This window comes from Mustela nivalis (genome assembly GCF_964662115.1).
Source record: "Mustela nivalis genome assembly, chromosome: 11".
Taxonomy (NCBI): domain Eukaryota; kingdom Metazoa; phylum Chordata; class Mammalia; order Carnivora; family Mustelidae; genus Mustela; species Mustela nivalis.
In genome coordinates this window covers 69,857,638-69,929,158 of record NC_139030.1, presented here as the reverse complement: position 1 = coordinate 69,929,158, position 71,521 = coordinate 69,857,638, and the positions used below count along the sequence as shown (strand labels likewise).

The following is a 71,521-nucleotide window of genomic DNA, read 5'->3' as shown; positions in this document are numbered from 1 at the left end:
TCAGGTTACTTGTGGAGACGTGACCTGGGCATACATCCTTATGGCAAGAGAGTCGAGGGTTAGGAAGGGGGAGGGGGGCTGGAAGATGGCGGCCAGTGGTCATTTCTATTATTCCTCCTGCATTCCTGAAGCCGCCAACCCAAGGTTACCCTACTTGGAAAAGGCGACTTTGCAGGTGTAATAGCGTAAGGTCTTGAGATGGAGATCATTCTGGATTGCTCAAGCGAGTCCTGAACCAAGTGACAAGTTTCCTTATGAGGCACACAGAGTGGAAAGACACCAAAGAACAGGGGACTCGGGACCAGGGGCAGAGACTGGAGCTGAGCTGGGCACAAACTACGGAGGCCAGCAACTGCTAGAAGCTGGAAGAGGAGCCGCATTGAAATCTTCCCTGGGTCATCTATAGGGAGTTCAGCCCTGACACCTCTCCATCTCTGACTTCTGTCCTCTAGGACTTTGAGAGAATAACTTTCTGGTGTTTCAAACGATGAAGTATGTGGTAATTTGTTAGGGGGGATTGTTAACTAGTACAACGGGCTTAGAAACCCTGGTACATCAAGGCACCAGGGAAGTCTGTGCTCACCCATCAGCTTTTTTCTATGGTTTTTTCCATGAATTTTCAAGAAAGATCAGGCCAAGGAAGGAGACCTGACAGTGTTCTCAGTGATGCACAGGTACAGATCTTCTGCCTGCCTCAAGGACCCTTCTCTGCCATGGGAAAAAAGCCAAGCCAAGGCACGGTTAGCCCCCAGCACCCAGGAAAAGATGCCCTGCCTCAGGGGAGAGGAAGAAGCAAAGCAATCTTTCTCGTGGAAGCAAAGTGGACACTTCTTTTTTTTTAATTTTTAAAATGTTTTAATTAACATATAATGTATTATTAGCCCCAGGGGTACAGGTCTGTGAATCACCAGGTTTACACTTCATAGCACTCACCATAGCACATACCCTCCCCAATGTCCATAGCCCCACCACCCTCTCCCTACACCCCTTCCCCCGGCAACTCTCAGTTTGTTTTGTGAGATTAAGTCTCTTATGGTTTATCTCCCTCCCGATCCCATCTTGTATCATTTATTCTTTTCCTACCCCTCAAACCCCTCTCATTGCCTCTCAACTCCTTCATATCAGGGAGATTATATGGTAATTGTCTTTCTCTGAGTGACTTATTTTGCTCAGCATAATACCCTCTAGTTCCATCAATGTCATCACAAATGGCAAGATTTCATTTCTTTTGATGGCTGCATAGTATTCAAAATGGACACTTCTTAAGACCAATAAAAGCTGAGTTACTTAATTCCCCACCTACTTGCGCTCCAAAAAATTATCAAAGGATGTTCTCCAGGCAGAAGAAGTGTGAGATCAACAGTCCCAGGCATGCATTTGGATCTACACAAATGGATGAGGGATCTCAGAACTGGCCAAAATAAGTGACCATAACATTCTGTTTTAATCTTTTTCAAAGATAATCTACTGTCTGAAACAAAACAAGGAACAATATATGGTAGAATTTATAACACATGTAGAACCAAAATGCAGGACAACAAAAGTACCAACAGTAAGGGGACAAACTGGAGGAATGCTATTGTTGATGGCAGGCAAGAGAGACTGCGGCAAAGTAAAGAAGTGTATTGTAAACCCAAGGACGCGTGTGCAAGGGGGAGGGACCGGCAGGAATAAGCCTACTGTAAGGTAAAGCTGAATACACAAAAACATTTCATCACTCCCAAAGCAGGCAAGAATATAGGAACAAAGGACCAAAGCACAGATGGAACAGATAGAAAATAAACAAGATCTAGAATTAAATTCAACCATATGAGTGATTACATGGAATGTAAACTCTCCATCTAAATATCAGAGACTAATCTTGGAAAGAAAGCAAGATCCACCTACATCAAAAAAAAAAAAAGTGAGATGTATATATATACATTCTATACACACATGTATGTGTGTATAGAAATTCCCAACGAAAGGGAACAATTCCTTTAAAGACACAAGTTGCCAAAGTTCTCCCAAGAAGAACTAGGCAACCTAAATAAGTCTACATTGACTACAGAAATTGAATTTATCGTCAATTGAATTCTTTGGATTCTACAAAGAAAAGCACAGGCCCAGGTAACTTCATGGACACATATTACAAACATTTAAGGAAGAAGACACAAATTTACACAATCTCTTCTAGAAGACACTTCCCAACCCTTCCGATGTGGCCAGTGTTGCTATGTACCCAAACCACAGGAAGGTATTATGAAGGAAAAAATGAACGGACCAATAAAGCACATTAGTTACAAAAATTCTTAACAAAATACTAACAACTTACATCCAGGTATATACAGAAAGGACAATATATCATGTGTAAGGACAGTTTACCCCAGAGATGCTGGCGGGTCCAGCATTTAAAGATCAATTAATGGAAAATAGATAAGTAATAATAGAAATCAATTAATGTAATTTGCAATACCAGAAGAGTAAAGAGAGAAAACAGTACCATCAACTCAAACAGGGAAAGAACATCTGGCAGAATTCAATACTTATGCCTCGTAGACACTCTTAGAAAGCTAAAAACAGAAGAGAGCTTCCTCAACCTGGTGAGGACCTTCCATGAAACACCTCTACCTAACGTCATACTCCACGGCAAAAAGCTGAATGCTTCCCCCTGCAGTTGGTGAAAAGGGAAGTTTTCCACCCACTGTTTTTTCTGCATTGTGCTGAAGGTCCTTCTAGGGCAATAAGCATGGAAAAGTGACAAAAGGCACATAGATATCTCAATGTGGCTTTAATTTGAATCTCCCTGATGGCTAGTGATGATGAACATTTTTTCATGTGTCTGATTGCCATTTGTATGTCTTCATTGGAGAAGTGTCTGTTCATATCTTCTGCCCATTTTTTGATATGACTATCTGTTTTGTGTGTGTTGAGTTTGAGGAGTTCTTTATAGATCCTGGATATCAACCTTTTGTCTGTACTGTCATTTGCAAATATCTTATCCCATTCCATGGGTTGCCTCTTTGTTTTCTTGACTGTTTCCTTTGCTATGCAGAAGCTTTTGATTTTGATGAAGTCCCAAAAGTTTATTTTGGCTTTTGTTTCCTTTGCCTTTGGAGACATATCTTGAAAGAAGTTGCTGTGGCTGATATTGCATTGAGATATCACCTTACACAAGTTAGAATGGCCAAAATTAATAAGACAGGAAACAACATGGGTTGGAGGGGATGTGGAGAAAGAGGAACCCTCTTACACTGTTGGTGGGAATGCAAGTTGGTGCAGCCAACTGGAGAACAGTGTGGAAATTCCTCAAGAAATTAAAAATAGAGCTTCCCTATGAGCCTGCAATTGCACTACTGGGTATTTCCCCCAAAGATACAGATGGAGTGAAAAGAAGGGCCATCTGTACCCCAATATTTATAGTAGCAATGGCCCCGGTCGCCAAACTGGAAAAAACCAAGATGCCCTTCAATGGACGAATGGATAAGGAAGATGTGGTCCATATACACTATGGAGTATTATGCCTCCATCAACATGGACGGCACTGGAAAAGATTATGCTGAGTGAAATAAGTCAAGCAGAGAGAGTCAATTATCATATGGTTTCACTTATTTGTGGAGCATAACCAATAGCATGGAGGACAAGGGGAGATGGAGAGGAGAAGGGAGTTGGGGGAAATTGGAAGGGGAGGTGAACCATGAGAGACTATGGACTCTGATAAACAATCTGAGGGGCTTGAAGCGGTGGGGGGTAGGAGGTTGGGGGGACCAGGTGGTGGGTATTAGAGAGGGCACGGATTGCATGGAGCACTGGGTGTGGTGCAAAAATAGTGAATTCTGTTATGCTAAAAAAAAAGAAAGGCACATAGATAAGAAAGTGTGAGAACTGTATTTACAAATAGCATGGCTGTCGATGTAGGAAACCCCAAAGAATTTACACGTGAAAGCTCCAAGAACAATCAGTGAGTTTAACGTGGCCATAAGATGCAAAGTCAGTGTATCAAAATTAATTCCACATCTATATACTATCAATGAACAATGGAGAAACAAGAAAACTTAAAAGTTCTAAATAGTACGGTACAATAGTACTGAACCAAAACACAGAACAAAAATAAGTGCATGGGTATAAATCTACCAACACATGGGCGGGATCCATATGGTGAAAAGTACAAAACACTGACGAAAAAATAAAGTAAGACTTAAATAACAGCAGATACACCAAGTTCATGTATTCAAAGATTCCATATTGTTAATATCTCCCTAAACTGAGTTGCAGATTCAACGTAATCCCACTCAAAATAGCGGTGGGCATTTTGGGGGGTAGGAATTCAGATTCTACAGTTTATATGTAAATGGAAAGGACCTGAAATAACCAGGACAATTCTGAAATTGAGAACAGCATTGGAGGACTCCTACTGTCTTATCCCAAGACTTACTGTAAAATGACAGAAACCAAGACAGTGTGTTATTAATGTAAAGAAAGACATATATATTCATGGAACAGAACAGAGTCTAGAAATAGTCTCACACACATACGCTCAATTGATTTTTGACAACTTTGCAAAGAAACCTCAACAGGGAAAGAATAGTTTTTTTAGTAGTTGGTGCTAGAACAACTAGACATCAATATGAAATAAATAAATTTAACTGTTACCTCACAATGTGCATAAAAAGAACCTAGACATGAATCACAGCAGGGAATACCAGAATAATGCCAATAATAAAAATTCTAGGAGAATATACAGAAGACCTTTTTGACATTATGTCAGGCAAAGATTTCTCAGCTGTGATACAAAAAGTACAAACCATAAAAAGGGTAACAAATTTGACTTTATCAAAATTGAAAGCTTTGGCTCTTTGAAAGACTGCTACAAAAATGAAATGGCTGTCTGAAAGTTGGGAGATAAAATATTTGCAAAATAAAATTAAATAAAGGACAAATATCCAGCATTGATGGCAAAAAAATACTTATGATTTAATAATGAGACAAATGACCCCGTGGAAAATGAGCAAAATATTGGAAAGGATGTGTGATCCAAGGAGACATACAGATGGCAAACAAGTACATTAGAAGACATTCCTCAAGTCTGGGAATGCTTAAAATGCTGAAGGCTAGGGAGGAGCTCAGAGAGCTATGGGGATTTAAAGCCAAGGGACAAGGAGCTAGTGTGAGGGCACCCCAGTGACCAGGGAGGGAACAATGGGAGAAATCACAGAAGCAACGGTAGTATTAGATTATAACCCACAGTGTCAAATAAATACCCTTCAGTCAGTACGAACATGCACAAACAGTTGAATACATAAATGAGGGAGAAGGAGCGGCTCTTCCTCACAGTGGAATTCTAATTAATATACGTACAGGACATAAAGGAAAGAGAAAATCACTATTCTGCAAACCATATGCTAACAATTGTTGCAGGCAAGAATCATGAGAGGTTGCTCGTTACTGAATCAAAACATGGATGAAAAATGGGATTGTGCCTCATCTCCAAGCATCTCCCCACAAGATAGTTACCGGTTTGCAAGGAATAGATTCCTTACAGAGGAAAAGTGACTCGACCGTGTAGAGAGGGGGCGGGTGCCACTGGACTGAGGAATCAGATCAGTGCCACCCATCACTTCTGCGGTATTCTGGCCCCAAATGCACAAACTCAATCTATTCCTAAAGAAACTTCAGAAGGACTCAAATTGAGGGCCGTTCTTTAAAACAACTGACCAGAACTTGTCAAAAGTCTTGAAGTCAGGAAAGAGGAACTGTCACAGATTGGAGAAAATCAAGGCAATCTGACAGCCAAGTGCCATGTGGTAGGTAGCGGGACAAGATCCTGGATGAGAAGAAGAAAATTAGCGGGAAAACAGGGGAAACTTGATTGGTCTCTAGATTGGTGAGGTTCTAGTTTGTATAGTATGACTGCTCTCCACAGTCATACTATAGTTCCGTAAGGTTAGAGGAAACTTGGATATGGAAGGCCTCGGGGACTCTGAACTTTCGCAGCTTTTACGTGAATCCACAATTACTTCAAATTTGGCATGCAGAATGACAGCTGGTAAGAAAAAAATGCCAATTTCACCAGATCATGTAAAGATAAATTAAATCTACAGTGAGATAGTGTGAGAATGTCTCAAATTAATGAGACTGACCACAGCCAGCCCTGGCTGGTGAAGCTGCGGTGGAGGGATGGGCTTTGTTTTTCATGTTCTTATTGCGTTGAAACATGAGCAGGTAATTAATATCTACTTCTGAGCAAATGTTTCCAGAGGGGATTAGTGTTTGAATTGGTGGAGTCAGACATCAGATGGCATTTCCCCCTGTGGGTGGGCCTCCTCCACTCTGCTGAGCACCTGAACAGAACAGAAAGGTGGAGGACGGAGGAGTTCACACCTGGTTGCCGCCTGTCTTCACACTCAGACTCAAACCACACCACCAGCTTTCCTGGGGGCCCCACGTACAGAGGGCAGCCTTCATCACCGCCTTAGCCAACATCTCCTAATAAATACCTTCATGCTTGTGGGTCAGCAGTGTTCTGTTGCTCTGGAGATCCCTGACATGCAACATGCATTATGCCCTTGTAGGATTCCTGCATTCCCTGTGTTGCAAGCCATTTCTGCCACCCAATCCCAGAATATTTTTATCACCCCAGTGGAAACCCTATGCCCATGAAACAGTCATTTCCTCTTCCTCCCTGTTCTAAAGTTTCCTAAAATCTAAAGGGATTCCTTTAATCAGTAGGACACACAGACAGAAATGACCGTCATGAAGGAAGAAGTCTTCACATTCACAAGAGCTAGAAACAGGAGGCAGGGCACTTCCCCTGCAGGGTGGGGGGAGCCCCAGGCTCAGCTAGGAGGGGAAGCTGTGGGCAAGAGCCTTTATAGTGGTTTTTGCAGGAAAGGCAAGGCAAGGCAAGGTGGGGTCAGCCGGTGGAGCGGGTTTCACCCTTCAGTATGCTCTGGATTATCGAGGTGGTTCCCTGCTGGTCGAAGGCAGAGAGCAAGGGAGTCTGATAAGAGGAACTGGGTCTGGGAAAGCACTCAGGTGTTTGTTTTGCTACAAAGGTAGCAAAGGGTCAGGCATGGTGTTTGCTATCTTTAGGAATTAGCTCACTCTGGGAGGCGCAATCCTCTGTGTCCCCAAGGTCCCAAGATGTCAAAGCATCATAAAGTTCACAAAATAAAAAACATCATTAATATACCCACTCCTCCCAAGCCTGGACAACCACTAATCTTCTTTCCGTCTCTATGGATTTGCCTCTTCTGGGCATTTCATATAAATGGAACCGTGCAGTATGTAACCTTTTAGCATGATGTTTTCAAGGCCCATCCTTGCTGTAATGTGGGTCACACTTCCCTCTATGAATGAATAATATCTCTTGCGTGGTTATCCCACACTTCATTTATCCCACCGCCCACCCACGGACATTTTTCCATATTTGGGCAATTGTGAACAATGCTGCTATGAACATTTGTGTACAAGTTCTTGTCTGAACACCTGTTTTCGGTTCTTCTGGGGGATAGGCTTAAAGGTAGAATTGCTGGGTCTTACAGTCATTCTACGTTTAACCTCTTGAGGAGTCACCAAACTGTCCTTCAGGGTACCTGCGTCACCCTACATTCCCACCAGCAAAGCATGAGCGTTCCGGTGTCTCCACATCTTTGTCAACACTTATTATGTTCCATTTTCTGACTGTGGCCACTCCCAGCTGAACTTCTATATGTCACTGGTGGGACACAACAAACGATCCAGTCCTTTGGGGTCATTTGGATCATTTGGTCATTTCTCCCAAAGTTAAGCATACATGTACACGGAACCCTGCAATCTCTCCTAGAAATTTAGCTGAGACAGAAGAAAAGTGTTTCAACAACAATTGGGAAGAAACATTGTTCAAAATCACCAAAACCCAGAAACAGCTTGAAGCTCCTTTAGCCAGTGGCTGGATAAAGAAATTGTGGGGTTCTCAGCGATAAAAAGGAACAAGTGTTGGTACATGGAACAATGTGGATGAATCCTAAAACCATTAGCCTAAGTGTAAAAAGCCAGAGGCCAAAGGCTATGATATGTTCTATGTGATTTTGTTTTTATGACTTTCTGCAAAAAGCAAAACAGAAACGTAAATTAGATCAGTGGTTGTTAGCTGGTGGGTAGGGGGATGCGAATGACTACAAAGGGCACTGAGGAACTTTCTAGAATGAGAGAAATGTTCTTGATTGTGGAGGTGGATCTACATTTTCCCAAAGGTATCCAATTTTAAACTTTATTAAAATGGGTACATTTTATTGTAGGTATGTTATACCTTGAAGAAAAAACACAGTTGATTCAGTGAGACCCAATTCTCTATCCCATACTTGAAACAGATTCACTTTCCTGCTTCAGTTTATGGAATATCTTGGCTGGTTGGCCAAGGGTCTCTGTGTCTCAGGACATTCAGTAAGGGAGTTAGAGGAAGTCCTGATCATAAGGGAAGACGGGTGTGGGTTTTTGTTTGTGTTTTACTACAGGTTCCCACCTCCTCAATTTCTCTGGCTCCTTCCCCTTCTCCCCTTTCCTCCTTCTTGAGCTGACCATTTTCCTGAAATTTGAACATTAAAACAAATCTTTGAAGACCCCCACTTCTTCTTGCATTGTTACTGATGAAATACAGAATATTACTTGTGGGGTTTTCCTTGAAGAAAATACAGTCGTCCAGATTCCTTATCCAAATAATTATAAACATGGAAAAATCAGTGCAATCATTTTACTTCTCTTTAAATGGCAATTAAATGGCAATCCTCCACAGACCCCAAGTATGAGTGATTATGGCATAACTTGCTCACTCATGAGCTAGCAGGGCAAGGTAGAGGACCAACAGCAGTCATAGCTGGAAAGATAGAACACATTTTACATATGAAATATTCCTGTCTGGCTCAGGCATATAAAGAGACACTTTCATCCTTTAATACTGGTGTTCATTAATGCTCCCTCAAGGGGAAAAAAAATTAGTCAAACAAATAAAATAAAGCTAGCTAGTTTCACTTTGTTTTCAGAGTTTGGATAATATCTTCTGGGAGGTTAGGCCTGAGAGCATTTTTGAAGAGGTGGAAGGAAAAGTCATCAGGGCCAGAGAGGAAAGACAGGATTATAGGGAGAGGCCAGGGGTAGGCATGCCTCACACTCCTGACATGATTCTAGTGCCTTCCATTTTTCTCCATGAGGAGGAAACTGTGCACTTCCTGGCTTGTTATTCGCCTTTGTTGGTAGAAGATAAAGAAATAAAGGAGGAAAATAGAGTCAAGTGAAATAAGTAAAAGCCTTTTAAGAAATGTGTAGCCTAAGAGAAATTATGTCTCATCTCATATCCCCACGTAAACGTGCGCACACACACACACACACACACACGCATTTTCTTCTTTAAACAGGACATCCAGTTGCTCTCTGCCCTGATCACTTGGGAGAGCTCTGCACCCCTGCTCCCCACTGCTCTAGTGACAGCCACAAAAGAGAAACTTGCCACACACCCAGAAGTGGTTTCCCCACAGGACTGCTTCGAGGTGTTTTAATATTTAAGATATCATCTGAGCTTTAACACAAAATTTTGATTCCAGGTTTATTCCTTCAAATATTGAAGGTCAAACCTATGTGTTTATCTTAGGTAAGCATTCAGGAACCTAAGTCGAAATTTCAACTAAGGAGTTGAAAGTCTTCTGAAGAACATTTTAAAACATTTATATAGTCTTAATTTAAGATCTGCTAGAGCTCAAAAGTGTCATGTGGCAGACAGACCATAATTTCTAATTATAAAGTATTGGGAACGATAAATTCACATGACCTTTGCAAGAAAGTTTATGACCAGGTCACAACGGGGCAGGGACTTTATGAGGGGTTGGGGCCTGTGTGGTCACCAAAGGCTCCCCTGCACATTACTTAGACAGATTAAAGAGAATCGCACTCCCCATGCCTTGGCAGCATCCCCTACCCTTTCTAAAACGCCACTGAACGTCCAAGTGCGACATGAAGCTTAAGTTCCCAGACAGGGATTTTAGTTGCAGAAAAGAGAACCTAGACATTGTTACATTAAGGAAACCTTAGGGGTCATTCACCCAACTCATTTTTTTCACAAGAGGGGAAAGCGAGTCCCACGGAGGGAAAGGGGTGTCATCCCCTAATCATTGACAGAACACAGAATCCTAACTCATCACCATCCTGCCCTGTTTCTGTCCTTCTGCACAGCCTGGTTGGGGTTGGCTTATAACTTTTTTTTCCTTATATGATAAAGCAGTATTTAAATGGCATGGGTTCCCATTCTCAGCTAGTCTATCTCAAAGTAGAAACATAATTATATACGGCAGGAGGAGAAATGGGTGTATGTCACCTCCCTAGTTAATTCCAAGCCTAACTTTGGGGGATTCACTGTCACCCTGAGAAAAATAAAATCCTGCATCTTCTCCCTCTTAAATCCCCCCTGCCCCGTCTCCACCTCATCTCAGTACTAACATTCCTTGGTTCCCTGGTTCCCTAGTTCCATAGTTCTCTAGTTCTGTGGCTCCCTGGTTCTATGGCTCTTTCATTCTCCCTAGTTCCCCAATTCCCTAGTTCTGTGATTTCCTAGTTTCATGGTTCCCTGGTTCTGTGGGTCCTTATTACCCTGGTCCCACAGTTCTGTGGCTCCTTGGTTCTATGTTTCCATGATTCTTTATTTCCCTGATTCCTTGGTTCCTTAGTTCCCTGGTTCCCTAGTACAGTGGTTCCTTGGTTCTGTGATTCCCTGATTCTGTAGATCCCTAGTTCTGTGGTTCCTTGTTTCCCTAGTTCCCTAGTTCTATGGTTTCTTGGTTCTGTGGTTCCTTTGTTTCTTGGTTCCCTGGTTCTGTGGTTGCTTAGTTCTGTGGTTCCCTGGTTCTGTGGTTGCTTGGTTCTGTGGTTCCTTGGTTCTCCCTTGTTCCCCAGTACCCTAGTTCCCTGATTTCCTAGTTCCATGGTTCCCTGGTTCTAAGGCTCCTTGGTTCTAAGGCTCTGTGTCTCCTTGGTTCCCTAGTTCCCTAGTTCTGTGGTCCCCTAGTTCCATGGTTCTGTGTTTCCTTGGTTCCTCAGTTCCTTGGTAGGTTTTTGCAACAGGCTCCTAGTTGGCCGTCCTTTTCAAACTGCTCTCAAAGTCAGAGTCAGTCGTCACCTCTTTCCTCAGAACTCTCTTTTGGTTCCCATTGCCTCCTTGAGGACATCTGAACTCAGTAACTTGTCCTATAAGACCCTTGAGAGTCTGGCCTCAACCTTCCTCTGTGGTACCTCCACACACCACAGCAGGCACTCCTGGCTCATCTGGCATATCTTCCAGTGGGAACCCCCCCCCCTCCAGGGCTCGAGCTTGCCCTTCCGGTCACACCCATCGTGAGAGCAACCATATAACCCAGCTGGTTGAATAGGGCTCTTGGGCCCAGGACACAAAGAAAAGTCTAGCCAGTCAGGGTCCTATGCCTGATGTCTCTGCTGGAGCTGGAGGAGAGGACTCCGTTTAATCAGCATTGCTGTCCCTGGTGGATACGACCCTGCAGTGCCTGTCACCTTCAGACACAAAGGGCGTCCTTGTACAGAGAGAGTAAGCTTCACACGCAGAGGGAAGTAGAGCTGAAGGATGGAGAAGGAGAAAAGAGACACAACAAACTCTTGAAACTCTTGGATCCAACTAAGCCTGAAGCTAGCCTAAGCCTGAGCTTCCTAAGTAGTGAACAAACAGATTCCTTTTTTTCTTTTCTTTTCTTTTTTTTTGGGGGGGGGGGTCAAGCAGGTTTGGGTGTATTTTTGTCACCTGCAGCTCAGAGAGTGCTAGCCACTGAGCGCTGGAGCTCCCAGCCACAGGGATGTCCCTGCTGCAGGGACACCATTGCATGTCACCCTTGTGGGTCTTGACACATTTTCCTCTCTTTGTCTGAATGCTCTTCTCTCTCTGATGGTAAATTTACTCCTCTTCGCCGATGTGTTTCCCAACGCCTCACACCTACCAGCCTCTGTCCCCAGGCTTCTCCACAGTTTGGCTTATACTCTTCCATATCCCTCGAGTGGCCCCACTATGGAGTATCTGTTTATGTGTCTCCTACTCTACTCCACTCCCTAGCCCTGTATTAGACACACAGGGATAATTAATTAAAAAGCTCTGTATTACCCATCTCCCATCTTCAGTTACTTTCTCCCCACAGTGCACAATGTGCGCCCTTACTAGGGTAGACCCAGACTAGGAGACCAGGCCAGGAGATGGTAGGGTAGACCCAGACCTGGTAGACCAGGCCAGGAGGGACAACCACCAGGAGTCCCGTTGCCTTTCCTGCCATCAGCCAACAGCATCTGCTGCTCTCCATTTGAACATGTGACGTTTGACGAGCAGAGGCTGGAGGTGGGGGGTGGGAGAGGAGAGGAGAGGGCAGAAGATATGAGCAACAAATTTGAAGATTAGAAACAAACAGGGTGGGGCAGCAAGAACTTAAACTATTTGAGCGAACTTCTATTCAAAATATATTAAACAATGGAAATGAGGTTTCCATTTGGGCGATCAGGACTTGCATATATGTGTTGAAATTCTTGCAGGGGCCTTGGGGGACGGGGGCAAAAGCATGCCTTTCTGACTCATGAATTGAAGTTAAGCTCAATTAAATCCAGCCACCGCTAGGGCAGCGTCGGATGATAACCTTGCAATCCGGGCAGTTGTGAGGTTCCTGGTGGAGGAGGACAGGGAGACACGGTTGTGGGGACCCAGCACCCCTGGGCACACGAGTGCCTGTCAGTGAACTAGAAGCTTCCTAGGTCACTAGGTGGGGTTTCACTTCCCCACTTCACTGGGTGTCCTACCCTGAGGGATCAGCAGGGAACAGTTACCCACCAGAGTTACAGAGACGGAGGGGGGCACAGGGCATCCCGGCCACTGAGTCCCCCTGGAGCCCTGCGAGGTACGCAGGAAGAGGGCTGAGCTGCCTCCCACTCTCTGTACTTGCATTCAGCTTCTAAACACTGATCTCCAGCAATTTCCAACTGAAAATGATGGCTGGCACATATGCGTTTATTTCTGCTCTCTCTTCAATCCACTGAAACTGGGCTAAAAGAATGGGAAAGGCAAAAACCCAGATCTCAGAGGAAACAGGAGAGCAGTTCACAGTGGCATACTTGGGCAGGTGGAAGGAGGCTGGAGGCGTGGCATCTGACTCAGTGGACAGTGGAGGACTGGAGGCGGGAGAACAGGTCAGGGACATGGCCATGACAGCAAGCTGGCGGAGTCCCATGCAGAAGTACCCCACCTCTCAGCCAATGTCAAGAGCAGATGTATGCCTGGATCCCCTCCCGCATTGCTAAGAGACCTGGTGCAGATGGGGGTATCAGGCAGTGCTGAGACGAGAGGAAATGGGAAAGCCTGTACTGAAAACAGGGAATGTGTGGAAATCCACATTCTGAATGGTGAGAGCTCCTTTTAGGCCTCTTCCCTCAAACCCAGGCTGATGTTCCAGAGCAGGAGGTCAAAAACTCCTCTCTGGAGATAGGGCCAGTCACAAAGAAAACACTGGCAAACAGTGGGGGTCCCCCCAAATATGACCAGGGCCCCAACTGATCATCCTAAAGTAAGTCTACGAGCAACAAGAGGTCCTCTTACCAGCGTACACACACACATGCACACACATACACACAACTACTCAGATCTTACCTACATGCACATACACGCACACATATCCACAATACTGGTACACACACACACACACACACACACATACACATCTCTGCACACACAGAGCTGCCAATCAACTTTTTAATGTCAAACTCTTGAATCTGGGCTTGGCCGTGTGATTTGCATTAGCTCAGGGGAGATCAGCAAATTCCCTCCAGGCAAAGGCTTGAGAGCACTGTGGTCAGAGTCCTGAGTCCACAGCGAGAAGGAGCCTGCTAGATGGAGAAGTCACATGGAGGAGGGCTGAGGCGTGCTCCCTGAGAGCCTCCCTACCAGATCTGTTACTGAGGCCGTCTTAAGCTAGAGCTGCAAGGGAGGAGTGACAGAAACCCACCCAGCCCAACACCCCACGATCTGTCAGCCTGCTTGATTGGGAGAAGACGAAACGGGAGGTGTTTTACATTGCTAAGACTGTGAGCCGTTAGGGGACAACAGGAATGAAACCAATGTGCAGCCTTTGAGAAGGTCAACCCTGTGGTTGTCCCAGGGCAATTTCAGGTAGGCTCCTGCATGAGTCCCTGCACCATAGGAGGAGGGACTACCAGCAGCCCGAGTGATACGGGGATGGTGGGGAGAGTGAGCCAAAGCCCCAGGACAGGGGGTCAGATCAGTGACAGGGCATTCTGATTGCCAGCCTGGACAGCCTTCCAGAACATGGTTAAGACAAGCTTTTACAAAAAATGAAATGAGCCCTTTGGGGGTTCTGAGAACAGGAGAGCCAGACTTGATTGCACCCGCATGGCACCATTTAACTTGTCCGAGTACTATGTGCTGGATTTCCTGGGACTGGCTGCCAAGCCCAGCGGCCGGTGATGTGGTCGGAATCCCTCATGTTAGTTAGCATGGATGAGGTCTGCAGAACGGTGACGTAATCCCACCAGTCCGCCCTCATTTCTATCTGGAGTCCATCTGGGGAACAGGACATTTCCTCAACTCTTCTGTTACTTTGAAGTATAATTTGGTAAGAAAGACTGGTTCTGTGCTTGACTCTTTCCCTTTACTTACCAATTTTCAGAATCAAGACTCAATTTCCCATCAGCAGCCTAAGACAACCAAGAAGTTTTTATTCAATTAACATTAGAAACTCATGGACTTTTACCATCTGATGTGTTTCCATCCATTGTAGTTTCATTCTGGTTGATGCTTACCTGGCACCCTCTCTGGCCCATGGAAGCATCTTTTAGAACATTCTAGAGTCTGGCTATGACTCATCAGGCTGCCGGCTGTTTTCTTGCTTTCTGACCCAGGAAGACGCTCCAGGCTTCTCGTGTACATGTTTTCCCCGGACCTGAAGTCGGCCATTCCTTCCAGGAGAGAACACAATCCGAACCCTGGTGGTTCTCCTTGCCACTGCATCCATCAACATTTCTAGATCTTTCCAGGGGCCATGGCCAGGAAATAACACTGCTTGAGAGAAAACACATCACGAGTTTAGACTGATATTTCCAACAAACTTAGAATGACCGGTCCTGCCTAATTTCTTTTCTTTCATATTTGTATCTCTTTTCTTTGGGGCTGGAAATCTTGATTCTTGAAGACAGAGACATAATAACTGACTGGCCTTAGCTCACAGTTTCAGAATGACAACAGCAACATTGTTACTAGAAACATGAATGTTGAGAACCTCTAAATTTTTTTTTCCAGTTCCCTTTGCCTTCCCAGTATGCAGAGTCCAATTACAGTGTTTATGGCTCTCTCCAGTGATTCCTGTGTGCTAGGCAGGCCATGGAAATGATACAAAATTAGGCACATTGTCCCATTCTGCTTTTGACTTTTAGGTTTTTTTTAAAATTTAATTTTTAAATAGCTACGGAAAACATTTGTATGATTCCAAAGTAAAATCTATAAAACAAAGTTTATGCAGAAGAGCCTGGCTTGTGTCCCAGACCCCTACACCCTGTTCTCTCTCTCCCACCATATTTATGCCACGGTTGTTCTTCCCACTGTTGTTTTAACTGAAATTTGGTACATATTCCAAGTTAAAAAGCATCATAATATGAGTTTGTTGCAAGAGCAACTTCGATGTCATCTTAAAGGCATCGAAGTGTGTCAAAGGCCAGTGCTCATCCACACTGCAAGGGAATGGCGTTAGTGATGTCAAGAAGATGCACTCCCCGAGGAGAGCCCTAGGGTGCACCCTCTGGACCCCAGTCCAGAAGTGGGGTCTTAGGTGGGGTTCCTTTGTAGAGAACAGCCCACACTCGTCACTGCACTCAGGAAGCAACTTATTAGACGACAGGATAAAATTTCCTAGAGCTGAGTAAACAGGCTCCAGGCAGAGCTCACTTCCAGAAAGTACGGCAGCCCTCGAGCTCCTGCCTTGCTTGCTGTACCAGGAACACAGCAGTTCCAGAAGCATCCTGGAATGGATAAGCTGCTGCTGTGCCTGCTTGCAAAACTGGTACTCTTGCCCTAACTCTACAGACATCCAGGGACCACGGACTGTGCTGCCCAGCCAAACCAAAGACATCCCCCAGCCCCAGACTAAATGACAGGGCAGAGTGGATGGCCCCCTTTCCCTACACAGCCCCTGAGAGTGGTCTTATCGACCAGGGCTGCCACAGTCTGAGAAAGGTCATCCTGGCTTTACAGTTCCAGAAGGAACAGAAAAAAGATGGGAAGGAGTGTGGACACCCACCCACCCATGCACAGAGAGGAACTGTTTTGCAAATATTAGGTGTTCAATGGTAGAACCGTTACCATGAAGGCTTGTCATATGCCCTCCTGAACAATTTTTCAGGGGGAAAATTTGAAGGGCATTTTTTCGAGGAGACTCTTGCATGTATGAGATGTGTAGCTCAAACATTGGATTCCAGCCTTTTGTCTGTATGCCTTTACCCTGCCTGTGTTAGTGCTGTAATTTAGGCAAATGATGGGTTTTTAGACCTGACTTCCAGAAAGTGTTCTGCTGTCCATCATCAGTAGGAAAGACAAAGCTGGGGTGGGTGTATGGGGGTGTGTGTGTGTGCAGCAGGCCCTCAGGCAGGAGGGGCACCTCCCCTCCAGCTTCTAGGAGGGAGATGTTCCCTGACTGCACTCATTTAAGCTGGGCCAAAACGGGGTCCGGGTCTTCAGACTCTCCACGCTAAAGGACACACTGAGTTGGTAAAAGAGCAGCAAATCGCTGCTGTCCGGCGGCGAGCCAGACGCGGCGTCCGGGCCCAGTCTGGAAGGGAGCAGGCCCTTCCAACGGAGGAAGGCCAGGAAAGGCTGCGACCCAGGCCGGCAGGACGGCAGGGAAGCAGGCTTCCCTCGGGGTCTCCATCCTTCCTTACATTTATTTTCGAAGTTTGGAGAAAGCTGTAGGGAGCAGGATAAACCCCAAGCCTTCTCAGAGCAGGGGAAGAGGCGGTTGGGCGGGGTGGGGCTGGGCGCGGTGACTCGGCAGGACCCTTTAGTCACAGGATCTTGAAGCCCGCGGGTGGGTTAGAAACTGCAAACAGCGTTGTTACGTGGCCACCTCCGTGTGAGGGCCAGTTCTTCCCAGACCTCTGCTCGGCTCGCTGCTGGGGCAATGTCCCCCTTGAGCAGCCGTGGCCGCCCACCACCGCCCGCGGGGTTCCTAACGCGGTGGTCGCGGCCCGCCTGGCGGCCGAAGAGCAGCGGAGGCCGAGCGCTCCGCGGGCCCCGAGTTCAACTTCAATAAAAGGACCCACCCGCCCTTGATCACGCGGCTTGCCTGACAGCCGGGCTCAGGCCCCGGCCTAATTGAGCCCGGGTCACCTGGGAATAGGTTCAAAGGCATCAAAGCCGTAAACCACCTCCAGGCCCCGAGCCAGAGCGGCCTGGCGAACAAAGAGCCCCCCCGAACCACTTCAAACGCGCCCGCGCTCGGCGTCCAGATGGCGCGGAGCCGGGGTCCGCGGTGTCGCCTGCCGAGGCCAGGCCCCGGCTCCCGCCGCCCTGCGCCCTCCTGCCTGCAGGCGCCCAGCGCAGGGGCGGCTGTGCAGCTCCCCAGACTGCCCTCCGGGCCACTGGTGACTGGCGAAGCAGAGGAAGAACTCAGAGGCTGGGGCCTTGTACCGGGGGCCTGGCGGTTGCCCCCGCCCCGTACCCGGCATCCCAGGCAGGGCCAAGCAGGTGGGCGCAGTGGGCACCGGCGCTCCCGCAGAGGCTCGCTGTGGTGTTCAAGTTTGAAAGCACTTAGAAGCAAGGTCTGCAAAGGGCGTCGGTGCCGGGATCCCCAGAAAGCTGGGGTGAGAAAGGCCACCCAACACGAAGCCTGGGCAGAGACGGTGCATGTGCACTGATCCCTGCACCACGTGCGTGGGCAAAGGCATCTCGGAGGGCACTCAAGCGTCCGCACGCCTGTGGTGCGGTTGCCGGGACCCCCTGCCCGCGCGCGTCTTCCACCCCAGACTGAGTGTGCGGGCCGCGGCTCGGACTCGCGGCGCTCCGGGGGGGCAGCCAAGGAGCGCAGAGGCCGGAGCACCCCCGGGGCTCCCCCCCCTCTTCCTCACCTCCTGGGAGCGCATCTAGGGTAGGACTCGGCTCCCGCGCCCCTCGCGCCCCTCGCGCCCCTCGCGCCCCGGGGAGATCCCGCAGCCTGGCGGGGCCCGACCTCCACGTTAAGGAGCAGACAAAGCAGGTCGGTAATGCCCAGAGCGCCGGGCGGCCAGAGAGCGGTCGGATGCCGGCTGGGGGCTCCGGCGGCGCGCTAGGGCCAGGCCTCCGGGGTGCCCGCCGCGGCCAGGGCCGAAAGGGGAGACAAAACTGAAAGTGCCGCGCCGGGGGGCGGGGGCGGCGGGCGAAGGCCCCAAAACTCGTCCAGCCCCCGGCCGCCGCGGCCAATCAGCGCGCCGCCCTCGCTCCTGACAACTATTTAGCAACCCAGCCCGGCTAGAGTTTCCAAAAAAGTTAGAATAACTTCCTCTCCCGGAGACGTCGGTTTTGCACAAGCCGGCCTTGAAATCAGAGCCTCTCGAGCAACTCGGAGAGCGTGTGCTCGGCGACCGCGGGCTTGGGCAGCGGCGCGCGCTCGGCGCCCGGCGCCCCTAGCCCCAAGCGCGCCGGGCGGGCGCCATGGAGGAGGGCTCCAGCTCGCCCGTGTCCCCCGTGGACAGCCTGGGCACCAGCGAGGAGGAGCTCGAGAGGCAGCCCAAGCGCTTCGGCCGGAAGCGGCGCTACAGCAAGAAGTCGAGTGAAGATGGCAGCCCGACCCCAGGCAAGCGCGGCAAGAAGGGCAGCCCGAGCGCGCAGTCCTTCGAGGAGCTGCAGAGCCAGCGCATCCTGGCCAACGTGCGCGAGCGCCAGCGCACCCAGTCGCTCAACGAGGCCTTCGCCGCGCTGCGCAAGATCATCCCCACGCTGCCCTCGGACAAGCTCAGCAAGATCCAGACGCTCAAGCTGGCCGCCAGGTACATAGACTTCCTCTACCAGGTCCTGCAGAGCGACGAGATGGACAATAAGATGACCAGCTGCAGCTACGTGGCCCACGAGCGCCTCAGCTACGCCTTCTCCGTGTGGCGCATGGAGGGCGCGTGGTCCATGTCCGCCTCCCACTAGCGCCGCGCCACCCACGTCTGGACCCGAGCGCCAGGGTAGGTGCTGCGCGCGCGACTGGCGCCCTCCGCAGCTGGGGGCGGGCGGCCCGGCCAGCGCATCCCTCTTCGTGGAGGCCCTGCGGGCCGGGGCGGCGTGGTTGGGGTGCGTTTTTCCTCGCAGCAACAGAAGGGGGTCGGTTGGGAAGCTCCCGAGTCCCAGGGGCACCCTTGGGGCCTTTTGCAAGCTTCCCTGCTGGGTGTCAGTCCGGGAGCTGGGGAGAAGGGGGGGCGCACCGGTGACAGCGGTACTTGCTACCCTTGCTGCTTCTGTCGCTGGCGCCAGCGAGTGAGTGTCGGGAGAGTGGGCATCGGAAGAACGGCCGGCAGCCCGCACGGGCAGAGAGGTGGAAAGCCACTGCCCTCGGCGCCCTCCAGAATCGAGGCCTCCCGCGAGGCTGCCCGAGCCGGGTTGTGCCCGGCTGCGGCTTCGCCCTCTTCCCGGGAAGCGCGTTCATGGTGCGGACACTCAGTTTTCGCGGAAAGCCGAGCGGTCCGCGCCCTGGTGAGTCTGGTGGGCACAAGGGAGCGGGCCGGCGGCCAGGTTTACCTTGGGGAGAGCGGGAGGACACGGCCCTGCGTTGGTGGCTCCGGAGCCACTGCAGCGGGAGAGCCTTGGCACGTCCTGCGCTGGGAGCGCGGGAGACAGGGCCCGGGCTGAGCCGCGGAGACCAGAGCGCCTAGGCCAGGAGCGCACCCCGGGTTCGGAAACCCTCTGCCCGCAGGCAGGTGGGCGGATCTCGGAGCTGGGAGCCTCTGGTTCCAGCCTTGAACCTGGAGGGTTTGGGAGTGGGGTCTGTCCGCGCCGCGTCCCGGCGCCCGGCCCCCGCAGGAGAGCGCGAGGGGTCCAGGCTGGGAAACAGGTTTGCGGGAACCGGAGGGAGTGCGGGCCAGGCCCTGCACGTGAGAAGGCGAAGGGGACACAGCTGCTGAGAGCATTTGGAAACTCTGGTTTGCTCTGGAAGAGCGCTCAGGGCGCCCTGCACCAGCTCCCTTTGACCAGACACCTTGGAACTCCGTTTAGAGGAAATCTAACTCCCGAGGCGCCTTCCCTTCCAGAAGGCTCTTTGAGGCCGATGGGCATCTTCCTTCGGAGGGCTCTCTAGGGCAATGGGAAGGGGCAAGATAAGTTGTGGGCCAAGGGGGTGGTAAAGATCCTTACTACTTAGTGTGCTTTAGTTTTCTGCTCATCTTGCAGTGTTTTTATAAGTCTCTACTTCACACAGAAGGAATTTAGATTAATCCAGAGTGTGTGCCCCCACCCGTTCTCCCAAACGTATCTATTTCTTTTCTTTCTTTCTTTCTTTCTTTCTTTCTTTCTTTCTTTCTTTCTTTCTTTTTTTAAATACGTTTTTCTAATATCTGCAAATGTTTTTGCTGTGGTCACAAAAGGCTGATCTGGCAGAGGTGAATCTTCTTTGTTAAGCTTTTATTTCTGTACCTCTGAAAATTCTTTTGATGAAATTGCCCCCCCTTAAGATAATGATCGCTTTTTAAAGAAAGATATTTTAGCAGAAATAACTTTTGGGAATCTTCTCCTGTCTTTGTCAAAAACAGATGGAAAGTATCGCAATCACGTATTTCTCTAAGAAAGAAAGTTTGGATTGGCTGAGCAGTAAAATGCTACAGGGGGATAATACATTAATTCTGGGTTTTGCTGCCTAAATTATGAGCTTCCATTAGTTAATTCCATTTACCCTTTATACCATGGATAGTTTACAGCACATCTGAAGGAAGGATAAACAAATGAGGGTTGTCATCTTTGTAAAACATACATGTATAGCTTTGTTTAAGGAAAATGTCAACAGAATTATCGTTAAGACTTCCCTCCAGAAAATTACTGAAAACAAATACCAGGAGATATGACCTTAATGCAAAATTTAGTAGGATCATTTAAAATTCATTTTAAAATCATTGTATTCCTCAAACTTAGAGAATCAGACCTAGATCACAAATAAAGATTATATAAAAATAAAAAGTGACACTTTATTTATTGTAAGTGATGAGAGTTTTTTGGGAAAAATCCTTAAAACATAACACAGCACATTTAGCTGGAGGAAAAAAATGGTCTATATGGTTGCCTATTTATCTTTTTTTATATATTTGAATATAACTGATTAATTCCAGGAAGCCAGTTTCTTTAGGTAGAAAGATACCCACTCTCTGCAAGACGAGGAGAGAAATGGGGACATTTTTGATAACACCAATAATTCTGGACACACCTTGGCTTTACTTGTTTTTACTTTGCACATTGGGCAAACTATTTTTGTTTGTTTGTTTGTTTGTTTGTTGTGTTTTTTGCTTGTTTGTTTTTATCATATTACTGTCTGTGAATGTAAGTTACAATCATGATTGGTTTGATTTCCTGAAAATGTTGCTAAATGACATTTGCTATTTGTAATATTTTTAAAAAGTGTTAGTTATACATACCAGCAAAGAATTTCTAGAACTTTCAGTAAGTGTTGTATGAGTTTAATGTTCTCAGTATACGAGATGTTTTCACATATATGAAAAAAGCTATGTCCAGATGAATAGCAATAACCACAAAGAACCTGAATTGTCCCTTGGTACAAAGAGAATCGCAGGAAATGGTGTTCGGCTGGTGGTAATATTTATCCTCACTTTCTTCCTTAGTCCTGTATTTAAGCATAAAAATATACAATAGATCAGGCGTCTTTGGACAGTCAGCTAGGTTCATCTCATTGGGAGAATCTCAAAAGAAGTTTTTAGTATTGTTGTTAAATGCTGAAGCGTTAGTAATAGGGTCAGGGGCACCTGGCTTTGAGGAAGGTGATGATTATCAAACATTTTTCCTTTTTTCCACTTTGTCATTAAAGAAAACGTCTTCCCTGACTCCTGCCATAGGCAGATTTTCAGTAGGTTACTGTACTCAACAAGTGACTTTTTTTTTCCCCCTGAGAATTTTTAGTTTGGAACTTTGGAGAACAGAGTATGACCCTTTCACCTCCTAAAAAGTGTGTAAACCTGTTTCTCCCTCCTGAATATTGATTTCTAGGAGGTGTTTGTTAACTGCTCCATTTGGAATGCTAGCGGGTCTCCAAAACAAATGAATTCCCCGTGGGGAATGTACATGCAGAATCCCCAGGACAGGTTTTGATGTATCCGAAGAAGTGGAATGAAAGCCTGAGCTACCTAGAACACAAGTATTGTTTTGTTATAAAATACCCGTCAATAAGATCCAATAGAGGGAGCTGACCTCTGTGATGTGGGTATATTGTTCTGTAATGTCTGTGTTATTCTTTCAACCTTGAACGAAGAAGTCTTGCTATAGCATCTGGCCAGCGTGGGGGCTGAAGGGATGGGACTTTGAAAGTGGCTGTTTGAGGTCATTTGAAATATAGTACTTGATTGAGGTTTTCTGGGAAAAAAAAAAAAGGTACTATTTTCAGACAAGTCTTGAGCCTGAAAGAATTGAGTTTCCATCATCCTTGTTTCAATCTATCCTGGACTGACGGCACAGATGTCAGATTCCTCTTGCCTGACAAAAAAAAAAAAAAGACCACAAAGTAAACTCTTTCGGAGCAGAGCACTATAACTCATAACATCAGTTTAAATCTGGGCTTAAAAAAAAACAAATATTTTAATAAGCCAATTTTAAAGGCTGAACTTTTATGACAGTTTTTAAGCTTAGTATTTATATTAATCTATTCTCACTGGTGTCTTTAAAAACGCTGTGAATGCGTGCTGGAATGTCTGTTTATGTTTGTGTCTTTTCCTGGGAAAGGATAAATGTGCTGCAAGAAACAGACCAAATACAAAGTCTCCACCAGCAAAGAGTTCCCGAGCGAGGCAATAAAACTCAAAGAAAAGGTGAATAAGTTATGGAGGCCAAGAAGCAGCCATAAAGGAGAAGGAGACTAAGAGATATGGACAAGATAGAATACTAAGATCAGAAGCTGTTTAAAGAGATACTCCGCATGGTCACCTGAGTCTACAAGTATGTAACATTGTATAGAATGAAACACACACGCCCTTAAAACTGGTAAAATCTGCATAAGGTCTGGAGATTGTATCAGTGTTAATTTCCCAGCTGTGACCTTGCTCTATAGTTTTGCAAGATGTTGCCAGTGAGGGAAACTGAGTAAAGAGTAAGAGACTCCCTATGCATTATTTCTTACAACTTCATATGAATCCACAGTTATCTCAATATAAAAAGGAAAGATATGCCACAAGAATTTAAACATTTTTTCTGCATTCAAACAAACAAATTATATAAGGAATGATGATGACCCATCTCGGAGTAATAAACGAGTGTGGTTTGAGTCCAAATCTATTTTTTTTTCTGATGTCATTTGCATTTTGTACTTCTTTCCAAAATATGAGGAATCTCAAAGTATTTCCTCTGTTCAATTAAAGGTGGTTCCTTCTTATCCTTAGACAGAATAAAATAGAAATCTGAAAGGAGAAATACCAATTGATACATTTTTCCCCTATACTAAGAAACAAAATATTTTTCAAAGAAATTTTAGGAAATATTTACCTGAAACTGACCCAACATTTGCTTTTGAGATACAAAGCCCACACTGACGTGCATGAAACACACACAATTCTGAAACCCATGGTTTGTAAAAATTATTCACCAAGAGGGGTAGAGATTAACATTTTAGTATTAAGAGACATACAGACAGGGAAAGGGGAGAGAGAGAGCTCAAACCCTAAGCTTCGTCATGGTTATTTGAAAGTAATATTTGTTTGTCCTAGGAACATGTTTTGTGTTTGGTTCAGTAGTAACTCTTTGAATGCAATTTAGTTATATTAAATGTGCCTTAATTTAATGTTTGTCTTGGAATGGGATATGGTGACATTAATGATGTGATTTTCATGCTGATGTCAACTAGGTCACAATGGGATTTGTCTTCAGTGATTACTGGTGGTGGTCGTGCCCAAGGAGTCTTCAGTCAGGAACTAGAAAAGCCAGCATGTAACTTCATTCCAACATGAGAGAAATTTTTAGTGGTTAATTGAAAATAGAGTCATTTTGAAGCCAAACAGTGCTTCGAATGTCTGTATTGTTTTTCCTCCAGTTCGATTGTTCAGAATAACATGAGTCTGGGATTTGTACAGAAAATCAGCGGTTGAAAGCGCTCAGTGCATGGAGTTTCGTGGCGTCTGTTGCTTAGTACCCGTGTTTCCCATTCCCACACACTTTCTGCGGTGACCTGACCAGGGGAATACTGAGATGACCCAGCTTCTCAGGATGCCTCCTGTAGGACTGTAACTTTGTTTCTCAAATCCTCAGATCCATACCTTTAAAATGGGCACACACACCTCCCTTTCTGTAGATCAGAATTTCCCCATCAGTTAAATGAAAGGGATAACCCAGGGAGCTTTTACTTACCAAATTTAGCTCTTCTGGAAAATACCTTTTTCTTTTTAGCTCACTTCCAGCCTTTAAAAAAAAAAAAGTCACCTGTATCTTTTAGGGGTGAATTGCAAACTTAGTTATGCTGTCTGGCATTGGATTCTTATTTCCCACTGTTTTCATTTTGACAGAGAGCCCACACTTGGTTTTCTGAATGTGCAGATCTGGTGCATGACTGACAGGCAAGATTTGGGCAGAAACCGGGATTTTAATTAACCCTTTGATGGTGACCAGACATCCAGTTCCAACCCCAGAGCTGAGGTCTGTGCTGTGGTCACAGCCAAAGCCCCAGGACCTCAGCCAGGGCCGCTCAGCACAGGACAACCTGGGGCAGGTTTTTAGCTTTTTTGCTTTGAGAGAAGAGGAATAGGGATCTTTCTCTGACTTCCCCTTGAAGGAAAAAAAGGTTCACGCTTCTGTTGTTAATTTTTTTTTTTTTTTTTTTTTTGCTGCTTTTTTGCCGCTATACAAATAAAATGCCACACGGACTTTTCTGGTAAATTCTCTGAGTGTGTCCCTCTTCTTAAGAGATTCAGGGGATTTTTTTTTGCCTGCTTCAGGGGCAAGTGGGGCTCTGGAAGGGACGGCTTGTAAAATAAATAAACTCCCTAAAAGAAAACACAGGCCAATAGTTTATAGTCTCTGACTCTATCTACTGCTGCGGTGGATTTCTTTGTGGGTTTGACTTCGGTTTTACATTCTGGAAGTCAAAATGCAAGCAGCCAGTGCCTTCCTTCAATCAAGAGCTCTAGAAATAAAGATTGAGTTGCTGTTTCCGTTCCTTAATCTCAGTTCTTAAAGTAGATCTGGCTAGCAGGGAGCTCCGAGGGATCAGAAGTCAAAAGCCATTCGCCTTGTGTGATTGTTTGGACCTGGGGGTGCCTGCGAGCTGGAGGGGTCTGCTTCCGTGGAAGGTTTGAAGGCGAGCTAGGCTTCGGGTTTAGCAAGATCTCCACTGACTTCCAGAAAGCCATGTGAACTTAAAACCCCACTCTTCATGAAACCGCCTTGATAAATACTAGTGAGGGGCTTCTCGCTTCTTCAGGAATGCCTGGATTATTGCAAATTGGAAAGGAAAGTGGGGCAAGGGGAGGCATGATTTTCTTTCTCCAATTGAGACCTGTCTCTCCAGGAGATTAAGTTGCATGGATGAACAACGTCTTTACTGAAGACTGATTTTTCCCAAATTTAAATCATTCCAAATCGTATATGACATATATATTGGTTCCTAACTAATCAAAATGGATTTTCCTCTGTTTTGCAATGGCTGTGTGCATGGGTGGGGCCTGAGAAAGAAAGATCTGATCCTTTTTTTTTTTTTTTTTGCTGCCTGGTGAGCATTTTTCCTGCAGCCCTGCCCTCTGCCACCTCCCGCCCCCCACACCTGGCATTCCCTCCTGTATTCCGTAGCTGAGAGCTCACCTGTATGTTCCCACTATTAGCGGAAGCCCGTGTAGATTTTCATATTATACTAAGTAATAAAGGATGAGCAAAAAGCCCACCATCAGGCTCTGCTTGGAGTTGAGGGCTTCTGGGTGTTTTGGAAGTGCCTGGACCCCCTGTTCCCCACCTCAGTGCTGAGTGACCCCCTCTCCTTAGCTGCCCATCATTACTACTTTCTAAGAAAACTGTTGCATTGAGACTAGAGCAGAAGTGTCCCCAACAGATACCTGTACCCCAGGAAGTCTGGTGTGTCCTGTTTTCGTTGATGTCTCTTGGGCGACATGAGCGGCTCCAGCCACCCAGAACAGTGTGGGTGGGGAACCGTGTGGTGACACCCTGGGCGCGCTGGGGTTCCGTGGCACGTTTGCAGGCTGAGGCAGGTCTGAGGGGTGACCAGGAGCCCACACCGTGAAACATCTTAAGGGCAGGGTGAACTTGAGGCTGTTTTGCTGGATGGTAAAGTGTGGCCACTTGCCCAGCTCTCTTTCAGACGGCTTTTTGAGGGTAGGGGTTATCTCTGAATTAAACGACATGCATCGGGTGAAGGCTGGGATTTATTTACGGGCTCATCTCAAATATGGTTACTACGCTTTTTTCGTTTTTGTTTTATGATGCTTCAAAAACAAACAGTTTCTTCTGATTTCATTGTTGAGCAGTTTCACCTCCTTGTGTGTCTCTGAAGACTCCCTAAACATTAACCCGGCAGCTTAAAATTTATACTGTGGAAGAGGAGTGACAGTCACTCTTTCAGGAGTGACAGAGTAAGAGAAAATGAGGATGTGGGCAGGAAGTGTGCTGTGTGGGGTCTCTTGCAAGGAAAGGGGCAACCAAGGGGATGGGGCTCCCTTAAGAAGAAGATGGAAGGATCCACGCTTGTCACCTTCCTCTGCCACCTGCTGCAGATGGGTCCCTCAGAAATGGAAAAGAAAATGTTTTATCAGAAGCGCGCTGCCTGCCTTCCCAGAGAAAGGACCCTTCATAAGAACCCACAAGGTCCCGCCTCAATTCTTCTGCCTTAATGCCCCAGGTGGGAGGCCACCGGGGCCAAAACAGAGTCCCTGCAAGGCGGTCAGGAGTGGACACCTCCTCCACGGTGGGGTGGGGACCCTAGGATCAGCTTGGGTTGGGTCTGCTGTCCTGGGTGGCTGGGTGCCCCTATGAGACTGGGAGGGACTCTCTCATGACAGAGGAGGGAAGAGAGAGGAAAGATGGAACAGACCACTCGTGAAGGGTGTGTGTCGGCCTCAGGCTTCCTGGGCATCCAGGTGCTGCAGGTGGGTCCAGCCTGTAGGTCGTGCTGATGACTGTACCAGCATGAGCCCAGTGGGGCTCAGCCTTTGCCGGGGCAGATGCAAGCAAGTGGTCACTTAGCCTTTGTTTCCTCCTCCTGGGCTTCATGCAGTAACCTTTCCCTATGGCCAAATCTGATGTGAAAAGCTCCTGCTCCTCCAAAGACGCCTCCAGAGGAAAATCTCAGGCTCCCACCTCCCAGGTTTCCAAGGCTCATGGAACCCCCTGTCTTGGCTGCGAGAGGACCAACGACCGCATTGTCCCTCTCCCAGACCATCGCTGTGCTGCAAGTGCAGAACTGGGCTGTGCGGTAACACGTTTCTTTTCCCAATGACAAGCTCCACCCTCCCAGCGGTGCCTCCCTTGGCCACGTGTCCACGCGTGGATCCTCCGGACCGATGTCCCGGGCAGGCAGCTTGTAGTGAACGGTTTTGGAGAGATACAGCAAGTACCATTTTATATCAGTTACATAATTTCACCTTTTCTGGGCAGCACAAGGGGCGGGGAGGGTGGACAGAGCCGGAGCGGAACAGGCTTGCGTTTCCGGCTCCTGGTGCACACTCGTGTTTGCACGCAGGGAACAGTAATCCTTGCCATCCGAGGGCTTTTTGATACCTGGGCCGACTTGTAACCATGGTGACTCTCCACAGTGGGTTTTGCAGTTTATCGAAGTCATTGTTTCTGGAGTAAATCGTATGGCGTTCTTTTCCCTTAGTAAACTGGTATTTTTCTATTTGGGGGAAATTTTAATTAGACAGAAACCAAAGGCTGTTGTCTTTGTAGGAACAGGATCGGCTACCAAATGACTCTGTGGAGCCAACCCATTGTCTTGTGTCCAGAGGGGTCAACAGGACTTTCCTGAGGTTGAACTTGGCGGGGGAGAGTACTCCTGCTCTCAGCCCATGGTCGTGTGTGGCTTGGGCAAATTGTAGCCTATCTGGGACTCAGTTTCCCTCTATATAAAGGGACAGAGGATGTTTCTAATACCCTGCAGCTGTCCGTCTTCCAGGAATCAGTGCGACCCAGCCCCTCCCCGCTAACTGTACACCCTCATAGAACTAAAGCAGGCTCTCCATGAAAATGTTTGTGTGTTTGGGGCAGCACTCCTTACAACGCCCCACAAGGTGAAAATGCTCTGAATGTGTGCCCCTGAGGAAAGGTAGAAAACATGGGTGAGCCCTACAGGGGATGGCCGTTCAGCCAGAAGAAGGAGCTAAGGACAACTCCTGACACAACGGGGAGGGACCTTGCAAATGTCATACTAAGTCAAAGGAGCCAGACAGGAGAGTAAATACCATGTGAGTCCATATGCATGGATAATCCAGAATAGGCAAAGGTGGATTCGTGGCTTCCAGGGCCTGGAGGAGGGGGATTGGGACAGGATTGCCTAATGGGTGTGGGATTTCTGTCTCTAGAATAGATAGCGAGGGTGTTTGCACAATGGTGGGAACGCTGTGCACTTACTTCCACTGGATTTAATGCTTCCAAGTGGTCGAAACAATACATTTCGCAGGATGTGTATTTTACAACCCCCAAAAGATCCTGTGACTCAGGCCAGGGGTGTTGCTGGTGACCAGCAGGACGTGGGGGCAAGGGGGTGCCATGCCTTCAGGCCCCCCCCACTTTCCAGAGGGGCGGTCCTATTTCCCCACATGACTCTGTATTCATCAGCTGGTTCTCTGCCTCAAGTTATCCCTGCCTGAAGACACTTCTTTTTCTCTTTCGAAATCTATTTCCTAATGTGTCCCCCGACCCAGAGAACTGCAGACAACTCTGATAACACGCTGCTTTTGTCCCCCCACCTTCTGATTTGGGCAGCGGGTCAATTATCCTTCTGGAAGCCCCTCCGTGGGGACTGCGTTCTCCTGTTCTTGGGGGTGGTGGGCAAGGATGGGGTGGCCCCAGGTTCTGTGTGGTTTGCAGTTGGCCCAGCAGACAAGGGCAGGGGTCATGTCCCCATCTGTTACGAGGGTGGCCTGTGAGCATTTTAACCCACCCAGCCATGGGGTCCCCGAACCCAGGGCCTGTCAGAGGACCAAAGCATTTCAGGCTCAGAGAGACACCCAAGCTGATGATGCTGCTGATTCCTGAAAAGTGGGGCTTCTGGCGCGGAGCTGCTTTTCGAAGCAAATCCCTCTTTTTCTGTAAATACCACTTTCCCCAGGGCTGGGAATGGAGCGAAGTGCACTGTAAGAGCAGTCCCCAGAGACAGGAGGAAGGCTGGACTCTGGCAGGAGCTCATTCAGGGCCAATTGGGCGGGTTTTCTCTCCCAAGTGCTTTTCTTCCTCTCCTTTCTCTCCTGATCTGTTAACCCTTGGTGTGCCTGCTGAGCCCTCTGTGCCCTGGGGACCCATGCAGGAGGGGAAAGGGGCAGAAGAGAGGCTCTCCTCGGGCTTCCCCAGTGGGGGTCCCGATCTGTTTCTTTTTTAAACACTATCCCCTCCCTGGTATCTGCGTATTGAGACACTCACAGAAACCCTGAGATCGTGCTGGGCTCACCGATTGTTCATGTCTCTAGAATCCAGGCAGTAGGGCTCAGGACTGGGAGCGGATCCCAAAGAATCTTAGTCAGGACCGTCAGGTTGCCCAAGGCCAAGGGTGCTGCTGTCCCTCAATTCCTGGTCCTCTGCCCCTCGAAAGGGGAAACCAGCAGGGAGGGAGACAGAGATTGCCCAAACACTGAGAAAGAGGACTCCAGGGAGAGCGAGAGGGATAGCAGGATGGAAGCTGGATGTCCACACCCCTAGTCGTGCACCCGGCCTCACCGGAGCGTCACCTCTCAAGCCAGGCACATCCTCCCTTGGGGACCCCATCAGTTGACACCATGTGGGTTCCTGGCGGCTGAAAAGACACGCTTTGTTCTATCAGCGTGGTTCTCACATTTACAGCAGGGCACACTTGTTGTGCCCGGGCACACTTGGATCCTCTCTCTCTCTCTCTCTCTCCCTCTGAGGACCTGAAGAGAGGGCATGGGCATGCCCACCTGTGGACTGGAAGCCATGGGAACCTGCAGCCAGCAAGGAAGTCAAGACAGGGCACAAAGAGTGGATCTCTGTCCCTTGACTGTGCAGGTGGTTTTCAGAAATACCATTGGATGACATGAATGAAATTTGGCACCCTGGGTGTGCTATACAGAGGGTGCCACCTCCCGCCCAGGCCCCTGCCCCCGTGCTTACTGTCCCCAGAGCAGGCCAGGCCTTGATCTCACAATGTCCACTCACTCAGCTTCTCTCTAAGTTCATCTGCTGGTAACACTAATAGAAAATCAGGCTTCCAGGTGGGTCCAAGGGTATGTGTTCATATTGCTTCATCAACACCCTGTGGTTCTGTGTGACGTGTGGCTCGGCCATAGATGGCACGCAGTGTGGACACCTAAGGCACTGTCCCACACCACAGAACCCATCGGTCAGCACTGAGGGAACTTAAGTGGCATTAACTAATGGGGACCCCTCCCATCCTCTGCTTCCTAAAACTGATCTTTCCTAGTAGAGCAAACATGAGTTATGAAGGAAAAAAAAGTAACTCTGATTAAATTAAAATATGAAACTCACCTGTACCAAAAACCTGTGATAACCAAAATCTTTAAATGAGCCAGGAAGGAAGTATTTACAGTGTACTCTACAGTGAATCACTATTTCTACTAGACAAAAAGCCCTTAAAAGTCCAAAGGAAAACAAATAACCACCCAGTAGAAAGTGAGGGTGAAAATATGAATTTACAGGAGAAGAACTTTGGTTGTCCAATCAACAGAGGAAAAGTGTTCTACTTCCACAATAACCCAAGACATTAAAAATAAGCAGGAGGATACTATTTTTTTTCTATTAATTCAGAAAAAAGGATAATCATAACCCTCAGTATTGAGGAAACCGTGAGGAACCAGGCCACCTTGTCTCTGACATGAGAAGATCAAGTATAAAACCTTTGTGAAGAGATTTTGAGGATAGATAAGGAAAGATTTTAAGAATGGGAAATCCCATTTGAGCAAAAGTGAGCTTTTAGTCACTGTCCGGAGTGAATAATGGTGGGGTTGCCTAGCAACAGGGAGATTCCTATCAGCTTTGCTAATATTAGCGAGAGGCTTCCAATGTCTCGGGAGGTTGGTTGAGAGTGAGCTGTGGCTTGTGCATGTGCTGGAACACTATACAGTCAGCAGATTTCGTGTTGCAAACACACATCCGATAACTCAGGGAAATGGCCCCCACAACGGCACAGATCACAAGACCTGGGGCTGAAAATTCCAAGCGTGTACGCTGGCGTGGGTGCAATTAGTCCCAGGAGTGAACACCCTGAGACAAACATGTGAGTCAAAAATCTGCCTTTCCTTCTTTGTATTCGTATTGTTTTCCTTTCTTTTCCAAGTGTTCTGCAAATGCCGTGTCTTCCTTCGGCAGTTGGGAGAAAACTGCGCTTCGTAAAGATAGAGAAACCCTGACCATTATTTTAATGCTGTGCCTCAGTTTAATTTGATCCGTTTTTCCAGAATGTTATCACACGGCCCACTCTGGGTCCCTGGTGGGCGGCAGCGTGGGGCAGCAGGACTGTGTACCACCTAACTGCAATGCCAGCAATTAGCAATTAGCTCGTCCTTATCCCCTAGTGGGCTCCACCCTCTGGGTCCTTTCAGCATCTTTGCTTGTCTTTAGTTTGTGAACTCTTCTCTGTGCATGTGGGGATAAGTGTTCTTAATCAGAAAGTACTCGAGGGTCGCCTGCCTGGGTGGCTCAGTGGGTTAAGCCGCTGCCTTCGGCTCAGGTCATAATCTCAGGGTCCTGGGATTGAGTCCCACATCGGGCTCTCTGCTCACCAAGGGGCCTGCTTCCCTTCCTCTCTCTCTGCCTACTTCTCTGCCTACGTGTAATCTCTGTCTGTCAAATAAATAAATAAAATCTTTAAAAAAAAATCAGAAAGTACTCCAGATGGGTGCAAGTAAGTGGAGAAAAATCTCAGTAACTATTCTCCTAACTCAAACTGAGAGGAGGAGGAGGAGGAGGAGGAGGAGAAGGAGGAAGGGACCCCTCCTCACTTTCTGGAGGCATTGGAATTCACTGATGATTGGAATGAGAAAATAAAATCACTCATGCTAGCTCCCGGCCTTGTGTGATGATGACCAGCCCTCGAGCGCTCAGGCCTGGAGGGGAACATGGGCGTGCCAGAGGCTTCTCCCCCATCCTTGCAGGCCAGCTTCCCCAGAGCCCCGGACCCCAGTGCTTTCCAGCCTTCTCTGAAGCCTGCATCCTACCTGCACCTTCCTGGGGGCCGGAGTAGCCCCCATCCCCAGGCAAAGCCCCAGGCTCCCAGTCTCACATTTCCTTTCAAATTCTCAGCCCTAATCTAATTTGCACCAGGCCTGCCTTCTTTCACCCCTGGGCTGCATTTGATGCATACTTTTGGCAAATTCTGGGACCACACTTGCCAGATGACCAAATCCTTTTCAGAAAGATGACTGAAATACTTGTAAGTTTCCATCGCGGCCGGGCGGAGTGGCCCAGGGTTTCGGGAGGGAGAGACTGGGTCACGCGTGCTCTAGGTCGTGCCTGGTCTGCGTTGTGGCCATCCACACCGCGAAGCCCCCTGGGCTTTAATCCTGAGTCTGAAACCACAGATACCTTTTGCTGTCAAGACATTAAGAAACCACGAGACTAACGGCCGGGTGAGTCCCCGCCACGGGCCTCCCGCGTGAATCAGAGCCTGACCGGAGCAGAGCGGGTGACTCACAGGGATGGCTTTTTGTCTTCTGGCTGTGCAAATAAACAGCAGGAAGGCCTGAATGGGAGGCCAGGAGTGCAGGGCAGAAGGTGGCTCCCAGCTCCCGCAGGCGGGCCTGTGCAGAGGGGAGCGTGGGCTCAGGCACTGGGGACCAAGACCAGGGAGAGACAGCAGAGAAGCTGGTGCCCATGGGGCACAGCTGGTGCCCATGGGGCCTCCCTGGAGGGGGCACGGGGAGGCGAGGGCCAGCCTTGGATGTTCTGCAGAGATGCTGGGCCTGGGTCCACCCTGCCCGGGGGCCCACATTGCTCTCCACCCCCTCAGAAACGCCTGTTGGGGACACACCTGCGAACGGTTGTCCTTCTCTGAGCTCCCGTGCATTAAGGAAGGTGGTCCTTGGGGTATCCCTTCCTTTGGGACCCTCTGAGAGGTCCAGAGTGTAAGGCATAGGCTGGGGTCTGGCCTCGAGATCCATGGCGGGGGCGGCTGGGGGCTGTGGAGGGCCCTCGGGGTGCAGCTGGGGTGACACCAGGATTCAGCAGGGCCTTGGGGGTCTCCCCGACCAGACCTAGCCTTGGAGCAGTGTGAGGAGTCTCCTCTTCTCCTGCTCCAAACTGGGTGAGATCTTTCCTGAGGGCAAAGACGCTGAGGGCTGACCGATGGGGCTCTGGCGAGTCTTGTTCACAATGGACCACAGCACATGGCCGGTCCAGTCATTTCAATGCTGGAGACAGTCCAGTGAACTTGGCACTCTTATTCCCATTCCCCAGATGGGAAAACTGAGGGGACTTGATGGTTCAGCAGAGGGTATCCAGCCAGCAGTGGGCAGAGCCAGCAATTGAACCGAGGCAGTCTTTGCCTTCAGCCAACAGTCTATAAAGTGAGATTTCCCTTCTGCCTCAAATACAGCCCAGCTTCTGTTCCTGGAATGTGCTGTTCCACGGGACGTCTCTGGTTCTGACAAGATAGTGTCCTCGAATGCCACAGGGCAGTCCTTGGAGAGAGAGGGGGAGGCCTGGGCCTGGATCCCGGCTGAGCACATGTGGCATTTCCTACGCCCTTGGCCCTTGCTTATGGACGGCCACCCAGTGCACTGCCAGGCAAAGGCTGCCCTGGCTTCCCCCACAGCCCCGCACACCTGTGCGTTTGGTATAAGGATTCAGCGAGGCAGGCTGAGCACCGTTCCGCCTGGACACAGGGGCCCCTGGGTCCAGAAATGGGCAGATTGCACCTCTCCGCTCCTGGGCATCTCTTGGCTCTTAATGCCCGCAGAGTAAGCCTTTGAATTGACAGGGTCCAGGGAATAAGGTGAACCTCAGGTTGCACAGCATTTAGAGTTTGCTGGTTTGGAGCTTATTTGCCTACTGTGATAGGAGAAACACATTCCCTTCAACCTAGAGAAACCTCACTACCTTTATAAACGTGTGGTGGGAATAAATAAGCATGGTTAGTGCTCTTGGTCAGCAGGGAGCCCTCCCCACCGTCTGTACAACGCGGATGTGGGATCCCGTGATTTCCAATAATAGAACATTTCCATCCCTCGGTGCAGCACCCAGCATGGGACAGGTGGGCCCTTCTCCCTGACCCTCTGTAGTATCTTCCCTCCAGGTCATTCTTTTAAAAATTTCAGTTTATGTGGAGCGCTTCGGTGGCTCAGTTGGTTAATCGTCTGCCTGTGGCTCCGGTCCTGACCAAGCCCCACATCAGGCTCCCTGCTCCAGGTCTCCTGTGCTTGTGTTCCCTCTCTCGCTATTTCTCTCTGTCATAAATAAATGAAAATCTTAAAAAAAAGATTTTTAGTCTATTTAATTTATTGTATTTTTTATTATGACGATTTTTTCAGAGCAGTGTAATCTTGGTCACAGCAAAATTGAGGAAAAGTAGAGTGATTTCCTGTGTCCCCCCCACCTCCGCACGTGCACAGCCTCCCTTGTCGTCAGCGTCCCTCACCAGAGGGTGCATCTATTCCAGTTGATGAACCTACCCAGACACGGCCTCATCACCCCAAATCCAGAGGTGCGCACTATGTGGGTTTGCACAAATGCACAAGGTCATGTGTTCTTACTGTGGTGTCATACGGAGTATGAGAATCCTCTGGGCCCTACCTGTACATCCCCTTCCCCAGATCCCCCAGCCCCACCGACCCCTGGCGACCAGTAATGTTCTTACTGTCTCTGTAGTTTTGCCTTTTCCAGCAGGTCCTACAGTTGGAATCATACAATATGTAGGTTTTTCTGATTGGCTTCTAATAGTACGCAGTGGAAGTTCCTCCCTGGCTTTCTGGGCTCAGTAGCTCATTTGTTCTGGGGCTGAGGGACGTGGCCATGCCTGCAAACCGCAGTCTGTCCATCCACCTACCAGGGGACATCTGGGTTGCTTCCAGGTGCTGGCAATTACGCATAAAGCTGCTGTCAGCATCTGTGTGCAGGTTTCGTGTGGCTCTCAGTTTTCAGCTCCTTTGGGTAAATAGCCAAGCATGCAGGGGCTGGCATGTACTTTGAAGAGCAGGCTTAGTTTTGTAAGACATGTCCCGCTGACTTTCGGGGGGGCCGCCCCATATGCGTCCCCACCAGGTCTTGTGGCCCCTGTCTCCCCTCCCCCTGCGGTGGGTGTTGTCAGCCTCCCAGATTTGGCTCGTCTGGGCTCATCTGGTAGCTACGGTGTGGTGTCTCACTGCACTTCAGGCCATTCTGCACATGGTCAGCCAGGGAACTTTCCAGGTCACCAGTATGGTCTAATGAGGTCAATGTTGATGGACTTGTGGGCACCACCGACCTCACTGTGGTACTGTCCTGGGGGGGGGGGGCTGTGGGCCCTGCTCACTCTGGTGCTTGAACTGCCCTTCTGAGCACCTCCAGATGGGTTCTGCGCAGCCCTCCGTCTGCCCACAGACCTGCACGTCCACTCCTCCCGCCACCACCCCAGCTCAGCAGCCCCTCTCAGGGGCCTGCAATGCATCACATGAACCCAGGACCCGGGACACCCCAGCAGGAGCAGCAGTGGTCCGGTTGTTGTGACTGACCCCAGGCCCTCTGTCCACCTGTCAGAGGGGAGTGGCTGAGGGGCCACGTCCTGGTCATCTTGGCCGTGAGTATTCCTGGTCGGGTCCACGGCCACACACCAGGTCAGTGCAGGGCATGTGTTCACATGATGCAAAAAGGCTGGGTGGTGCGGGTGACGCTGCATCCGTGATACGAAACCACATTTTCCCCGTGACAGGGGAGAGTATTTGTGATGGGTAATTCTCCAGCTGCCTTTGGAAGAGAACATGCCTGGCAACGTGGGGGTCTGAGTTTGCCACTGAGAACGGTCAGCCTTGTCGTGTAAGGGCCTTTTCCATCCTGTGAACCAGTGGCTATTTGCAGGATGGGGCTCTGATACTGGACGGGTCACATCCCCTAAACTGCTGTTGCAGAAGGGGGTGGGGAGAGAGAGAGAGAGAGAGAGAGAGAGAGAGAACCACCACAGCCCATCCTAGTGGTGGAAATATCAGGACAGGAGGTGCCTATGGAGCTGGGGTGGGGGTCTGTGACTTGGGGAGTAAAACACCATACCAATGTTCTCTCCTCTGCCCTCAGAACACATACACACACACACACACACACACACACACACACACACACACACACTCTTCCCAGGAAGTACCCATTCTCACCAGGCTCTATGCAGTGGCTTTGGGGCTGGGCGGACGATAAGAACCCAGCCTAGCTCCTGGGGTGCATGGGCCCTGGTGGGATAGTCGTGGCCGGATGCCTGTCAGTACAACAGCAGAGAGCACTGTCGCCTGGCCTGCCGGCTGTGGGTGCCTCCCGTGTCACAGATGCCGTGCCTGAAGACCAGACGCAGAGATGAGATACCATCCTCATCAAATGAAGCTGATGGCTGGGAGGCCGGTGGGGGCGAGGGCTCTAGGGGCACCCCCAAGGCTGAGTGATGGAGGAAGGAGGACCAGCAGGGAAGCAGAAGGTGGAGGCATGCATATCTGGGGAGTAGTGCGTGGGGGAAGGACGCCCGAGGGAGGCTGTCCCATCAGCAGGGGTCAGCTGTGAACAGTGGGGGTGGTGGGCTTGAATGGAGGGAAGAAGCTATGGGAGCTCCAAGGAGCACTGCGATCCAGGGAAGGCAGAGGCTGGGTCCCTCCCACCTGAACTCCAGCCACTGGGCATCTAGCTCCTGGGTGCACCAGACCGTGGGTCCCAAAGGACTGGCAGGCTCCTGGACATCCCCTGGAACAGCTGTTTTAGACGAAGCTCTGTAGGGCCCCGAGGCCTTTTCTGCATTGGGGTTGAAGCTGGTGGGCCACAAGCCTTGAACTGACCATCTGCCCAGATCTGCACCCTCATTTTGGTGCCCGTGGCGCTTCTGGTGATTGTGCAGCTGTGCAAGACCTAGGTAACACTTGGCTGTGCACTTTGGCTCAGAGCAGGGGTGAGGAGGCTGTCGAAGGTACGCAGCACGGAGGGGCATGGCTGGCCCACTGTGCCCCCCACTGTGTCACTCTACCACAGTTATGTCACTCAGGGGGACCGCATGAGAGAAAGTCTGTTTTGGGGGTGGGCTGCTGAACAGCCTTGGCTGTGACCATCAAATCACCCCGGTCTGAGCTGGCGACTCTCTGGGACCAGGACCCCCACACTGTCAGTGTGGCCCACTCACGTGGATGCAGTGACTGGGCTCAGTGTGGCCATCAGCACCGTGTGGATGGGGCATGTCCTAAAGGCTCAGCGAGAATTGAGGAAGCCCTGCATGTTAGGCCTTGTGCCTATCCCCAGGACGGTCCAGCAACTGGGGTGGGGGTCATTCACCGCATTTTCTAGACCTGGGTGTGGGTCTTGGAGGGGTCATGAGCCATCAGGTCCCATTCACATGCTAGCTGATGGCCAGGATTGCGATTGAATTTATGCCCTCCGACCCCATGATGGTGCCTTTTTCCATCTTCAGAATTCTACAATCTTGAAGAGAGAATGGTTTCCTGTCCTGTACTCTCAGGGGGCTCTGATGTCTGCGGGTTTCAGGTTGGTCTGGAGATGTGGAGGGTAAGGAAGGAACAGATGTGAGGGTCACAGCTAGATGTTTGCACAGGGGTCCTGCCGGCTGGGAGCAGCAGCTGCAGGGACCGATATCAGTGACCGGGGGAATGTCGAGTGACAAGGAGTGATGGACGAGTTGTCAGATCACGTCAGAGGGGAGAGTGGGGTGCAAACATCTGATCGTTCCAGCTGTTTCCTGCAAAGGGCATGGCCAGGGAGGACTCCGTGGAATGAGATCAGTGCGTACAAAGCTCACTTGAAAGCGAGCGACGTGGGTTTGTTTGCCGGGGAATCACGTCAAGTGTGGTGAGAAGCACTTTTCAAGAAATGATTTCACAAGAAGGCCTGGCTCGGGCTATGGCTGTGGCTTGTTTACCATCACGGAGATGGAACTTCATCCTTTCGGAAAGAGCAATCTGGGCTTCTCAGGAAAACCTTCAGAGGGCAGGCAGCAGAAGCGAAAGTAGATAAATAGGACTCTATCAGACTTATTGAGCAGGGTGAATAAAGCCACCTAAGAGTGGGAGAACACATTTGCCCATCCCATATCTGAGAAGGCATTAATATCCAGAACACTTGAAGAATGTCTGCAGTTTAACAACAGCAGCAAAACCCAGATGATCCGATTTTTAAAAAGGGCAAAGCGTGGCGTAGACATTTCTGCAAAGATGATAACGAATGGTGAATAAGGTCATGAAGAGATGCTCTGCATTACTCCTCATAGGAGAAATGCACATAAAACTATAGTGAGCCCTCACGTCACGCCCATCGGAACAGCCAGTGCCGCAGAAGGGAAAGGTGAAGGGTGGTCGAGGACACAGAGAAAAGGACCCCTCGCACTCCATCGCTGGGGGCGTGAGATGGTACAGGTGTCATGGAAGCAAGTTCTTTCTGCAAGAAGTTAAATATGCACTTACCTTAGGACCCAGAGATCCTCCTTCAGGGTATGTCCCCAGGAGAACTGAGGGCAGGGTCTTTCTGGAAAGATCTGCACGCCTGTGTTCTTAGCGGTATCATTTACATTTTTTTTTAAAGGTAGGAAGATACATTGATTTTCAGTCCAGGTACCTTAAATACTTCATCTCCTTTAACTTTGACAACTTTCAGACCTAAGTCTTTGTTCTTTTTTGTTGCAATATCCTCGACATAGAACACTATCGGTTTTAGGCAGACAACACAGATTTGATATTTGCATTTGTTGTGAAACGGTCACCACAGTGGATCTAGCTAACGTCAGTCACTGCAATATTTACAAAGCCTTTTTCTTCTTGTGATGAAAATTTTTACGATCTTCTCTCTTCGCAACTGTCAAATTTGCCATGTTATTAGCTGTAGGCGCCATGCTGTGTGCAGTACCCGCCCCCCCACCCCGGGACCCATGTGTCTTGTCATGGGATGTTTGTACCTTTGGACTGACTTCACCCCATCCGCATCCTGACTAATGGCAGGATGTCATTCTTTTTCGGGCCAAATAGTATTTCACTGTGTTTCTTTCTTCATTTATTGCTGGGCACCTAGGTTGCTTCTGTTTCCTAGTGATCGCAAAGAAAGCCCCGCACATGTGTTTTTTATTACAATTAAAACAAAACTCTGAGGAGGTGTTGCTTCCATAGTAACTGGAAGAGGAACAACTCTTGGGCAGGGCAGTCCCACGGCAGGTCTGCTCTGGCCCCACTCCCTGAACCAGCTGGCCAACTTGGTTGGGGGGGTGTTGACTGGTCAGAGGAGTAGTCTCAGGAGATCAGCCCTGGGTATGTCAGGGCTTCCAGCATCTCCCAAGTGGAAGGGATACTCTCAAATTTCAAAGGGAAGATTGAATCCAAACTCTTACAGAAATCAGAGCTCCCGTGTGCCTTTTTGTTTGTTTGTATTTCGACTTAGTAACATTTTGGCCAGTATGGGGAGGGAAGAGTGATGGTCTCTCTTTTCTAAGAGTTGAATTACATGTCTATTAATTTGATTAGAGATGTGTCTTCAAGGTCATGCAAACAAAGCTTCCAGATGCTCTAGGAAATGTGAATTAGGAAATAACACCTGCCTGGGGGAAAGGCAGGCCTTACTAGGGGTGTGGCCACGTCAGCCCCGGAAGATGCCCATTGAGCCTTAGGCACCTGGGCTCTCAGTGGGCAGATGACTTGTGTTTCCCCCTTTTGCAGGTGGAAAATCCGAAGGTCATGGACACACCGCCAGAAGCATATACTCAGCAGAGTGGTTTACAATAGCTGGTATGATGGGATGGATGTATTCTTTCTGAGCATTTTCTGTATGTAGTACACACATTTATTGAGCACTGACTGTTTGCAGTCTTCCTGCTTGGTGCTGGAGACATGAAGGTGAGGTAGATTTGGTTTGTCCTATGGAGGAATTGCCTTCCAGCCAGGGACACAGATAGGTAAGCAACTAGTTATGATCCCACCTGTCAGTGTTGGTTATTGGTGGTTTGAGAATAAGGAAGGGGTGGATTGTCCCCTGGACACCATGGGGTGGAACTAGGCATGGCACTCTGGTGGATTTGCTCAGTCATTCAACAAGTATTTGCTCTGGGACCGGGTGAGGGGAAGGATGGGCCCATGGCCACAGAGCTCATCCTGGCAGGGAGTGGACATCAGACACAGGTGCTCTGAAGGAACATTAAGAGGAGAGCATGGTGGGGAACTCGGGTTGTGGCTGTTGCTTACAGCTTCTCTCGAGCAGAACCGAAAGCAGTGAGGGTCCTGCCCTGCAAGGGTGTGCATGGGATTAGGGTGGGCAGGGCGTTTGGAGGGAGTGGGGGAGACAGGAACTCTAAAGACACTTGGATGTCCATACATGCACATTCCTGAACACAACTCAGGGTCTTGATAAAACCACCCTGCCAGGGGAGGACGGAAGCAAAACTTGACCAAATGTCACATTGTCTGGAAAGACTTGATAAGTGAGCCTGTAAGGAATGTTCTGGAACATCTCAGCTCCAAAAACAAAATAATAAAATGTGTTTGTTCAGGTCTTGCTCAAGAGAAGCTGGAAGCCTGTGATTCATCTCTCCCTCTACTGTCCCTGTCCCCTAGCCTGTCCTCAGAATGGGACTCTGGTGTGCATTGACTTAAAACAGTGTTGGTGTCTCGCTCTACACTGACTGACCCATATTTCCTCAAGAAAAAAAAATTCACTTATAGTTCTACCTCTTCCTGAGACAATCTCCGTGTCTTGGAGACCTTAGCAAACTCTCTGAGAGACACTGGCCATGACACAGGCAGAGCCAGGGCTCAAGGATGCTGATGGGTGAGGGGAGCCATCATCCCAAGTGATGAGGTCCCTGGGAATCGGAGCCCAATGTTGGCAGCTCAGGATTGGCGGCCACCGTCTGTCACGGGGAATAACAGCTTTGAGAACACAACTGCCCAGAGGCTTAGTGGGTGACTAAGTCCAGAAAATGGAAACCAAATTTGCTTAAAACCTCGACTTGCCTGCTGGGTTTATCTTAATCACACACGCAGGCTTCAAAAGTCCAATGTCGCTGTTTAATACCTTTCTTTCGCAAAAGAACGGAAAAGTGTAAGGATTTAGGGCAGATGAGACACTGCAAAGCCCCAGGGCTGCTCTGAGAAGTCACTTAGGTTTGGGGTTAATTCCTGTCCTGCACGGACAGCAGCCCGCAGACTCGCTCCCTGTCGGGCTCTGTGCTATGCCCACCTGGCCCCGCCCACCTCCAGATGCCAGCAGGTCATTCTCTAAAGACATAGATCTTGGCCCTTTCCTCTTCTTCTGGAGCAGAGACTTCTCTCCCCAAAGATGGAGGTGAGCACTCCGGGGGTGCTGGCTGTGATTCAGGTAGAAGAGATGCCTGCCCGTGGCTCCCCCTGGCTCCCGAGCCTCCCGGACGCGAGTAGGATTACACAAGGGGGATTCTGGGTTCTGGTGTCTCTCTCTCCTCTCTCCACCAGGCTGGAGCCCCTCCCCCACCATAGGCACCTGCAGTCCACTGGGATGTCAGTGACTTGGTGTAGAATGCATGAAGGAAAAAAAAAATAAATCAAGTCAATCAAGCAAGAAGCTGGTTGGACGATTTGGAAGGACCACTCAGCGGACACAGCCCAAACGGATTTTCCTTTCCCTCCTGCCAGAAGATGCAGGAAACAAGGCAGAGAATATGGACTACACTTGCTGGCTTTACCGCCTCTCGAAGGCTTTGACCTAAGTGAGCAAACCCTGGCCAGGGAGAGGGGACATCTGGAGGCCGTCTGTCTCAGGCCACAGTGGACAGATTGTAGAGGGGGACATGGTGGACGCTTGGCCGTTCAAAGAGCCCTCATGACAGATGAGAGGGAAGGCCCGGCTACAGGTCCCTGCCAAGGATGAGAAGGCCACTTTAGTGCGACCCACGGGGACAGCCTCTTCGCCGTTCTTTCAGAAGCTTCTCCCGTGGAGGGAACTGAATTTCGTCAAAAGATGAAAGAAGAGCAGATGAAGCGTATGGGACAGCAGCTAAGCATCATAACAAAGGGTTCCTCCCCGATGCTTTATTTTTCACGGGGCAGGCATATGTTGCACGTGAGGAAACCATAGAGTTCACGTCACCTTGCAACACGCTTTGGCTTCCACTGAGCCGGACATTTAGGACTAGATGGGGGCCAAGAAAATGCTGTGAGCCTCCGCTCCCCGACAGGGGTCACAGGAATGCTATCAGTCAGGGCAGACAGATTCCCATGATGTTGGCCGAGCTGCTGGGGGATGGGTCTTGTGCATGTCTTCCCTGTCCCCAAGCACCCAAACCATAAATAAACAGATGGGAAGGCTACCTCACAGATCCTTGGCAAAGACCTCTGGAATAGTGAAGCTCAGGCCCAAGAGAAAGTTTACTTCAGAAGATCCTGATGCAATCGAGAAAAAATAAATAAAAGACAAAAACTGTTTCTCATGGGACTCCCCGATCCGGCAGGGCTGGAGGGTGGGGGCCCCTGAGGCCTGCAGGGGAGGGCTCAAGTCCTCACCAGCTGAATGGCTGGGAGCCTGAGGTCCTGACCGGCCCTGCCCCTGCCCCGTGGGTGAGTGTGTGAGGGTGACCAGGGCCTCCAGGGACAGGCAGCAGCTGCCGGGCCCTCTGGAGGGAACAAGACGGAGGGCCCTCAGTGGCTCATCACTTTCCTTTAGTCCTAAGAATTTCGACATCGGGAAGAGCAAAGCCCAAGGAGAGAAGACTGTCGAATGTTCTATGAACAACCTCTCTAAGTGGTGTCAGCCCCAAAGATGCTCTGTCTGGATGACTCCCTTCTTCTGTGGAGGATCATTCAGCCTGTAATGGGGGACCCTTGCTGTGTCAGCTCCGCCTGGGGACTGGGAAAACCATCCCTTGGGGACAGTCCCCAATGCGCAGAAACAAGCTCAGAAGAGGAAGGCCTCTCAGGACATTTGTCAAACACTGACACCCAAACTCATCCAACACAAAAAACAAAAAGGAGAAAAAATAAGGAGGCAGACCCATCTCATTAGGAACTTAGATCAAATTTTAGGTAAAGTATAAAATCATGAATTCTGTAATATTTCTTTTTTTGTTGTTATGTCCAGTTAGCCTCTGTATAGACATCATTGGTTTCAGATGTACTGTTCAATGATTCATTAGTTGCATATAACACCCAGTACCCATCACTTCACATGCCTTCCTTTGTACTTTCTCAAGCTCAACACCCCAAAAAGCAAATAATCCAATCAAGAAATGGGCAGAAGACATGAACAGACACTTCTCCAAAGAAGACATCCAAATGGCCAATGGACACATGAAAAAATGTTCAACATCACTGGCCATCAGGGAAATACAAATCAAAACCACAATGAGATACCACCTTACACCAGTTAAAATTCTGTAACGTTTCAAAAGAATAAGGCCCGTGACATGGAGGTTTGACTGATGGATGGAGCAATTTAAGGTACTTTCCCAGGGGTTTGACGCACTCTGGCAGGATGAGTCCACAGAGAAATTATTCCTAATCTTTACCTCAGTTATGCGATTTGACACATCCACTGTCGAAAGGAGAGACAGTCATCTCAAGAAATACTAAAATTGCCTTTGACGAGATTTCAGTGTATTTCTGATAGAAAACTCTTTTTTTGTATTTAAAATTTTCAGAAGCTAATGTAGAAAGAACCTTCCTTCCCTTCATGGAGTATCGATCCCAAAACTGATGTGACGTTGGAGTCATTAGTATGAGTGTCAAGGGTGTTCTCACCAACATACTACTGGGCCCTAACGTTGCCTTGAAATTTTTAAATGGTTCTGTAGGATAGGAAAAAGTAATAGAGGTAAGGTCTACTGGAAAGCAGAACAATAAAGAATACTGTCTTCCAGGAGCCCAGCCCCTCATCCCATTCCCCCTTCCCCCAAAAAATCCATTCAAAACCCATACAATGACGAGACAGTTTAGAATGGAGGCCAGTTACTACTACATGAAGATACTTTTTAAAAACACCTTCGTACATGCTAGCAATAAGCCATTAGCTCAGGTGATGAAACCCTAAGATGTCATAAAACAGACAAACAATCTATAATACCTCCTAAATACTATGAGAAACGGGGAGGGCCTTAAGAAGAACAATTTCTTAGCTGGGGAATCCTGCCGAGTATTTGTGTGAACGAGGAGCTCTGTCTCCTGTGAGGCTGTTTGAAAGAACTTACTATTGTGACCATGACATTTATTCTCCCAGTTAATTCAAATATTTAATGTAATTTTTAATTCAACAAAATTCTTCTTGGGTACAAGTGGAAGATGAAGGCAGCCGCCGTGTCCAAGAGTGTCTGACAAAGGACCTTGGGGAGGAAGGACTATGACTGGCAGGCGTGGGGTCGCAGGGCCCTGGTGTTGGGGGGGCACTGGAAAGGGTACAGGTGGAGAAGTGGAAGGAAACGGGATGAAATCGAGCCATGGAGAGCTCTGGAAGGACCTGGACATCGGTCAGGGGATAGTTCCCGTGAGTGGGGCTGAGTCCCGAAAGTCTGGGATCAGGCAGGTTTATGCAAGAAGAGCCCTAGCGGTTGTAAAGACGCCCAGCACTTGGGGTGTCCTCCTGCCGGACAGCACCCTCTGTCTCCACGAGCCAGCATGTGGGTGGTTAGTGCCGGTGCTTCCTGCCCCACCACCCGGCCTCGTGCCTCTCTCTAGCAGTGTCCACGTGGACACCTGTCCATGGGGGGATGGTCTTCTGTGGTCTTCTAATCTGGAGTTACATGACAACCGAAGACCACCAACCCCGCAGCAGCTTTAAGAGGGACGGGGAGTCCCTACCTAGAAGCAGTGGCCTCGAGGCTGTTTACGGTCCCAGGGATGTGCCAAGAGTGGTTGCAGGGGGTGCAGGCCATCCGTCCAGCTTGCTCTCTGTCACGGCCACGACCACACAGCTGAGCTGGCTGGAGAGTTTTCCGGGTGAGCTTGCCACCCCCACTTTAATGTGGAGTCTGTTCCTCCAGGAGGTAACATGGACTGAAGACATTTTCTTTCTGACTGAGCAGGCTGAGTCTTCCCCGGGCCCACGAGCTATCTGTGGCAGATGAATGTCATGGCAGAAGGGACAAGGGCCGTCCACAGGCAGTGGGGGGGCCGTGCTTCCAGGTGGGGCGTCGAAGAGCTCCCATTCCAGCTGACCACCTCTAAGAGCCGGCTTTCTTTTTAATGTTTCATTAAATGTTGGTGTTGGAGGCTGCGGTAAGAATTCGTCTATTAAACATACCAACCGAAGGCATGTAATCGTAGAGAAAGGCGGATGCCCAGGTCATGAAAAGCGAGACCATAATTTCAAAAGCATTCTGAGTGTATCATATCAAGTTGCACCGTGTGCTTGGTGCAGAGAAGGACTCCAGCAGGCTCCAGAACGGCAGGAAGGGGTGCTGTCACCAGGGCGGGTGGACATACACTCTTTTCCAGCTCTGTCCCTGCTGAGCCTGGGCGTCCCTCATGGTGGGGGTCTGTCCTTGTTTTACCTGGACGCACATATCTAGGGGGAGATGTGGGATTGGTGGCCTCCCGAGGAGATCAGTAATCCAAGCTCTGTTGGAGCAAGTGGGGGCAGAGGGCCAAGTGTCCCAAGGGGATACCCTGTCAGTGAGGTGACCGTCCTTGTCCCTCTTCCTGGTGACCATCCCTGCCCCTCTTCTTGGGACTGTCCTGGTTTATCTTTGTTTCTGAGTCTGAGTCTAACAGTGCCTCTTTCACTCTTGTGGTCCACTTCCGCTGGTGCATTGTATGGTCCTTCTGTGTGCACACGCACGCACACTCTCCAGGGCTGTTCTGCCAAGCTCTGCGGCTACGCAGGGGAAGGTGTGCAGTAGAATGGCTCATGGATTTTTCCTCTGCCCTGCTACCCCTTCCCCACTCCGCATGTCCAGCCAGGGAGGCGCGTGCTGAAAATCCCTCCCCTGTGATTCTGATGCCCTGCCCCCACCTGCTAAACCAGGGGCCTGGGGACAGTCTGGACATCATCATCATTATTATTTTTAAAGGAACCTAGGCACCACGGTCCAAATAGATGACCTCTGTGGCCTGTGCCTCCTTCAGCGAGCTCTGGCTGAGCACACTCACGGCATCTGACAGGGTCGCAGAGAGCAGGGACAAGGGCCTCTGCATGTCTGTGCTCCTCACGGCCCACCCATGCCCTCTGCCTGCAGGGAGGACTCCTTCCCGGGCTGGGTTCATGTGTGTGGGCACGGCCCCCAGACCCACCAGCTCACCATCCTGGCTCAGCTCCATTCAGCAGCCGCTCTTGAGCATTGCTGGAGTCAGCGCACAGCACATTCACCCTCATGCACACACACACACCACACACATGCATATGCACATACTCACATGCACACACACCCCATATACACCCACATGTGCACACAGCACATTCACACTCATGCACACACACTACACAATACTCAGATGCACACACATTACATACACACTCATGAACACACCACATGCATGCAAACGTGTGTGTACACACACTCACACACATACCATATACACACTTGTGCATGCGCACACACACGGCCATGCCCATAGGTCGGGATTGCATGGGTATTCAGGCTTTCAGGCCAGGCCCTTCTGGCTCCGAGTCTTCTGTCCTGGGAGACTCCTTCCCCATTCTCAGCAGGAGTCTGGGCTCCCAGGTGTGAGGCCCTGTGGGAGCCAGGCCGCGGGTTCAAGTTCTCCCGCACACCCTGTCTCCCTGCTGCACCAGTTCTGACCTCGGGCCACCTTAAGACAGGGCCTGGGAAATGCATCAGTGCTTTTCTCCCCTCTGTGCTGCAGCCCTGACAGAAAGGCAGAAGCCGGGCGTCCTTGGCCTTGCCCGTGTGCCCTGCTTGGCAGAACAGACCGCACTCTCGAAGCATGTGTAAATTTAATTTGGGTTCGCGTTGACTCATGCAACTCTAATTCCAGAACCTCTTTGCCTCTGCTTAGGTCGGCCTTCCGAGGCACAGCCACCAACGTGTAGCCCGCCTCCTCCCTGGCCTGGCCGTGCCCCCAGGAGTTAACGATCTGTAGAAACACTTGGCTGCGGGAGCAGAGCTCCTCACCGGCCCGAGCTGTGAGCTGCTCACGGGTGTGCGTTGCCCCTGGGGTGGGGGCTCCCCAGGAGTGGAACTGCCGTGATCGCCCGCTCCTAAGCATTTGCTGAGCACAGATTGTTTTTACAAAAAGGAAGGGCGTTCTCTGCATGCTGCAGAGACCTGGGCAGTCCTGGCCGCTCAGAGCAGCTGAGAGACAGGCAGCCTCGGGCCAGGACGGGCAGGCCTCAGGGGACAGCCGGGCTCCAGGGAGGGTCTGGGCCCCACGGCTTTGCAGACACCTGCCATCTCACCCTGGTGTGCTACTGGCCCGTGCTGTGGGCAGCTTGTCTGCTGTGGCCCAGGGGACGGAACCAGAGAAGGCATGAGGGCAGGTCTGCCGGATAGCGCTGTCCCGAGTGCAGATGTTGCCCCAGCCTGAGACCTTGAGCCTAAGAGCGTTCAGACAGGCCTAGAAAGCAGCTGGGGTCTGTGTGGCCCTGGAGGGACTTGGGGCCTCCACTTTCTGCCTGTGGCACTTCATTGACCTTGGAGGAGTGCCGCGGCGTCCCCTAGGCCATTGTAAGGATGGGTAAAGGATGTCTCCTGCCCACAGGGACTGTTCTGGTGGCCCTCCTGTCCTTGCTGTCCTGAGAGCACACGTGGGGGCCAGAGCAGCCCCGTGCAAGCGTGGATGGTGTTTTGCCACATTACTTGTCGCAAACATTCTCTGCTGATTTGAAATCCACTCGTGCTCGCTTCTGCAGCTGCTGTTCCTGAGGAACCAGGCACTTGACATTAAACAGGACAAAACAGTGGAGGGGGAGGGGCGGGAGACACCAGAGAAGGGACAGAGGTGGGCTGACCCAGACTGCACGGTCCTTTAGTTCCAGTGGGAGGGAAGGATTGGGATTTTGAAGACAGAGCAGGGGAAACATTTGGTGTGGGAGTGCAGGAGTTTTCTAGAAGCCTGGCCTGGGAAGAACCCCGGGAGCATGGAGGGGGTCACATTAGGTGGACCCCAGCTCCAGGGGCATTCAGAAAGGATGGCTCAGCCTTGTGGAGAGGGAGGTGGCCCTCGGGAACGAGAAGGTGAAAGAGGCCGTGTTTTCACTGCTTCCCAGGTGTATGGTGCTCAGAGCTGTGGCTTTGTCTCCTTGAGTATCTGCAACACATCAGTAAAGATGGCCGAGGAGCGGCAGTCTGCAAAGCCCCGGGGGCAGGGGCACTAGGTCTGGTTTCAGTTCGTCCTTCCCCCAGCATCCTGCTTGTGTATCTCTTCTTCCTTTCAGAAATCCTTCTGTTAACACCAGCCCCTCCCCAAGAAGGTACCGGGAGGACCCTCCTCCCTGAACATCTGGGAAAACGTGGCATCGCATGCCTTCGCCCAGTTCCTCTGAACCATGTTTGTGAGATGCCGGCTGTGCCCCAGGCAGAACATGGGAGCCCATACTCCAGTCTCCTTGAGATTCTAAAAAACCATGAGACCCCTGGGGACCATGGAGACTCCTGGACCAGGTCCCCTCACTGCTACCTGGGAGAAGGGAGGTCTAGTTTGGAGACAAGAGGTGACCAAGTTTGCTCCAACAGCAGGAGACGGGGGAGCAGGAGGGCTTAGCCTGACCTGATGCAAGCTTCTTTGGAAAGCAGCCTCATGCCCCATGGCAGGTTCTGCTACTGGAGTTCTGAAGCCCCTCTTAGTGTGGGGTGGCCCCCACTGTCTGCCAGCCACACCACAGGGGTCCAGGTGCCAGTCTTGGAAGAGCTTCCCAGGTCAAGCGCTGATTAGTTAACAGGCCACAGGGGTGTGGTGACCCCGCAGGCCCCCAGACGAGACAGGGTGAGATGAGAATGCCCTTTCCCCCTCCTGGGTGCAGACGTGAGACCTGTGTGAGGCTGGTCCAAGGTCACCTTTGTCCCAGATGAAGGCTGAGATGAAGATGGAGGGTCCAGGGTCAGGCAGACTCGCCCTCGGTGCCCTGCGGAGCCGGACCAAGATGGGCTTCCCCTTGGGGTCGGGCGGGTGGGCGGCCTGCTCAAGGGGTGGATGGGAAACATCTGCTCTTTGCCGCCAACTCCGGCTCCTGGAGGAAGGTTCCAGAGTCTGAGCTCAACACACTTTTTTCTTCCCAAATCAGTGATTGACCACTCCAACTCCCCAGGGGTGACGAGGAGGCAGAGGGAGGCCAAGGGTTTCCTCAACGGAGCTTGCTCTCCGTGGAGGAGAACGTGGCAGGGAAGGACGCCCAGGAAGCTCAGAGCAGGAGGGGGTCGGTCTAGCTCACTGGAGCCTCCTCCGTCCTCAGGTCCCTCCCTAACAGCGCAGATGCAAGGAGCCAGGACACTGGGCCTGCCTCCTTCGTGTCGGGGTCCCCTGCTGCCTGGGCTCAGGGCAGCCTGCCCCGTGGTCAGGCCATCAGAGGTCATGCTGCAGGGCCCCAGGGTCCCCTGCTCATCCCAATCTTCTCCCGCCCGGTGCCCACACGCTGCCCCACTGAGGCCCTGGTTCAGTCAGTGGTGTTTAGTCCAGGCCAAGAGGTGGAAAATGAAAAGCTGACCTCTTGGGGGTTTGTTATACACATTTGACCAAAGTCAGAGTAGTGATCCATTTGGGATGGCCCCTCCCGGCAGCTTGGTGTTCTCCCCACCCGCCTCGCCTGCCCTGTGGCCCAGCAGAACATGCTGGAGTCTCGGCTCCATCCCTCCCTGGGGTCCTGAGGGCCGGTGTCGGCAGAACAGGTGGGACTCCGTGTAAGGATTGGAGAGATGGTGAGAATTTCCCCTCGAGAGCTCCGGGAATCCCACAAACCGCATTGTAACTGCTCTGCACCACCCTGGGGGGGAACAAGGGGGATATTGGAATATGTTAGGATCATTGTCGAAAGGCAGCCAAGGTGGTTTTTACATTCTTCAAGTATGTTGGTAATCTTAGCTTACAATCATATTGCTAATGACTTTCCCACCAAGACATAAAACGTGTAGCGAACTTGATTCCGCAGACCAGCAGACCGGCGCCCAGCCTGAGCGCCTGCCAAGACCCTCTTCTGGGGACTGAATCCCCTGTGGCCAGAAACAATATGAAACCCAGAACCCCTGTAACAATCCCAGGTCATACAGCTTTGCCCAGTGTTAATTATGTCTTTGACTCAACAATTAATATCTGAAACTCAAGCTAGACTCTATCGCAGGGAAAGTGGTTTCTGTCCACATCCTTTCACTAAAACATTCTCATTTATGCTTCTTGAGACCATAAGATATGCAGGAGAATTCAGGTTTCCTCTCAGAGGGTGTCCAGGGGTTGCTGGTGTTGTGAAGACGGACACAACATGCGTGAAAATTCCTCGTCCAGCCCTGAGGTCACCTTGCTCACAATTTGGGAAGGCACACTTCCGGGCCGTGTCTTGGGTCCACGGGGATGCTGGATTTCACAGACTCTCAGGCCTCCATCTTGGGATGTGGTGACTCTACGACAGCCCATGAGCTGAACAGGGCAAGTGCGTCCAGAAGGAAGGCAGGGGGGCGTGTGACATTGGAGGGGTTGAGTATTTGGTCAATGGGTGCTCTGTTTTCTGCATGGATGCCCAGCAGCAAGAGAAGCTTCTCCACAAGGGGGGTTTCAAGGGACCTCCCATTGCCAACCTTCCTGTCAGGGTGGAAGTGAAGTTACCAGGAGAGAGCTGGGAAAAGGAGGGAGAAACGTTTTGTTCCAGGCATCCCTGGAAGATGGAACTTGGGTCAATGCATTAACAACATCCAAGAATATGCTTGAGCACAGCAACAGGGCACAGAGGCCAAGAAGACCCCTTGGATGTCCGGTCCACTCAGGCAGCTTGGAGCTTTCTTCCACGGACAACACAGGAGCCTCCCCAGGAGCCGGGTTCCTTCAGACGGCGACACTGCAGCTCACTCCACCGTAGCGAGCCTCTTGGAGTCTCGGGTCCCTGTGGGACTTTCACACCAAGGACACTGTGCGCTGCGGTCCTGGGGAGCAGGTGGCCCATCACTTGGAGGAGGTGGAGGAGCCTGGAGGTGCTTTCTAGTAACAACCCACCTTCCCTCAGCACCCCACATCTCCTCAATCAAACAAGGATGCCAGTTGGTGGCCAGGACCCCAATGCCATGAATTTGAGATAGAATAATGTCACCATATTCATCTTAGTGTTTGCCTGTGTGTTACTTTTAAGGATTCTTTGTCAAAGTTAAGTCCTTTAGCTGGTCCCCTTCCCCGCCATCATTCCCTAGATGTTATTTTGGCTACTGGTGAATCTTCAAGGGTCTGGTAGCAGTTAGTGAGATTAACTTATCAGTTTCTTGAGGGACTGTCTGCAAATTATTTTGTGTTTTTGATCAGCCTTTATGAAAAAACAAAATCAACAACAACAACAACAAAAAACCTTCCTTTGGCTCTTAAGGTGGACTGGGTCAGGGCCCCAAACGGTGACCATCTCTGTCGTGCTCCTCAGGACCCTGCAACGGGGCAAGGCCATGTGACTAGTGGCAGTCAATGTGCTTGGGGAGCAAGGGACGCTAGCCTCTCCAGGCCGAAGTGCGGAAGAACGGGTGTGTGATACCCCAGTCTTCCTCCTGCTGCCCCCGGGGAACCAGGAGACCATGTGTCGCAAACAATGCATCCACAAGATGATGGCGACCCTGCCAGCCCACATCCCTGGTGGCTGTGCGGAGAGGAGCCCCCATCATGTTGACCAAGCAGGAAGAACGGACAGGACGTAGAGGACAGGACTGTTGTGTTGCCCCAGTGAGATGCGGGGACCTGTGGTCGCAGTCGATTCTCTCGTGCCCCGACGGAAACACCCTGAGAGGAGAAGGAAGACGGTCTCCTGAGGCCCGGGTCTCTCTCGTGTCACCCTGGAGCCGTAGTCAGGTGCGCTCGGCTTTGTAAAATGGGTATTTGCTCAGAAAAATGGCCTGAAGTGAATCCTTTCAGATTTCTTTCTTAGAGGAGCTCAGTTTCGAAAGGCACTTTTCACTAAAACTTTTTTTTTATAAATCATAAAACTTTTCCAGGGTGTAACCATGGCTTCTTGTATTTGTTTACTAAATGTGGGTCTCTCTATATCAGCTTGCCTTAGAGGAACTCGCATTCAATGTGGAGAATGTGCAGTCATGCTGCGTTGTCCCCAGGCTTCGGTTGACTTCTTACCTTTGGCTCAAGGTGTGTTGGCTTCTTTTCAAGGCCTTGCCTCCATTTTGGGTTTTGTTGGAGGTTTCTTCTGCCTACTGACCTTCTTCCTCTGTATGTGCTTACTGGGTAGTATTTTATTTTAAAGTGGATTCAACCTGAATTCTTTTTTTTTTTTTAAGATTTTATTTATTTTTATTTATTTGACAGAGATCACAAGTAGGCAGAGAGAGAGAGAGAGAGAGAAGGAAGCAGGCTCTCTGCTGAGCAGAGAGCCCGATGTGGGGCTCGATCCCAGGACCCTGGGATCATGACCCAAGCCAAAGGCAGAGGCCTGAACCCACTGAGCCATTCAGGCGCCCCCAACCTGAATTCGGGAAGGCGGCGCAGAACAACCTCATTGCATCTCTTTATTGACAAGGTTGCTAATGGGCGTCTAGAAGGGAAGGCAGGTTTCTGGTGGTAGGATTGAAAGTAAAGACTATTTCCCCTTATAAACATGGGCGTTGACATGGCTCTCCTAATTCATGGGGCTTTTCCTAGCTTAAGAATCTGTATGGGATGTTAAGCTGGAGTCCAAGTGGTAATTAAATGCACTAAAAATGTGCAGATAGGGGAAGGGGGATTCTCACGGAAAGGGCCGTAGCCCTGGGTTTAGCTGAGAAATACCCAGGAAATATCTGGACCCTTCAGCTACTCAGCTCTGAGAGTAGTTGTGAGGTATTATTTTCTGTCTCTGGATCTTAGCTCTGCTCTCTTCCAAATAGAAGTAGTCACTTCTGGCTTCAAACTCACGAATTTTGTTGCAATCAGTGGAAAAAAAAAATGGTTCTACAACCCACAGGCATACCTGTGACCCCCAGCCTGTCATCCCACGATGATGCTCCCTGAATGGAAGAAGCCAGGACTGTTCTTGGACACACAAAGGATCAGAAATGTTCAGTGCCCCCCTCGGGTACATCCAAGCTGCCCCCTTCCCAGCGGGGGAGGTGCTGCAGCACGTGCAAAGGGCAAAGAGGGTTCTGGAGCTCCTGGATTCCGCAGAGGGTTGTGGGGGCAAATGGAAGCCACGCCCACTGACCCAACGGTCCTTCGAGGCCCTCACGGGACACTGGCTCCTGGGTGATGGACCAGTTAGAAGCAACAGGAGTGTTTAATCTCTACCCCCAAATGTGACATCTGTAATGACCAGAGCTCTCTTGGGACGCAGGTGACCCTTCTCAGAGAAGAGTGGGTGAAGGTGTATGTGTTTATTCGTGGTGTGCGTGTATACATGGTGAATACGTTTGCAACCCATACATGTACGTGTGTGTGGTGTGTGATAGCACTGAGTATACCCACATACCTGTATATGTACATATGCACCAGGTACAGAAGTCATTGCTAACCCACTGTGCCCTGTCTGTCCCTGGGTTTCCCACGTCCAGACAGAGCTCCATGCCCACTCTACATTCAAAGAAAATCCTATTTATATTTAGACCATAAAATCAGGCCACTTGATTTACTTCTGCAGTACAGGGACACCTCAAATAAAGTCAGTCCCCATGACATGGAGCAAGATTTTGTCCCTCCACGCCGCCGACCTCCTCTGTTGACAGCTCTGGACCTGAGTGCCTTCAGTGCAGATCTCTTAACGCTACATGGACTCCTACTATGTGCCAGGTGGTCACTACCCCTTGCAGACCCAAGGGTGTGAGAGCATCTGGTCTAGGCCACATCAGCTGCGGCAGGGCTTGCAAAAGTCGGGGGACCTTCCTCATGATGTGCAGGGAATGCTTTGCTTCCAAAGTCCCCTCGGGGAAGGGGTTGTTAAGAGCCAGCGATTTCATGCATATTCTGTGCAATTGAAGAGATGGTGTCTCACTTTGGCTTTTTTTTTTTCCCAGAAATGTGTGCTCATGCACATCATTTCTTGTTTTTTTTTTTCTTATTCAGAAATACTTTGAAAACAGTAAGTTCTGCAGATTGATGAATATAATTTATAAATGCAGAGCTTCAATCCAGGAATCCTGCATTTTTTAAAGAAATTGAGCAATAAAGAGCATGTTACTGTAGCTCGTGACGTGAGTCCGGGGGCGGAGAACCGTCTGGGACCAGGCAGTAGCACTCTTTAAACACTTGCATCGAGGGCAAAGCCAAGACGGCTCTGGGGAGTATCTGTTCCCCCGGGTGTGCTCTCCCAGATTGGTCACCACTGTCTGAGATGCCCCAGGATGTGTGACTCCTTTTCAGACACCACAACACCCCCCCCCCCAAGCCAGGGGATTGTGGCTTACCTGCGGGCTGATAGGGGTCTGCACCTGCATCTGCACTTGCAGATTCTCCGGGGTTCGTGCAAAGGGAGATCTTGCACTGGCGGGTCATGAAATTCGAGGTATAAGCCTCAGAAACGAAATGCTGGGAATCACACCTCTTTGAAAATCCTTTTGGGGAGAGAACATCTAACACACCTTCCAGAGGCAGGGCTGATGCCAAGTGCTTCAAGAGCAGCGGAGTAAACTTGACTGTGTCCAGAGTGCTGGGGATCCTGGGGTTGTCCTCCTTGGCCGACAGCAGAGCCACCCGTTAGCACCACGGGCTGTGCTCCCTGACATGGAGGTCCTGGCCGCCGGGAGACGCAGCACGCACTGGGTCTCTTCCCAGACCTCACCCAGGGCTTTCAGTGTTCACATGGTGGCTGCAGCCTCTTTGCTGAGCCAGCATGGCTCTGGGCCTTGACTTCCACCTGTGTATCTGCTGCCCATGAGGCCCTTGGGCTCTCCCAGGTACGTGAACTCCCAGGTGGTGAGGTCAGCTGTGGGGGGAGCCAGAGGGTGAGCGGGCCCATCTGTCAGTCGTCCTGCCCCTGGTGGACACAGGACAGGGACCACTTCACTTGCAACAGAAGGGGAGGAGGTGAAAGGCTTGCAGACCCACAGATAAGAAAAGGTGAAGTTCAGAGGTCTGGGGTTACCCTCTACCGGCTGACTGCTCTGTCGCTCTGGGAGCTGGGAGGTCAAAGGCATGCACGTTTTCCAGGTGGAATGGCCTGTCTGATAAAACCCACTGTTCTCGGGTCTTTGCTGCCTCTCTTGCCTTCTAGTTTATCCCTAGAGAGACCCGAGTGTTCCCAGGGCATCAGTGTGAATTAGCAGCCACTCGCTGAGTGCTGGTAACGCATTATCTGGTGTGCGGGTGACAGGTGACCCCGCAAGGAGGTTTGTTGGGGGACGTGTGCCCATTCTTCTGGCGTCTGTCCATTGACTGTTTATTCATTCTCCAGCTCTGGCTGGCTGCTAACCCGTGCACATCTGGGCACTTTTGTTTCCTTTCGTTCCATGGTGGGGTGGCACCTGGCTTCCGAGCCACTGTCCTGCAGCAGCCGGGCATCCCTTCCTGCGAGGTCCCTGAGCTCGGGCACCACAGTGGCAGAGCCATCTCTTCTGTGGCCTCAGCGCTGGTTGCCCACAGCCACGTGGCCCGTGTGGCCCAGGGAGGCTCTCTTGTCTCCTTTCTGCTTCTGCAGACAGACCGACTTTGCCTGAACTCAAGGGCGTGCTCGTTCGTTTCTAAATGTGGTGCCTTTCCCAGCGGAGGTCAGTCAGTTTTATCCCCACAGTGCTCAAGTTTGAGAACGTGAAATAGACCAAAAGTCACTGAGTTCAGAGTTTGGGAAGCGAAAGGCCTTGTCCCTGTTGCTGAAGGGCTGGGCTGGCCAAAGCCACGTCCACGCTCCTGGGGCATCTGCAGTGCCTGCGTGTCTGTGCTCCCCCCCCCCCACCAGGCCCCGTCCTGTGCTGTTGTTTTTTCCAGAGGAATCCCACCTCTTGAGTGTCTGCTGAAGCCAGGGTTCCCAGAGGTGGGAAGGACTGAGGACTGGAGCCTTGTAGGATTCTTCCCCCTCAGGCCGGAAGGACTTTGCATTCTTCTGAATAAGTCTGAATGTATGCATCATCTTCCTACAGTAGCATGTTCTCTCCGGGTTGCTCAAGAAAACAGATTTAGGTGTAGTTACTCCTGTAAAGAGTTGTCCATTTGGAAAATTGCCTCCTTTTCTGAGATGAAATTTGGGAACTAAATGCTGGTGGTGGGAGGGAGGGAGGGCTCGCCGTCAGACCCATTCATTTCTGGAAACCGTATTCTATCCCCGTTTATCCCTGCTCAAGGGAAATGGTCTCAGAAAGGTTCTTCTGGGGGCGCCTGGGTGGCTCCGTGGGTTAAGCCGCTGCCTTCGGCTCAGGTCATGATCTCAGGGTCCTGGGATCGAGTCCCATGTCGGGCTCTCTGCTCAGCAGGGAGCCTGCTTCTCTCTCTCTCTCTGCCTGCCTCTCTGTCTACTTGTGATCTCTCTGTCAAATAAATAAATAAATAAATCTTTAAAAAAAAAAAAAAAAAAGAAATGTTCTTTTGTGGTTAAAATTAGAGCTACCCTATGACCCAGCAATTGCACTTTAAGGTGTTTACCCAAAGAATACAAAAATACAGATTCGAAGGGGCACATGTCCCCCAGTGTTTATACTAACCTTATCATAATAGCTAAACTAAGGAAGCCATCCAGATGCCCACAGGCTAATGAACAGATGAAGATGTGGTGTGTACACACACACACACACACACACACACACACACACTCTCAGCCTCAAAAAGGATGAAATCTTGTCATTTGCAACAACGTGGATGGAACTAGAGGGCATAAAGCTGAGCAAAGTAGGTCAGTCAAAGAAAGACGGGTACCATACAGTTTCACTCACATGTGGAATTCAGGAAAGAAGACATGAACATAGGGGAAGGGGGAAAAGGAAAGAGAGAGAAAGGGAAAGAAACCATGAGAGACTCTTACCCACAGAGAACAGACTGAGGGTTGCTGGATGGACGCGGGTGGGGGATGGGCAGGGTGGGGAGTGGGCCCCACCCATAGGGTACACGATGAAACCCTGAATTGTGCTCCAGAAGTCAGGACAGCACTGTATGCAGGCTACTTAAAATTTAAATTTAAAAGAGAGAAAACCGCTCCTAAGGAGCCCTCCCTGCCATCTGACCTGGCCTTCCCCGGGTCTCCTGGTGACCCCTGCCTGCCCTGTCAGGTCCTGTTTCCCCTGGCAGAGGGCAGGCTCCCTCCAGCAGGGGGCGCTGCCAGCCAGTGCCACATGTCGCCTCCTCAGGGACCACCTCCCCTCCCTCTGCTGCCCGAGGTGTCCGCATCCGGGCCTGTCATGGACAGGAAGCACCGAGCTGGAGAATGAGCCCGGGTTTGGGTTCGAATCCAGCCAACGCTAGTTAACTGCTATCTCGTGCCTTTGTCAGCCTTGCTCAGAAGCTGCACGTGAAGTCCCCAGCCCCCTCCGGGGGTCGGAGCTATACATCCCACTGGGTGAACCTGACCTCTGGCATGTCCCGCAAACACCTGCAGCTCAGCTCCATCACCTTCGCTCCTGCCATTTTCCCCCCAAAGCAAGTTTCTCCTCTTCCCACTTCTGCTCCTGGGGTCCTGACCCCTCCTGGTACCCAAGCCAGACCACTGGTCACCATGCCCTGCCTAGGGCCTCACTGTTGGGGAATCACGAGTCACCTTGCCCTGAAAGCCCCCTTTCCCCCCACTCCCACCTAAAATATGCCCTGAGACACTTTCAGTCCTCCCTTCCCCCAGGACGAGTCGTCCTCGAAGTCCCAGCTTCAAGCCCCAATTCTGTGAAGAGCGCCCCAGAGCCCAGAGGTTTAATCGTTGTCTTCTCTGAGCCTTTCGTATGTACCTTTTTATAGCTTCTTTTTTTTTTAAGATTTTATTTATTTGACAGAGAGAGAAAGCACAAGTAGGGGGAGAGGGAGAGGGAGCAGGGAATCCCAGGAGCCTGGAATCATGACCTGCGCTGAAGGCAGACACTGAACCAACTGAGCCCCCCAGGTGCCCCCTACCTTTACTTTAATGTGTATTATATTTTGCTACAATCATTTACATCTGTAATATATGTTTATATTGTAGAGCAACATAGTTGTAGACCTTGTGTACTTTCATGATGCCTTTACTGGAACATGTATTATGTATTTGTTATAATAACTAATTTTGTTGTCTGACCTCAAGGGAACTGGTGTAGGACAGAGACCAAGTGGTACCCATGATGTGCATCTGAGTGCCTGACATCAGCGAACCTTCACTTAATGTTCTCTTGTGCCACCACTGCTGCTGTGGGGAGGGTAGTGTCCTCCAATCCTCGTTTGTCAAGTGTGCAAAGACATTTACTAAGCCAGTGTTCCTGGGTCTGGGCCCATGTGACAAGGAACAAGGTCAGACACATGAGAAGGATGTCGGCCTTGGGGTGTGGCCGGCCTGTGTTCTGGGGGCAATTCTGCACCTGCCTGGTCACTTGGCCTAAGTCCCCTCTAGCCTCAGGCCCCATCTCGTCATCTCTGACGTGACGTCCCTGGATGGGTCACTCCCACCACAGGCACAGCCTGTGCCCCCAGCCTGAAGTAAGGCCCCATAGGGTAAGTTTTTACACTCCCTTCCTTTGCTAGTGGGTTTCATTTGGAAGCTAAATTTAGTGACATCTAGAGAAATCATAATTCACTGGTCGAGGTAGTTCCTGGACCTGGAGGCCCCGAGTCCCAGAGGAGGCTGCATCTTCCTGTTACCAGGTTGTCCAGGACTGCTATCCCTCACGGCCTCTAAGCTTGGGGAGACCCTTTGCAGTGTCTAGTGACTCGGGGAGGAGAGATGGGTCGGCCTCCCTCAAAGGAGGGCTGGATAGGCTAACTGGTGGGATTCACTGGCGCGGACCCTGTGCCTTCCTGCCTCAGCTCCCTTGGGAACTGAGAGAGCTGGCCTGGACGGTCCTGGGGCCACATTGATCCGAGGCCCGGAGGCTGGGAGGCACCATGGAGAGAGGGGTTCTGGAAGCAGAGGCAAGCCTGACTTCTCCCCAGGCTGCTGGCCCGCCGGCGTCTCCTCGTCAGGAAGGCCATTACAGACACTGTCTGGTCCAATTCCCAATGCCAAGCCCGAGGAGAGCAACAGAGATGGAGACGGAGACAGAGAGAGACAGCTTTGCTTCCGAGCTAGTGTGAAACTCTTACTCCCCTGAGGGACCAGGGTCAACAGCCCTGCCTCCAGCCACCAGGGAGCCGTGGGAGACTGGTGCGGGCATCATAAATACAGTCGTTCATGACAGAATTCACTTTCTCATGCACAGCAGGCAAGCCGGGAATCAGACTCCCGAGCAGGTGCCCCACACAGTGGAGCATGAGGCTTGCCTCGGAAGCAGAGAGGGGCCCGGGGGCACAGGAGCACACAGCCTGTGCTGGCCTCCAAGAAGCCTTCCTGGACATCTCACCATCCCTGGGACTCATGGGAGCTACGTGGCCTGGGAACCTCGAAGGTCCCTCCAGGGCTGTGCTGGGTGTAGGGTCTCAGCCTTCTCCCAGGCCCAGCAGCAGAAGCCCATCAGCCCACTGGTGTCCTGGGATCCCTGTGGGGCTGGCAGGGGCACCCTCTCCACCCAACCATTCCTGGGAAAGCAGACTCTCCAGAGGGGAATGGGCCAGGCCCCAGCCAGCAGAGAAATTCTGGATCTTGACTCTGGCCTGCTTTGCAGAGTGCTGTAGCCCCACAGCGGTGGCCTCCATTTGACTCTGGGAGAGGGCTTGGTGGCCAGCAGAGAGCGAGCAGAGTGTCCTGCCTGTCAGAGCCGCTGCTTGGCCTAGGGACAATGCACAGACCACCTGTATTGCAGGGACCCCAGAGGGGTTGGGGAGTGGGAGGAGGGCTGTGCAGAAGGGCACAGGCAGCCAAAAGAACCTTGTAAAAATCTTACATGTCTGACGGCTTCTTGATTTGTGTTTGCTGGGGTGAGAGTGGTTTACCTTTATCCGTCCTCTCCTAGGGCCTCTGTCATCCTGTAGGAATGTCCCCTGACACTCTGTAGAGAGTCCAACTTCAAGTGGTAGAGTCTGACCTATGGGAGGACAGCTGGCCCCTCCTGCCGTCCGATTTGGAAGTGGATTCTTACAATCCCTGGGATGGGGTGGGGTAGGGTGGGGTGGGGGTGTGTTTCGTTTTTGGCCTTTGAGACAGCTCTGGGGAAGGTGCACAGAAGTCGGCAGAGAGGGGAGGGGGACTGAACCATGAGGATGTTCCCTCCAGCCCTGCTGGGGACCCCCAGGTATACTCCCCCTGCCCCAGCGACCAGTAGGGGCGGCTGGATCTCTGCCTTTCTGATCGGCCAGGTGAGCCTGGCACGGCTCCTGTAGGTGTTGGCCCCGTGTGCTAGGGGTGGTCTGTTTGTGGCCTGGAGCTGCCTGCAGATTCTGTCCTCTGAGAGCAAAACCTCTTATTTCCACTGTCTCTGGAGAAGGCATTTGTCCTGGAGATAGCCCCAGAGGCAAAGCGGCTCTGGGAAAGTGCCTAAAAGCCCTCAGCAAGAGGGAAGGGGCAACCCCCCTCCGCTGGGCATGGTAACCTTCTCAGAGCCTCCAGGGCCTGTCGCTGGCACCCTGGCTGCCTTTCCCTTAGGGTGAGTAATTGTGGAAGTTGCGGGCTGGCTGCACAGCTGTGTCCACTTCGTGTCCCACCTACCCCGGCCCGTGTGTCTGGGCTGTCAGGCAGAAGGGCAGCTGGTGGGTGTGGTGGGGATGCCTGCTGTGTGGATGGCCCCCAACAGGGAGAATCAGGATGCCCCAATCCTCTTCCAGCCTTGTCACTAACCAGCTGTGTTTCTGGCAAGTCACGGCCAGTCTCAGGTGCAGCCGACCTGGCTGACCAGGGACGTGCAGAATGTGGACGGGGCTGACTTAGCTGTTCTGGATCCTCTAGGGGCATCTTCTGAAGAGCTGGACGTATGGCAGAGTGTGGACATCGATTCCAGGGTTCAGGGCGAAGCCTGCTGCAGCATTTCTCCTGAGCTCCGGTGTGAGGCTGATGCTGCTGGCTGGGCCAGAGACTGAGAAGGCTTGAATGGGGGCTAGCAAGGAAGAGAGAGGGTTTCTAGAAGGAGGCCAGAGCTTCACTCCCATGCCAGCTTTGCGCTGGAGTCCATGCGACCTCCTCATTGTAAGCCTCTTTCCACAGAAGTTTATCAAGCACCTACTATGTGCCAGGGCTTGGTTTAAACCCTGGGGATCCATCTGGGGAAGAAACCCCAACCTGGCGAGACAAAGATGTTGGGTCCTGAGCCTCTTGTGTGCTGTGGCTTGGATCTCTGTAAGCCCTGAGCTAGTGGTCTCAGGGTGCCCTCAGTGGGTGTTTTTACAGATGCCCAAGCCAAGGCCTGGAGAGCTGAAGCTGCCTTCCCAAGGTGGCAGTGACCACAGTGGCAGCACCAGGATTCAGCTCGAGGCCTGAGCTCTCAGTTCCTGACTTCCAGGAGCTTCCAGAATGCTCGAGTCCTAGCACTGCTGCCTCAGTATGTACTGAGCTACTGGTTCATGACCCTTCTAGCACTAGAATTCCAAATGTTAACTGCTCAGCTTTCCTGGAGCAAAGCCTTCTGGGAGGCATGGAAGGGGTTCTTCAAATCCGTGACTAGACTTGGTTTGCTGATGTCTTACTCAGCATCTCTGCATTCAGGGTCCCGGGGGCATGACTTGGCCTTTGGTTCTTCTGCCATTTGGACAGAAGTCAGAGTCGTGTCTCGTTGGCATTTTATGGGGGAGACTGTGCATGGTGGGGGGCTGGGTGTACATGGACTATTTCTTTACCCGTCTCACAATTTTGCTGTGAACCTAAAACTGCTCTAAAAAAATAGTCTTCGGCAAAATAAACACATAAGAAAAATAAATAAGATAAAATGGGAAGTGTTTCCTCATCTGTAAACACTGGAACAGCTTAAGTAATACAGATAGGAATGACCAGGTTCTGGGAGATTCTGTGTAATGCTCTCGTAAAACAGTCTGGTTCCAGAGTCTTCGTAACCTGGTCGGCTTATCTCACAAATACTGAGACATTCAGATTTCCCCCTTTCCTTGTGTGAGTTTGGAAAAGAGGGCAAAATCGCGGGCGTGGTGATCACGGGTAGATGGGGCTGCCTGGCGTGGGGTCCTGAGGCCTGTGGCGCAGGCGGGAGCTTGGGGTGCCTGGGGACCCGCAGGTTTCTTCAGCCTCTGAGGCTTTTCCTACCAGCGTTCTTATTGGCCTGTTTGTCTTGCCATGGGATGATTGTTCCACGACTGGTGGCCATACTTGCAGAGATTGGGACCCTAAGTACTTTCCTCTGGGTGGAAGACATTTCCAGGTAGTGTTTCCTCAGAAGTGACCCACGGGGGTGCATTTTCTGAAGCTGTATATGACTAGCTTTGTCACTCCTCCTCCCCCAGGTTCGTGGCGGACCTTTTCCAGGTTCGTGGACCCTTTTCCAGAGAAACCCCAGGCGTCCTGGGATCGCCTGTCCACGTGCACCAGCAGGAAGCTCTCCTGGTCTGGTTCTTTTCTGCCTCTTTTTATGTCTGGAAGCCAGTGGGAAGTTTTCTGAACTCTTAGAGTCCAGAACTTTCCTTGTGATGTGGCATGGCTGCCCATGTTGTCCGTCGCTCTTCCCAGAACCTTGTGTTCTTTTAATCTGGGACCGACAGTCTCCCCTAAGCACAGGGACATTTCCCTCTGCATCTTGCCTGGGGCTGTGTCTCCTCCCTCCTTCCACATTCTTTGTCTTTTGCTCAGATGCTGGAGACCTCCGTGAGTCAGTCTCTGATTTACTGGTCATTTTTCATCAGTGTCCTTTTGCTAGTCTGCTCCCATTTCTTGCAAAATATGCCGTTTCCATACTTTTCTGGGATTTCCAAGAGCGTGTTCCTTGTTTCCTGGCTATGTTTCCCTTTGAAAACGGAGTATCTTCATTTTATCCACCCAGACTCCCCCGGCTTCTCTCCAAATGACGAATTCCACCGTTCTGAAAGTTTGGTCCCTGTGCTCTGGGCCATCCGTGAAGGGCTCAGCTCGCCGGTTTCCCCACTGTGGTCCTGATGTGAACCATTCCTTGTTTTCTACTCGTATTTACGGGCCCGTCAGAATGACATGGGTGGGTGGGATCTGGGCCTCCAGCCCGCCCTGGGGTCGGGGTGGGGGGTCTCTTCAAACTGTCAGGAGGCTGTGTCTGGGCTCAGCCAGGGGACAGAGGGCCACAGCTGAAGAACGGTGGTCGAAGAATGCTGGGGTGGGTGGAGGATGCTGTGCCCTGTGGGTTGGGCAAGACCCATGAGGGCAGGTGGTCAGCTACCAATGAACGTTCACCTCCAGATGGCATATTCCCCCGAGCCCAGGGCACCCGGGAGCCCAAGAGTTGGGAGGGGGGATGTTTTCAGTGTAGTGACTGGAAGGAGAGAGAGACACGGGTGGCTACAGGTGACAGCTGGCAGGGGGTAGCCCCTTTTGATGACCGGACAATGTCAGGGTTCTGTGGAGGTAGAGACCTCTACTTTCCTGCCTAACGGGGCAGTGAGGGCCAGAGCAAGGCCCTCCGTGGCCATGCCCCTAGGTTTGTGTGGGCAGGGCCTGGCTCCCTGAACCTCAAGTTCTGCCCCTCCAGCCTCTACTGGCAAAATCCCAGGGTGTGTGTGTGTGTGTGTGTGTGTGTGCTGTAGTGACCAGAGGTAACATATCTGTGCCCTTATTATTTCCCTCCTGATTCCCTACCCTGCTTTTTTTCAGCAGTCCAGCCAAGTTCAAGGTGCTTTGTCCCTTTCCTTTCTGGCTGCAGAGTCTTCACGCCATTTCCATTAAAAACGTTGTCCCTGTCTACTCTGTGTTCTAGTTGTTTCCAAACATGTTTCTTCCCCCCTCTTAGGTTTCTCGGATTATTTTCTGGGCTTTTTAAAATATTTCTGGCACACGATCAAAGCTCCCTCCGTGTTAGGAAGATGGATGAAAGGATGGGTGGAGGGATGGACGGTGGATGGCGGATAGATGTTGGAAGGGTGGGTGGGTGCAGAGATGCGTCGATGGTGGTTGGATGGAAGGAGGGAGGGGCGGGTGAATGGACAAACGGAAGGATGGGCGGACAGAGGGTGGGTGGAATGATGGATGGATGGATGGGTAGAAGGTAGGAGGGAAGGGTGAGTTGTGTGTGGATGGGTGGTGGGTGCATGGGTAGATGGACAGAAGACCTTATAATAAATGCCCCCTTAATCGCCCTGCCTCCCTTTTTGGAGAATTCGTGTTGGTGTTTCACCTCTTGGATTAGGTCCTGGAAATAAGAATCAGTGAAGACCCTTTACTGTGCACTGGTGCCCAAGGTCCCGGTGTGGGAGAGAGGAGCAAAGGTGCTCCCTCAGCGTAGCCACGGCTGCTACCCCCCTTCCCTGCAGGGCAGACAGAAGCAGAGCGTGAACCCCAGACAGGGCATACGCGTACGGTTTCAGGTGGCTGTTCTATGCGGGAGGCAGCCCTGGGCCCCAGATGTTTTGTGTTTGTTGCCGAGAACGCTGCCCGTGTCAGCAGACATGGCTGGGGTCAGGGTGACATCAAGGGGCCCAGGCCCCCAGCTTCTCTGTCAAGAAGACTAATGAAGCTGCTCCCTGCGGGCACATGCAGCAAAGTCCAAAGCTTACCACTGCTGGGGGATGGCCGCTGTCATTTTTGGCTTTTCACGGATGATCCTGTATTTCCCCTCGAAGGGTTGGCACAGCTCATATATCAAAAATGGTTGTAATCATTCCCTCTCTGAGGAAGGCTTCCATTCAGCTTTCTCTAGCTGCCCCCCTGATTAATTATCTAATTACAACCACATTCTCCAAGAGAGAGCAGCCTTTGACTTTCTGCCCGGGACCTCTTAGAAAGGCAGATGGATTTGGAGTGTTCAGGGCTTGAAGGAAAAGTAGTGTGTATGTGTGTGTGTTTGTGTGTGTGAAAACACCCGAGTTTCGGGGACAGTGTGTCTTCTCAGACCTTTGTCTTGGCTCAGCAGGAGTTTCTGGAGTTCTCTGGGGGATCTGTCAGGAAAGAGCTAGGAGTATGGAGACAGGAGGAAGCTTCCTGCTGCCCAGTGCCCAGTAGGATTAGGGACACACCACACACACACACACACACACACACATACACACACACATACCCCTTGCTGAAGATGTCACCTGTCACCTGTCACAGAAGGATCAGAGATCCTTCTGTGTTTTCATACCTTTCCACATCATTGTCCCAGAGCCTGGGGTTGACTGTCCTTGACCTCTTGTCCTGGAGGGAAATTCCTCATGGTGACCCTTCTCCCAGCCTCCTCCTTGGTCAAGCCATTCCTGACTCCTCCCCACCCACAGGCCCCTGCCAGCCTCCCATCTCGGCATCAGTTTACCCCCCACCCCCACCAGGGGAAGCCATCAAGGGCTCTCGGTGAATGGACTTGTCTGCTTGGGTTATGAAGTTTCTCTGGTTATTTCTGTGTTTGTTCTCCAGACATAGAAGTGCGCACGCCATGTGCATCAGGCTGTGGGCTAGGCACTAAAGACCACATGCGACCAAAGGGCTCACCAGTCAGTCTTAAGGAATCACTAATGAAACTCGGGGTTTTCCTGGGAAGGATGCTATCGGTTCCTGGCTGGTTGCAAATTGGCCACGGGTTCTGTAGGACTGGGGTCCCGCAGGACTAGGCGATCAGCCACCCACTGCCCTCCGGAACAGCTGGTGACAGGTGGGAAGTTGTCTTAGCCACGAGTTGCCACCTTGGAACAAGGTGTGGGGCCCACCTCTCCTGACCCTCCGTCCCTTCAGCTGGGCTAGGACTGCACATACATCCCACACATACACACCACAGCACAAACCCAGGTGCATGAACTTTCCAGCAGGTGTTGCAGTCCTTGACCACACACTCGTGCCCAGCAATCTTATCCCCTTCCTTCCACCAGAACTCATGACCTTGGGCTTACAAAAGCCACAAGTGTCTCAGATCTGGGCATCACACACTTGAGCTTCTTCCCAGCACATCTTCTCCAGCAAGCCCCGTGGCACACACGGTAGCCGGTGCGGTCTGGGGACCCCACCGCTGGGTCTCTCTCTCTGCCACTCCATCTGGCCTTCTGTCTGAACCCCCACCCTGTTTCCAGGCTGCAGGGTCAACCAGAAAGACAGACCCTCCTTACAGGAAGACAGGAGGCTTCGTGGGGAGCATGGCCTGGTCAATGGTTGGGCACCCCACCTGGTAGCTCGCTGGCCAGTCCCACGGCGCAGGGTGGGGTGGAGGAGATGCCCCTGCGCCCCTGGAGAGACTCGGCAAGACGCACTGTGCAGGTTTCACTGCATGCCGCGGGCAGGCACGACTGCCCTTGCACTCCTGCGACCCTTACACCCCCTTGTGGGGCCTTTGGATGTGGGACAGTTGTGTATCCTGATCACAAAGGCGGGTGCTAGAATCGCCATGTGATGAGCTGGGCTAGGACTGCACATACATCCCACACATACACACCACAGCACAAACACATCACACCACACACACAACCATGCAAACCACACACACTACACACAAACACACATCACACCACACACACACAGCACACATACAGTCACACACACCACACACGCATACACAGCACACGTACAACCACACACACCACAACACATACACAGCACACATACAACCACATATACCACACACACATACACACCACCCACACAATCACACATACATACACACCACACACAACACACAAAAACACATGTTACACTATACACACAACCACACACACCACACACACACACGTACAATCACACACACCACACACACAACCATGCATACCACACACATACCACATACATGACCACATACACCATACACACATAACCACACACACACATATACCACATACATATGCACAACACCACATATACACCATACACACATACACACAAAAACACACAGCCACACATACACACACATAGTACAATACGCACAAACACATCACACCACACATACAACCACACACAACCATACACATACACATACACTACACACATATACAACCACACAGACAACTGCACACACACATACCACAACAGATAGCCACACACTCACCAAACACATACACACACCACACTCCACACACGTATACACAATACACACACACACCACATATATACACACAATACACACACACACCACATATATATAGCCACACACACATAACCACACAGACACCCAACTCATACACATAACCAAACATACACACAACTATACTACACACAACCACACCACACACATACACAACCACACATACCACACACATACAAACACCACCACATACATACATAACACAAAAAAATACACACAGTGACACACAAACAACACACAACCACTACATATAACACCCACAGCCCCATATACTACATAAAAAACCACGCATACCCAAACACACACCACACATACTGCCCACACATACACAACCACGCAGACACGTAAAACACACCTAACCATACACACACACACATAAAAATACACACCAGACACACCACACAGAAACCACACATGCACACTACACACATATACAACCACACAGACAACTGCACACACACATACCACAACAGATAGCCAGCACTCACCAAACACATACACACACCACACTCCACACACGTACACAACCACACACACAACTGCACACATACAACCACAAATACCACACACATGTACACACAACCACACAGGCACACCCTGCGTGCGGTGGTGTCTCACCCTCCCTCTTGCGTGTCTTCCAGGCTGTCCTGTGGGGCTGAGGCTCAAGTGGAACTGGGACGCCTCCACATCTGTCACTTCTGAAACCCGAACAACCTCAAGGAAGCCTCCCCATCTGCGGTCCAGCACAGCGTGTGGACAAGGGCACAGCAGCGGCACCGAGTGGGAGAGCCCGGACTGCTCAGCTCCTGCCCCAGAGATGGTCCCCACAGAGGACGCGGCACTCATGGTCTTTCTTGCCAGTGACATTTCCTTGTCATCCTGGCCACTGTTCGGATATTTCTTCTCAGTTTTTTTTTTGTTGTTGTTTTTTTAGGGGGGGGTTTTATTCTTTCCGAAAATCTCTAGATTCAGGAACATATTTACAAGGATTGAAATTTTGGATTTGTATTTCCCTCTAAGTGCCTTTTTTAATGTATATTTTTTTAATAAAACAGAAATGCATTCCTGTACCTTCTGTTTAAACTGGACCAAGGCTCTCAGAAAAAGAACCTCGTGTTCCCTCACCCCCCAGCCTGTGCATGACTGTTCCACGAAAGCCTGGAACCCTCCTCACTCCTCGCCTCTTCTCTTTCTCATGATTTGCTCAGCTAACCATTTTTAAAATATTTTCTGTTTCAGTGTATATGTTGCTTATTTGTTTTATTTATTGAGATATTTTTAACAAGCTCGGTGACTGCAGCGTGGCTGTGTACCCCGCGCCCCTCCCAGGAATAATAAAGATGTCGGTGCAGCGCGTCTCCCCTCTCCTCTTCTGTACCGCGCAGCACGGAATCGGCCTGTCAGAGTCGGAGCGGCTTGCGGTAGTGACAGTCGGTTCCCTTTAGAAGGGACAAGAAAGGATGCGAGGCAGTTTATGTCCTGGGTCGTTGTTAGTCATTCTAGAAGCTACCAACCCTAACACGGTGCCAGGGCAACAGACCCAGGCCTGGGACAGCGGGCGAGGCCGGCCTCGGCCCCTCTGTGCGTCCGGCTTTTCAGCGGCTATGCCCCCCGAGGCCCCCGCTGTCAGAGCTGCTCTCCGGACCACTTCCCATTGCCAGGCTGTGTTCATCCCATGTCCGTCCCTCTGTCCGAGGCCAACGCTCCCCTGCGGGCCCTGAGGAGCCTTGCCCACCACCTTTCACCCGCACGCACATTCCCTGCTCCTTCAAAGTCTCAGATTGGGTTGAACCCCTGTGTTCACTGTAGGCTCCACAGGCCACGGTCCTGTCCCTCTGAGCCTTGTACACACTGCAGGGGGAGGTTGAGGAAGGAGCACCTGTGTGTACATGTAAGGTACTGGGGTACAGGCACCCCAGAAGGGCCACGGTCTGCCCCTAAGAAGGAGAATCTGGCTGAGGTCTGGTCTGGTGTAGACACAACTCCCTGGGGGCCAGGAGTCCAGCAACTCCAGGCTGCTGGCTTTGGAGTCCTTTACCGTGTCCACGGGCACTGCTAGGAGTGTGGGGAGCCTCTAGGCTAAGGGCTGGGGGATCACAAGTCACCAGGCCACCACCCTGAACCACCGGTGGCCTGTCTCCTGGGGATGGCAGATACTAGGTCTGATGGGCAGAGCTGTCCGCGGACAAGAGGCCACACAGAGACCCCTCACCCCCGGCTCCCAGACAGGATACTAGGGCCCAGGCCTGTGGTGGCCTGTGAAGCTTCCTTGTCCACTGAAACTACCGCCTGCTGCCACAGGGAGGGCAGGAGCTCTGGGAACGCCAGCCACATCTTCACTTTCATCAGCTGGCTGGCTCCTTGAAATGACCTTGAGGTAGCATGGCTTCCCTCCAGGCTGGCACCCCCTAGAGGGCTCCGTACACCCATCTGGGGGCCTGGTCCCTGCACCACAAGTCCCAGCATCAACGACACCCAGGAAGGCACACACGTACACCCAGAAAGGCATGCACGCACATGCATGTGTGCACGCACACACATGCACACCCATCGCAGAGGCCTCGGGAACACAGAGTTGGGCAGCTGTGATGTTGGCAGAGTCCAGAGCTGCCCTGGGCTGTCCCTGGGTCCTGCAGGGGCTGTTAGACACGCAGGCACCTCTCATCGAACGTGCGGGTGGGATGGCTGGGAAGAGCTCTTTCCGGACTCCCGAATTGCAAAAGCCATGCTTCCCCCTCCCAGAGTCGGGGCGGATGCTTGGTCTGCCTGTGTCATGGCCAGCCCTGGGCCTCCACTGTGGGTGACCAGGCCCAGACCCAGGGTGGATGTCTTGGCCAGGCATGAACACAGGACGTTCTGGGGATGAGGGGTGCCAGGGATGAGGACAGTCAGAGGTGGGGAGAGTCAGGGGTGCCTGGGAGAGTGAGGGGTGGGGCTCAGGGCCTCCAGTAGGGGACCCCAGGACTAGAATCCATGGAAAAAACTGAGGTCATATCCTAGGACATGGGACACCCCACTCTGCCGCTGGATTCCATTCCCCACTGAACACAAACACACTTGGAGGGGTTCTTGCTGCCTGCGGGCCCGGCCCTTAGCAAGAGAACGGTCATCCCCAGCCCGGGGTTCTAGCCCAGCTTTTGACACCCGGTCTAACAGCCTTCACCTGTATGTGTCTTCCTTCCTGTACCAAATCAGGTGCTTCCTGATAGGAGAGCGGCAGTCCCAAAAGGACATGCAAAGATGGGAAAAGGTAGTAATTTGTAAGTCACTGGAAGCATTTTCTAGAAGGCACGGCCAAGTCTCTCTGGGTCTGTGGGACTGACCAGACCAATATTAGCATCTCGGGAGATGAACTGATCCCACGTCCCAGGAGGGGCACGGAACCGGCATCTTCATGTCCTGGTTTCATGTAGAAATGAGTGGCCTACGGCGTGTGGACAACTCCTCCCGCAACTGCCTCTTGCCTTCTGGAAGGAGTAGAGCACATTGGAATAACTCCTCCCCTGCTGAAGAGAAGCATCAGTCCTAATATTTAAGGAACGGTGTGGCCAATGATTTTTTATTCCAACTAACAAGTTCACCTTTGCTTTTTATGCATTTAGTTTGGTTCTAGCACGTTGCCTCCTTTCATGTTCTAGTCATTGACCCTGGGCTCTGGGCCACCTGCTTAAATACTCCTTTTGATGACATGCCCTCTACTTCGGACTGCAACCCAGGAGAATCAGAAACTCTGCCCGAAGGTGAACCATGAGAGACTATGGACTCTGAAAAACAATCTGAGGGTTTTGAAGGGGCGGGGGGGAGGGTGGGAGGTTGGGGGAACCAGATGGTGGGTATTA

The 71,521-nt window shown here is 50.8% G+C and overlaps 1 protein-coding gene across 1 annotated transcript; it reads left to right on the top strand.

Moving 5' to 3' along the window:
• The first annotated feature begins 18,504 nt into the window (after positions 1 to 18,504).
• Positions 18,505 to 69,033, top strand: TWIST2 (twist family bHLH transcription factor 2). The gene is made up of 2 exons (XM_082690105.1): positions 18,505 to 19,194; positions 68,324 to 69,033. The coding sequence occupies exon 1, from the start codon at positions 18,677 to 18,679 to the stop codon at positions 19,157 to 19,159; it is 483 nt and encodes a 160-aa protein (XP_082546231.1). The 5' UTR covers positions 18,505 to 18,676; the 3' UTR covers positions 19,160 to 19,194; positions 68,324 to 69,033.
• Positions 69,034 to 71,521: the final 2,488 nt, after the last annotated feature.

Excerpts from the sequence above, each read along its gene's own strand:
- TWIST2 (XM_082690105.1), top strand. The coding sequence starts at position 18,677 with ATGGAGGAGGGCTCCAGCTCGCCCGTGTCCCCCGTGGACAGCCTGGGC.